The sequence below is a fragment of the Elephas maximus genome, chromosome 2 (genome assembly GCF_024166365.1).
Source record: "Elephas maximus indicus isolate mEleMax1 chromosome 2, mEleMax1 primary haplotype, whole genome shotgun sequence".
Taxonomy (NCBI): Eukaryota; Metazoa; Chordata; class Mammalia; order Proboscidea; family Elephantidae; genus Elephas; species Elephas maximus.
The window spans coordinates 144,088,161-144,160,249 of record NC_064820.1 but is presented as its reverse complement, the minus strand read 5'-3'; the positions used below and the strand labels follow the sequence as shown (position 1 = coordinate 144,160,249).

At 39.9% G+C, this 72,089-nt stretch overlaps 1 protein-coding gene across 3 annotated transcripts; it reads right to left on the bottom strand.

Moving 5' to 3' along the window:
* Positions 1-20,370: 20,370 nt before the first annotated feature.
* Positions 20,371-59,159, bottom strand: TICAM2 (TIR domain containing adaptor molecule 2). Of its 3 annotated transcripts, XM_049873628.1 has the most exons (3): positions 57,567-57,583; positions 56,119-56,181; positions 20,371-23,612 (listed from the first exon to the last, which is right to left on the bottom strand). In XM_049873628.1, exon 3 carries the CDS (start codon positions 23,551-23,553, stop codon positions 22,855-22,857), a length of 699 nt encoding a protein of 232 aa, XP_049729585.1. In that variant the 5' UTR covers positions 23,554-23,612; positions 56,119-56,181; positions 57,567-57,583; the 3' UTR covers positions 20,371-22,854. The 3 variants fall into 3 exon arrangements, with proteins under 3 accessions (XP_049729585.1, XP_049729584.1, XP_049729586.1); XM_049873627.1 differs by lacking the exons at positions 56,119-56,181; positions 57,567-57,583 and adding an exon at positions 59,133-59,159; XM_049873629.1 differs by lacking the exons at positions 56,119-56,181; positions 57,567-57,583 and adding an exon at positions 53,539-53,617.
* Positions 59,160-72,089: the final 12,930 nt, after the last annotated feature.

Sequence of the window (72,089 nt, the reverse complement as noted above, 5' to 3'; positions counted from 1 at the left end):
GGGAAAGAAAGAGAAGAAACAAACAAAAAAATGCAAAAAAAAAAAACAATAATGACAACAAAAAAATGGCACTGAAGGGGCTGGCTGGTGGGGGCAGGGAGGACTCGGGTAGCAGTGAGCTGATTTCTCTTTGGCCTAATGACCTTGGCTTATTGGCAAACGGTGGAGACCACACAGAGGGAGGAAGGATCAGGGGTGGGAAAGCATGTATCCCTGGTTCCTGGGTGCTCTCTCCTGTTAGGAGCTCCGTGATGTTGCCTTCCACTGTTCTTTACAGCTGAGGTCCATGATGGCTTATCTGTGCCATGTTAGCTGGTAGAGAACCTTCACCCCGTAGTTCTCCTCATTCTCTCTTCTCTGTCAGTTTCCTATTCCATTTGGTACTTGATTGAGTTCTTTATCCCTTCATTTGACACTTAGAGTTCCAGGATTGACATTTGTATCTGTTTTACTTAGTTTTTCAGGTCTTTGCTCTAGAGAGAAGGCATGGTGCTCCTGTCTATAGTGCCGTGTTGACTCCACCTCCCTGAACTACTTCAAGTGCACACAATCAGTTTTTTGATTTTTCAAAATGTATTATTCACATATTAAAATGGCATTATAAGTAATGTTTGATTTATATTTTTTCTCGGAGTTTATGCTGTCCTTTAAAAACAGTTCCCCAGACCTGAAATATACCTTATTTCTGGATATAAGATACTTCACAGAAGTAATTTAGAGTTTTCTTGAAATTAAATAAAGTCACCATTCAGAATTATCACTGTACCTGGAGACCTTAGAAAACTATTAGACCTTCTGAAGTCCAGGTCCACAATCTCTTGCTTAACACTCTTCAGGCCAGATGCATTGCAGAATTCAGGTCTATTACCTAACACACCAAGCAGGATCTGGGGGATCTGAGAATGAAACACACCAGTACCTTTGCAACAGAACACATGAATATTCACACTAAGTGTGATAAAGAATTACTATAAGCTGCCTCATGTTAGATCAAATTGAGATTGCTGCCAAATGGAATGTAGCTAAGAAGGGTTTTGCTTCCAAAGAAGTTATAAAAAAAAAACCCAAAAAACAACTTCAGGTTTTTGGTATTTGATTTTGGGGATTATGGATAAGCGGTTGTTCTTCATTCATTCTTACAGGATAGGTTAATATTGGTAGGATCTGCTTTTTGGAACAAAAATGAAATAAAAAATAACACTCTAAGTTAAAATCACATACATTGGGGATGCTGTGTGTGTATCAGAAAGAGACAGAGACCAGAGATCTTTATGCCTATTTTTGGTCAATAGTTGTACATTGATTCCCAAATCTGCCTTCCACTTGCTCAATTCTGCTCCTCTGACTTTCTATTGAATTATCTAATTCTGAAATTTTATTGTTAATCTTCTGGATTTCTGATTGCTGCCTCTCTATGGATTCTTGCAGCTTATTAAATTCTTCATTATGCTCTTGAATAACCTTTTTAATTTCTTCAAATGTTTTATCTATGTGTTCCTTGGGTTGTTCTGTGTATTGCCTGATCTCCTTCCTAATGTCTTGAAGAGTTCTGTATATTAATATTTTGAATTCTGCATCCAGTAATTCCAGGAAGGTACCTTCATCCAGAAGATCCTTTGATTCCCTGTTTTGAGAGCTTCTTGAAGTGATCATGGTCTGGGTCTTTATGTGGTTTGATACTGACTGTTTTCTCTGAGCCATCTATAAATTATTGTATTAGTTTATTTTATGTTTGCTTACTGTATCCTAGTTTCTTCTTTGTTTTGTTTTGATATGTCCAAATGGGTTGCTTGAGTGAGCTAGCTTCATTATTTCTGGCTTCAGAGCTTTGACGTCCTGTCACCAGATGGCTAGAGCTGTTATCAGGTATATGAGCTTATGAGTCCATTCACTTTTCTTGTGTGGATTCAGCTCAGGTGTCCAGGTAGCTGGTCATCAAATGTGTAGTACAGGCTCTGTCCTACAGTCTTACAGGTTCGGGGTGTTTGGTGTAGGTGCTGGTATCTGGTTGCAGCAGGGGGTCACACTTTGAACAAGGCGGGGGCTGAGAACCATCCCCCGAGTGTCTCCGAGGAAAACACGTCCCTGTTCCCTAGAGTGTACAGGTGGGTGGGTTCGGCAGGCAGATCATGGGCACCCAGTGCTTTTGGTTGTAAGGACTGAGAGGTACCAGTTATCCTCGGACCACTGTCGCAGGTGGCTGGGTGACCTGAGTGGAGCCACCAGTCTTTAGGCCCCTGATGTGGGTAGGTGAGGACCCTGTTTTATAGGCAAAGCAGTGTCAAATATCAAACACCCACCTCTCGACTGCACAGCTTAAACAGTTGCAACTTGCCAGCAAGGGTCTATTCTCCTGAAATAGGCCCACACAGGTCCATGAAGGGGAAAAAGTTATTCAAAGCCCATGGACCGTTTACGCCTGGACAGGAGCTGCTTCTGTCCTGAGCTCCCCTGGTTAGTGGAGCTGGTAAATTATCCTTCCCCCTGTTATGAATTTATTTCTTCTCCAACTTCGGGAGCATGGCTCAGGGTGCTCAAATAGGCCTATCTCAGACCCAGGGAAATCAACAGTCACTGAAGCCGGCTTGGGTGCGGGAGGGCACAGTAATGTATACGCAAGTACTTAGCTTTTGTCGAGAGTGCCATTCTCTGGTTCCGGAGGTGTGAGTAGGCTGTGCAGATGGCTGCTTCTCTCTGTGGAAACTGCGGCCAAACGCTACCACCAGCCTGCCGCAGCTGCTTCTGGGAATGGTGCCTGAGAGATCCCTGTGATTCAGGTCCGGCAACTCCTCTCCGCTTCTGAGCTGTCTCTCTCTTCTCCTGCTGCTCAGTTCATTTTCTAACTTTGCCTTTGATGTTCAGGGCTCCTAGCTTGTCATAAATATAATCATTTCACTTGATTTTTTCGGTCTTTGTTGTAAGTGGGATCGCCAGAAGCATCTGGCTCTTCTGCCATATTGCCCCGCCTCCGGGTTTGGGTTTTTTATGGGTACATTAATTAAGTTATTATGATAATATTTATCTTTTTTTTTTAATGGAGAAGAATAGATACAAGGAGAAACCAAAGGCAGACAAAAGTTTTTGAAAAGTAAGCACTAGATTTTCTTTTTTTTTTAAGCTAAGAATGATAACTAAGATTTGAATACCACGAGATATGTGTTGAATGGCTAAAACATAAAGTAGAAAGTCCCCTTTTATCTTCTGTACCCAGCATGAAGGAAATGGCCAGTCTGAGGCTACACCCTTCTGAGGAAGTTTTTTCCTGCTATTGTTGGGATAGCCCCAGTCTAACTTCCTTAAATTAGCCAAAGATAATTATAGGACTTCCCAATGTGAACCATTCATAGAAACAAAACCTTTCTCCCCCTTTATATAAAAGGTCTATCACCTTAACGCTTTGCCATCAAGGTTATTCCAACTCATAGCAACCCTATACTGACCCTGCAGGACAGAGCGGTACTGCCCCAGAGAGTTTCCAAGGTTGTAATCTTTATGAAAGCAGATTGCCACATCTTTCTCCTGTGGAGCATCTGGTGGGTTGAAACTGCTGACTTGTCAGCTCCTCCCATCACCTTTTTTATTTTAATTCTGAATTTTGAAATACAGCACTATATGTAGAAAAACATGCATGCATCTTATATTGTTGCACTTAGAACTGAGAAAGAAAGAGGGAGAGAGAGGGAGAAAGAAGGAAGGAAGGAAGGAAGGAAGGAAGGAAGGAAGGAAGGAAGGAAGGAAGGAAGGAAGGAAGGAAGGAAGGAAGGAAGGAAGGAAGGAAGGAAGGAAGGAAGGAAGGAAGGAAGGAAGGAAGGAAGGAAGGAAGGAAGGAAGGAAGGAAGGAAGGAAGGAAGGAAGGAAGAAGAAGGAAAAAAGGAAAAAGAAAGAAAGAAAAAAGACAGCCTCTGACATTCAAAAGTTGGCCATAACTAGGCCATGTGATTCTTTTATTACCCACAAACCATCTCACAGAATATCAGCCTTAGACAAGTTTACCTTGAGGTCACGATAAAATGAGACAAAATAAGGCCCTCTCAATTTTGCCTAAGCACAAAGTCTATGTGTTACCCACAAGATATCAAACACCTCGTCTCTCAGCCAAAATGATTTACACCTACTTATCAACCAATTTCAACCAATTACAACTTTATCCTCGTTGTTGTTTGCCTTCCTTACACACATTCACTGAGATACCCAAATATAGAATTACCCCTGATTTCTGACAACAACTGATCCTGAACAAATTCCCACTTCTGTAGACCCTCTTGCAAATTATCTAACCAAAGCCCAAATGCCATATAATAGGTTCTTTCTAACACTCTCTTACTGAGATAATATATGGTTTCCTATGGTATGATAAGCTGCTAACTCAAAGGTTGGCAGTTCAAACTCATCCAGTGGCTTCACAGAAGAAAGGCCTAGCAAACTGCTTCTGTAAAGATTATAGCCAAGAAAATCCTGCGGCGAAGCTCTACTCTGTAACACATGGGGTGTCATGAGTCAGGGGCTGGCTGGATGGGAGCTAACAACAGCAGTATATGTTCTGCTGGTGCAACAAGTAATGAACTACAGGTGTGTTCTAGGTGGTCAATCATGTTAATTAAAAAAAATGAAAGTCTCTTTACTATGGATGCTTATAGCACTTTTCTGAAACTTACGGAATGGGTCTGGAGAAGCAAGTTAATGATTACTCCAGCAGCTCATCTAATAGTTTAGTGCTCTGTGCTAACATACCTAGCAGTTACTTTGCACTGTTTAATCGCTTGAGAAGTCAAACACCATCAACTATTGGATTTATATATTACTTGCGTGCTTAGATTTGCCCAGTTTAGAAATGGTTAATTAAAATAAAGAAATAAAGCTTTACATCTTACTTTGATCAAAAGCTACAAAATAAAAATTGTGCTTAGATATTTTTGGTCAAGAATGTAATAGCCTCTATTATTGAGCACTTGCCACATGCTAGTATTAAAGAAAAACGACAACTACTGACTTTCAGAAATTGACCTTCCACTCCTAACTAGGCCATGTTATTCTCCTATTAGACAAAACCATTTCACAGACTATCAGCCTGCGACAATGTTTCTCTGAGGTCATGATAAAATGAGACAAAATACAGCCCCTTTATTTTGCCTAAGCAAGCCAATAGGGAAAGGAAATTTAGGAAGGCTAAGTAATCAGCTCCGGCATTGCGAAGCTTTTTTTTTTAAAACTCATGAAGGAATATTGCTACCCCACTTCAGCAGACTGATACAACTGGAAGCAAAATGATGCCTTAATTAATACACAAATATACCAATCTTTAGACCAGTACTTAGTGCTACTCAACCGGTAACCAAGGCTGTTCTGTTGATTCTGATTCTTGGTGACCCTATGTGTGTCAGAGTAGAATTGTGCTCCACAGGGTTTTTAATGTCTGATTTTTTCAGAAATAGATCGCCAGACTTTTCTTCCGAGGTGCCTCTGGGTGGATTTAAACCTCCAACATTTTGGTTAGGCTGAATGCGTTGACCGTTTGCATGACCCAAGGACTCCTAACAAAGGGCTATTATTATATAAACCTGTTTTTCTTTATTTTAAACCTCGAAGTACTTTATTGATTAAAATTTATAGTGATGTGTCAACAAGTTTTCAGCCCAAAGTGGATATTCAACCAAGTCTCCAGTGTGTGATAAACTGAAGTTCTTAAAAAAAATCTGTAACATAATAAAAACATAAAACAAAAACTCAAGATTGGAATATTTTTTGGAATAAGAGGAAAATGCATTCCTGAAATACTTCAGATAAAACCAAACTAAGAAAAGTGCTTATTAAAGTTGATTCCAAGATCTCATAGTTTCTTATCTCTGAGGGTAGTAAACATAACTCCTCAGCACAGGATTAATAGCAGACAGTTTTTAACATTCACCCTGAGAGCGTATAAATACACCATGGGAACCAGATGCTGCTCTACATGAAATAGGTATTTCAATGGCAGTAAAAGCAAGGTAGACAAATTGGCATCGTTACCTGGTCATGATCCACATGACAGTCATACAATTATCTTTTTCTTCTTGCCAGTCTATCCAAAAAAACAAAACCCATTGCCATCAAGTTGATTCCAACTCATAGCGACCCTGTAGACAGAGCAGAACTGCCCCATAGTGTTTCCAAAGCTGTAAATCTTTATGGAAAGAGACTGCCACATCTTTCTCCCTCGGAGCAGCTGGAGGTTCAAACTGCCAACCTTTTGGTTAGCAGCCACACTTAACTACTGTACCATCAGGGCTCCTTTGCCAGCCTATGGACTGTTCAAATTTCCTCGATAGTAGATTCTAACAATGGTTGATTCGTTTCGTTTTGTTTCACAAGAAGTATTCAGTCGAACTACTGGCAAATAATAAAATTGTCTAATGATTATTTTTTATTCTAATTATATACATTTAATTTTACTACCATATTTCTTTTAAAAACTTTCTCTACACACCACCATTTTTGTTCTGTTTTTTAAAAGAATTTTTATTGTGCTTTAAGTGAAAGTTTACAAATCAAGTCAGTCTCTCACATATAAACTTATATACACCTTACTACATACTCCCACTTACTCTCCCCCTAGAGAGTCAGCCCACTTCCTCCTTCCAGTCTTTCCTTTCGTGACCATTTTGCCAGTTTCTAACCCCCTCTACCCTCTCATCTCCTCTCCAGTCAGGAAATGACAACATAGTCTCAAGCGTCCACCTAATACAAGTAGCTCACTCCTCATCAGCATCTCTCTCCAACTCATTGTCCAGACCAATCCATGTCTGATGAGTTGGCTTCGGGAATGGTTCCTGTCCTGGGCCAACAGAAGGTTTGGGGACCATGACCTCTGGTATTCTTCTAGTCTTAGTCAGACCATTAAGTCTGGTCTTTTTATCAGGATTTGCGGTCTGCTTCCCACTGTTCTCCAGCTACCTCAGGGGTTCTCTGTTGTGCTCCCTGTCAGGGCAGTCACCGGTTGTGGCTGGGCACCATCTAGTTCTTCTGGCCTCACGATGATGTAGTCTTTAGTTCCTGTAGCCCTTTCTGTCTCTTGGGCTCATAATTACCTTGTGACTTTGGTGTTCTTCATTCTCCTTTGATCCAGGTGGGTTGAGACTCATTGATGTATCTTAGATGGCAGCTTGCTAGTGTTTAAGACCTCAGACACCACACTTCAAAATGGGATGCAGAATGTTTTCTTAACGGAATTTATTTTGCCAATTGACTTAGATGTCCCCTGAAGCCATAGTCCCCAAGCCCCCTCCCCTGCTCTGCTGACCTTTGAAGCATTCAGTTTATTCAGGAAACTGCTTTTGGTCCAGTCCAGTTGTGCTGACCTCCCCTGTATTGTTGTCCTTTCCTTCACCTAAAGTAGTTCTTATCTGTTATCTAATCAGTAAATAACCCTGTCCCACCCTTCCTCCCTCCCCCCTCTCATAACCGCAGAAGAATGTTTTCTTCTCAGTTTAAACTGTTTCTCAAGATCTTTAATAGTGGTCTTATAAAATATTTGTCCTTTTGCATCTGACTAATTTCACTCAGCATAATGCCTTCCAGGTTCCTCCATGTTATGAAATGTTTCATTGATTCATCACTGTTCTTTATTGATGCGTAGTATTCCATTATGTGAATATACCATAATTTATTTATCCATTCATCTGTTGATGGACATCTTGGTTGCTTCCATCTTTTTGCTATTGTAAACAGTGCTGCAACAAACATGGGTGTGCATATATCTGTTCGCACACCACCATTTTTAAAGCTATCTTTTTATATATCAGCCATTCATTTAAGGACTCATGATTAAATGAGCGTTCCTTCAGGAAGAACAGCTGGTAATATTAATTGGCTCTTATTTTTTTGTACTTTCAAATCTTGAAGCATATGAATGTATTATCCATTTAAACAATTAAGTATCCATTTAAACAATTAAGTAAAACAAATTAAATTTTGAAAATCGAGTAGACTGGTAATCACAGAAAATAGTTTTGCTCCTAATGAGGCAGTCCAAAGAAGAATAAACGAAATCTCTCAGCAAAAGGCTAATAATCAGGATTTATTATTCCGATAAACCCCCTGTTGTTGAGTAATCTGAATTATCTACCCCCAAGCACTAATCAACACTAGAATTCCCTTCCAGCTGAAATTGGGACTAGAGATGTCCTCACCTCCCTTTCCTTGGTAGCAATGGAGACATGCTGCAGCCCATGCTTTTATCTTCCAGTTATTTAGCTTAAAAACCTTCCAGTTCTTTAAGACCATAAAACCCAGTGGAAAAAAGAAAGATGGAGTTGTTGGACTCAGTGACTACAGATCCGTATGTCATCTCCCCTTTAGAGCACTGGTCGCTGAGTTCTCTCTTGGCTGTTCTCCTACAAATAAATGCATGTCTGACTACATCAACTCCAAGCCATGGATGGAAGGAGGCAGTGTATATGAGGTCCACCATATGGATGGAGGTCTGCCATAAGATGGAGCTCATCTTTGTAGACGTAGTATTTTTTTTAGTTGTGCTTTTGGTGAAAGTTTACAGAGCAAGTTACTTTCTCATTCAAAAATTTATACACAAATTGTTTTGTGACATTGGTTGCAATCCCTGCAATGTGTCAGTACTCTGCCCCTTTCACTGTGGGTTCCCCATGTCCATTCCTCCAGGTTTCCTGTCCCTTCCTGCTTCCTAGTGTTTGCTTTTGGGTAGGTGTTGCCCATTTGGTCTCATATACTTGATTGAACTAAGAAGCTTGTTCTTCACATGTGTTATTTGCTTTATAGGCCTGTCTAATCTTTGTCTGAAAAGTGGACTTCAGGGGTGGCTTCAGTTCTGAGTTAGCAGACCATCCCTGGGCCATAGTCTCGGGATTCCTCCAGTCTTGTCTGAAAAGTGGACTTCAGGGGTGGCTTCAGTTCTGAGTTAGCAGATCGTCCCCGGGCCATAGTCTCAGGATACCTCCAGGCTCTTCAGACTAGTAAATCTGGTCTTTTTTTATGAATTTGAATTTTGTTTGCCTTTTTTCTTCCTCTCTGTCTGGAACCCTCTATTCTGATCCTTGTCAAAGAGATCAGTGGTGGTAGCCAGGCACCATCTAGTTCGGGGCTCAGGCTGGTGAAGGCTGTGGTTCATGTGGTCCCATTAGTCCTTTGGACTGATATTTTCTTCATGTCTTTGGTTTTCTTCATTCTTCTTTGCTCCAGACTGCATGGGACCAATAGATGTATTTTAGATAGCTGCTCACCAGCTTTTAAGACTCCAGACACTACTCATCCAAGTAGGATGTAGAACATTTTGTTTATGAACTATGTTATGCCCATTGAGCTAGATGTCCTCTGAGACCATGTTCCCCAGCCCTCAGCCCAGTAATTTGCTCCTTCATGGTGTTTGGATGTACCTAGGAAACTTCTATGGCTTTGCCTTGGCCAAGTTGTGCTGACTTCCCCTATACTGTGTGCTGTCTTTCCTTTCACCAAAGTTAATATTTGTCTATTATCTAGTTAGTGATTTCCCCTCCCCTGCCCTTCCCCTCCTTGTAACCATCAAAGATTTTTTTTTTCTGTGTGTAAATCTTTTCTTGGTGGTTTAATAGTGATCTCGAACAGTATTTGTCCTTTTGTGATTGACTTATTTCACTCTGCACAACGCCCCCCAGATTCATCCATGCTGTGAGATGTTTTGTAGACTTGTCATTTTTCTTTATTGATTGTGTAATATTCCACATAATTTGTTTATCCAGTCATCTGTTGATGGGCACTTAGGTTGTTTCCATCTTTTTGCTATTGTAAATAATGCTGCAATGAACATGGATGTGTGTATGTCTATTCAAGTGGTGTATCTTATTTCTCTAGGGTATATTCCTAGGAGTAGCATTACTGGATCATATGGTATTTCTATTTCTAGCTTTTTAAGGAAGCACCATATCATTTTCCATAGTGGTTGTACCATTTTACATTCCTACCATCAGTGTATAACAGTTCAACCTCCCCACAGCCTCTCCAACATTTTTCATTTTCTGTTTTTTTTTTGATTCATGCCAGTAATGTCAGGGTGAGATTGTAGTTTTTTTTTTAATTAACTTTTATTGAGCTTCAAGTGAACGTTTACGAATCAAGTCAGTCTGTCACATATAAGTTTATATACATCTTACTCCATACTCCCACTTGCTCTCCCCCTAATGAGTCAGCCCTTCCAGTCTCTCCTTTCGTGACAATTTTGCCAGCTTCCAACTCTCTCTATCCTCCCATCCCCCCTCCAGACAGGAGATGCCAACACAGTCTCAAGTGTCCACGAGACTGTAGTTTTGATTTGCATTTCTGTAATGGCTAATGATTGCAAGCATCTCCTTATGTATCCTCTTCGGTGAAGTGTCTGTTCATATCCTTTGTCTGTTTTTAAATTGGATTATTTGTCTTTTTGTTATTGAGGTATTGAAGTATTTTATAGATTTTAGAGAATAAACCCTTGTTGGATATGTCATAGCCAAAATTTTTTTCCCAGTCTGTAGGTTCTCTTTTTACTCTTTTGGTGAAGTCTTTTGATGAGCATAAGTGTTTCCAGTTATCTAGCATATTTTCTCGTGTTTGTGAATTATTAGTTATGGTTTGTATTGAATTTATGCCAAGTATTAGGGCCACTAGCATTGTCCTTATTTTTCCTTCCATGATCTTTGTCGTTTTAGATTTTATATTTAGGTCTTTGATCCATTCTGAGTTAGTTTTTGTGTATGGTGTGAGGTATGGGTCCTATTCCATTTTTTTTTTTTACTGATGGACACCCAGTTTTTCCAGCACCATCTTCCTCATTTAATGGACTTTGGGCCCTTGTCAAAGATCAGCTGACCATAGGTGGATGGATTAACATCTGGATTCTTGATTCTGTACCGTTGGTCTATTTGTGTGTCATTTTACCAGTTCCAGGCAGTTTGGATTACTGTGGCCGAGATCAGGTAGTAGAAGGCCTCCAATTTTGTTCTTTTTCTTCAATAATGCTTTGCTTATCTGGGTCCTCTTTTCTTCCCATATAAAGTTGATGATTAGTTATTCCATCTCGTTAAAGAATGCTATTGGTATTTGGATTGAGATTACATCATAGCGTAGATCGCTTTGGGTAGGATTCACATTTTCACAACATTGAGTCTTCCTATCCATGAGCATGGTATGTTTTTCCATTTATGTAGGTCTCTTTGGGTTTCTTGCAATAGTGTTTTGTAGTTTTATTTGTACAGGAATTTTACATCCTTGGTTAAATTTATTGCTAAGTATTTTAACTTTTTAGGGGTTATTTTAAATGGTATTGTTTTCTTGATTTCCTTTTTGAAGTTCTCTTTATTGGTGTATAGGAATACATCTGACTTCTGTATCTTGATCTTGTATCCTGCTATTCTGCTGACTCTTTCTATTAGTTCCAGTAGTTCTCTTGTGGAATCTTTGGGGTTCTCTATGTATAGGATCATATCATCTGCAAATAGGGATAGTTTTACTTCTCTCTTTTCAATTTGGATCACCTTTATTTATTTTTCTTGACTTATTGCTCTAGCTAGGACTAGAAGGCGAAGAAAAAGTAGGGTCACTGTCAAGATGTGCCTCAAATTCCTTGGCAGTCAACCATAAACAAAGGGCAAGGTCAGGACAAATGTGGCTTCCCAGAATACCTTATTTCCCCTATTTTAGGTACCTAACCCATATTAACCCGTATTAACTCATTTACTTTTCCCAACTCTAAGAAGTAGTCATTACTATGATTTCCATTTTACAGATGAGGCAAGTAAAGCATAGAAAGGTTAACTAATTTGCATGAAATTACTGAACCAGTAATGGCAAAACTGGCTCTACAGGCTGCACTTTCATCAAAACATATAGCATTGTATATTATAGTAATTTTATATATACAATGACCTAAGCATGAGAAGTTTTTTTCTGGAGTTACCCCCTCCTGAAATTCACAGATCACAATGGATGTGCATGTCTATATTTCTTTCCTTTAGTCAAGGTGTCATGCATTGCTGAACAACCGTTTCATTCAGAAAACACAGAAAAATACATATTTATATGTATCCTGGAGTTTTCAACACTAATTTTCCTGAAATACACACTATTCCCACTTACTTGCCTCCCCTCATTGTTCTTCCTCCCTCTGAATCAAAGCAGCTTTCTCTTTAATGTATGTATCAACTAACATGAGCAAAGAAAGCAAGCAAAACAAAGCAAAGCAGAACAGAAATCCTAAGAAACTCTAAATTACTATGCCAAACATATTGAAGTCTTGTTCACAGCTAAGTGGCACCGCCATCCTCTTTTTGCTCTAGACGCTGATAAGCTACACTGGAAGAACATTGTGTTTATAACACAGGCACTTCCAAAGGACATGGAATTTGTAAAAGGGAAGTGCTGAGTGACACTCCTTCAAAAATTGAAGTGAAGAAAATGCAACAACAACAAAAAAAGGAAAGCATTTTAGAATTGGTGGAGATCTTAGTTCTTAGAGCTCAGAAATAATTATACAGCTAGAAAAAAATGTTAGAAATCAGCTACTGCAACGCTGAGTCTTCTGGAGGAAAAGAATGCAGACTGGAAAAGTTAGCTGATGTGCTAGAAAGTAGCACAGTGGGATTAGGACACAAATGTCCTGATTCCTACACATAAATTATTCATACTGAGCAAAGAAGACTAAGACTAGGGTAGCCTCACCATGTCTTTTCGTGTTCTCAGATAGAAATTGCTGTGGTTCTCTCTTTGTACAACCTCTTCTAAGATTCTCCACCATGGGAAAAGCAGGCTGATTCACTGAGAAGCAGCTTCATGGAGCCCAAGACCCACCAGACTTTGGAGCCAGACCACTGGATAGTCTAACGACTTCATCATCTACCAGTCCATCATCTTAGGAAAATGACTTATGTCTCCAGCTTCAGTTTCCTGGGACTAAAATTGGGCATGATAAGCCCCACTATATAGGAATGGCTATAAGAATTTGAGAATATTGAGGAGTCTTATAGGAATTTGGGGAATAACTGTCTGACACAGTAGGTGCTCAAAAATGAGATCTATTATTAGCAGCATATGTTTGTCTCTAACTGATTTATCTGTTGACGGTCTTCCTAATTTTTCATTTCTAAACTCACTGCACATGTAAAGAATCTAAGTACATAACACAACTACAAGTGTGTGCTAGCTGAAAAACTGTTCATGAAATGTTTCAAACGTACAGACAAATATGGAAAATAATAGACCATCACCTGTGTGTGTATCCATTAAAAATATAGTGCTGTTTTATATGTTTTTAAGCTTTATGTAAAGGGTATCAGATTGTCCATATTATTCCGTATTGTCCATATTTGCTGCACCCAGCATTATGTTTTTGAAGTTTATCCATGTTGATCTAGTTAGTAATTTTAAATGTTCTATAATATTTGATTGTATGAACATGCCATAACATATTTATGCATTCTCCTATTGATGGATATTTAGGTTGTTTCCTGTTTTTCAGTATTACAAAATATGGCAATAAATACCCTCCTCACACATGGCTTTTCGAGTATCTGTGGGAACGCATCTCTAGGGCTTCACAAGATGTGCCCATCTTCAACATTGCCAAATCATGTTCCACAGTGGTTGCTGTGATAGTGTTTTGTTGTTGGTGTTGTTTTTCACTTTTTTTTTTAAAGGATTGTTCATTATTGAGATGTAATTCAGAAACCACAAGATTTACCCACTGAAGCATACAATTCAATGGTTTTTAGTACATTCAGAGTGTGTAATCATCACCACAATATAATTGAGGACATTTTCATGTGATAGTGTTTTATTTATAAACATACTTAAGAAGTCTGTAAAGCTCGCTACGTGTCCTGCTCAATGTATAAGTGGAAATCCCCTGGAAGGAGCTAGTTTGTAGAGATTTCCTGGTTTAAAACCTGTTGTTTGAGTGGGTAGCCAAAAAGAACATTCCTAATGAGCTTGTGAAACTGCTTACATGGTTACTGTTATTTGCTAATAAAAGCACCACTATTTATTCACCTCAGAGTAAAATGACTCAGAACTAACTCATATTTGACAAGAATGGGAGGAGCATTATGCCAAATTAAGGAGTTATTTTCCTCCAGAACAAGTCTTGCTCATGCCAGAAAGGAAGAGGTGTGAACGGGTACAGACGTTGGAGTAAACAGTTGTGAGAGCCAGTCTACTGGCAAAGGAGAAGAAAGAGCATCCATGTTTTCTTTCATTCCCCCGACAAGCTAACTTACTCAGTTTTGGGGGAAATAATTTTCACGCTCAGAGTTTTTAATTGATGGCACTTTGAAGTACTACTTACCATAACTCAAATAATGTTTTAATTGACAGTAAGGATTGCAAAATATGATCTAGAATAAAAATTTATATAAAGATATTGTCTTATCCAGCCACTAATGTTCAAAACCTAATAAAATTTCTACTTGGAATCTCATAAGGAACATTAGATCTATATCAACCATCTATAAATCCTATATTAGTTCATTCCTTTGAGTCACTGGCTTAAGAATGTCAGTTTTCACATGCTGTGTTTCAATTTATCAAGGGCTTGGTATCTATCTGAAATATCCTTCTTGCCCCTCAGACAACTTTGCAAGTACAGAGGGTACAGTTATGTTCTGTGGCAGCCCAGCTGGTACTGTAAGACGGGGCAATGTGAGACTGTGAAGAGGAGGAAAGGCATACATACAGTGCTGACTTCCCAGGGCAAACACACTAAATCCTATCTCACCAGCAACACAGTCATAGAAATAGATCCTCACAAGCCATAGGCCAACCCCACCCTGGCCACATGTCAACAAGCTTTACCTAAAGTGGGAAACAGTGTTACTCGACACTGAAGTATGACATGTAGTTTCCTACCCTGCCCTGAGATGATTCTCCTAAATTGGGTATTTATACTGTTGTTGTTTGGTGCTGTCAAGTCAGTTCCAACTCATAGCGACCCTATGCACAACAGAATGAACACTGCCCAGTCCTGAGCCATCTTTACAATTGTTGTTATGCTTGAGCTCGTTGTTGCAGACACTGTGTCAATCCACCTCGTTGAGGGTCTTCCTCTTTTCTGCTGACCCTGTACTCTGCCAAGCATGATGTCCTTCTCCAGGGACTGATCCCTCCTGACAACATGTCCAAAGTATGTAAGACCCAGTTTCGCCATCCTTGCCTCTGAGGAGCATTCTGAATGTACTTCTTCTAAGACAGATTTGTTCATTCTTTCGGCAGTCCACCGCATATTCGATATTCTTCACCAGAATTCAACACCAGAATTCAAAGGCGTCAATTCTTCTTCTGTCTTCCTTTTTCATTGTCCAGATTTCACATACATACGATGTGATTGAAAATACCATGGCTTGGGTCAGGCGCACATTAGTCTTCAAGGTGACATCTTCGCTCTTCAACACTTTAAAGAGGTCCTATGCAGCAGATTTACGCAATGCAATGCGTCTTGGTTTCTTGACTGCTGCTTCCATGGCTGTTGATTGTGGATCCAAGTAAAATGAAATCCTTGACAACTTCAATCTTTTCTCCATGTATCATGATATTGCTCATTGGTCCAGTTGTGAGGATTTTTGTTTTCTTTATGTTGAGGTGCAATCCATACTGAAGGCTGCGGTCTTTGATCTTCATTAGAAAGTGCTTCAAGTCCTCTTCACTTTCAGCAAGCAAGGTTGTGTCATCTGCATAACGCAGGTTGTTAATGAGTCATCCTCCAATCCTGATGCCCCATTCTTCTTCATATAGTCCACCTTCTGGGATTATTTGTTCAGCATACAGATTAAATAGGTATGGTGAAAGAATACAACCCTGACGCACACCTTTCCTGACTTTAAACCAATCAGTATCCCCTTGTTCTGTACGAACAACCACCTCTTGATCTCTGTAAAGGTTCCTCATGAGCACAATTAAGTGTTCTGGAATTCTCATTCTTCACAATGTTATCCATAGTTTGTTATGATCTACAGAGTTGAATGCCTTTGCAAAGTCAATAAAACACAGGTAAACATCCTTCTGGTATTCTCTGCTTTCAGCCAGGATCCATCTGATATCAGCAAGGATATCCCTGGTTCCACATCCTCTTCTGAAACCAGCCTGAATTTCTGGCAGTTCCCTGTCGATATAATGTTGCAGCCGTTTTTGAATGATCTTCAGCAAAATTTTGCTTGCGTGCAATATTAATGGTATATTGTTCTATAATTTCCACATTCGGTTGGGTCACCTTTCTTGAGAATAGGCATAAATATGGATCTCTTCCAGTCAGTTGGCCAGGAAGCTGTTTTCCATATTTCTTGGCATAGATGAGTGAGCTCCTCCAGTGCTACATCTGTTTGTTGAAACATCTCAATTGATATTCCATCAATTCCTGGAGCCTTGTTTTTTGTCAATGCAGAGCAGCTTGGACTTCTTCCTTCAGTACCATCAGTTCCTGATCATATGCCACCTCTTGAAATGCTTGAACATCGACTAATTCTTTTTGTATAATGACTCTGTGTATTCCTTCCATCTTCTTTTGATGCTTCCTGCATCATTTAATATTTTCCACATGGAATCCTTCACTATTGCAACTTGAGGCTTCAATTTTTTCTTCAGTTCTTTCAGCTTGAGAAACACCGAGCGTGTTCTTCCCTTTTGGTTTTCCATCTCCAGCTCTTTGCACATGTCATTATAATACTTTGTCTCCTCTAGACGCCCTTTGAAATCTTCTGTTCAGTTCTTTTACTTCAATTCTTCCTTTTGCTTTAGCTGCTCGACGTTCGAGAGCAAGTTTCAGAGTGTCCTTTGACATCCATCTTGGTTTCTTCTTTCTTTCCTGTCTTTTCAATGACCTCTTGCTTTCTTCATGTATGGTGTCCTTGATGTCATTCCACAACTCGTCTGGTCTTCAGTCACGAGCGTTGAATGCATCAAATCTATTCTTCATATGGTCTCTAAATTCAGGTGGGATATACTCAAGGTCATATTTTGGTTCTTGTGGACTTGCTCTGATTTTCTTCAGTTTCAGCTTGAACTTGCGTATGAGCAATTGATGGTCTGTTCCACAGTTGGCCCCTGGCCTTGTTCTGACTGATGATATTGAGCTTTTCCATCGTCTCTTTCCACAGATGTAGTCAATTTGATTTCTGTGTGTTCCATCTGATGAGGTCCATGTGTATAGTCACCGTTTATGTTGGTGAAAGAAGGTATTTGCAATGAAGAAGTCATTGGTCTTGCAAAATTCTATCATTCAATCTCCAGCATTGTTTCTATCACCAAGGCCGTATTTTCCAACTACTGATCCTTCTTTATTTATACTGAGACCCTCTAAATCCTTGGCACAATGAGCCCGTGAAAGTGCTTTTCTACTTTGACTTCTTTCTTACAGAGTTCTCTGTGAGCAGTGAGATGGTTTGGCAAAGTCTTGTCTGTGTATGAATTTAGTACTCACTACCCTGAGATGAAGTGTTTGAGCTTTTTTAAGCTTTGAAATAATCCCCACAATCAGCAACCAGGATTGGGATTTAGGGATGAACTGTAGTAGATGGGAATACAGAGGGAACTGCTCTCTGTAACTAGTTGTGTCACCCCCTACACAGCGAGGCCTGAGGTCTAAAGGAGGTTTGGCCCACCCCAAGGCCCAGCTAATGCCTTTGGATCTCCACAGGTGAAGGACACCAGACTGAAGTGGAAAACAGCCATGACTTGCACCAGAAAGGATTAACCCCTGCAAGCAAGTGGTTGAATTTTGGGTAGAAACCAAGAAAAGAAAGAAGAAAACAGATTAATGTTTATCTCACTGTGGCCCACCCATCTTCCCTCAAGGAGGTGCATTCTAACTGAACTTTACACAGCCTGTATTCCCAGGTAAGGCAAAATCATCTGAGAGTGCTGAGCCCCAGAAAAAGGCTGAGTTAAATGGATTTTCTGCCTTCAAAATCAAATGTACACAAAACCCAGATAAGAATTCACTACTTCTGAGTGTATGGAGCAACAAAAGAGAGTCGAAGGTTTCCACATGGAAACCATTCCCCTGAACTCTCAGACTCTGCGTTCCTGTTTTTCTAGTTTATGACCAATTTCTTGTTAGAGTCATGGGGCCACGCTCTTGCATCCTGTCCTCCCTGCCACTGGCTCCCTGCATACCCACACCCACCAACCCAGCTCATGCATCTCTTGCTGATCAGGGGCTTCTCTCACTCTTCAGTGCCGTGGTGGGACCTGCCCTGCGTAAGACTGGGCTACGTGAGACTGTGAAAACAAGGCCCAACATCTTTCTTTTCCTTTGTTTAAAGTCAACTCCCTCCAAAGAGATGCAAGTTTCCTAGAATGGGGTTGTGGGTAGTTATAAACTTGTACTTGCCCTCCCACTCAACCAATGTTGCAGATTAAATGTGTGCAGGTAACAATAAAGGCAGCTGCGTGTGAGGCACTAATTGAGTGCTTCACATGTATTATCTCATTTAGTTCTCACAATAACCTTTTCAGGCAGGTATCACTATTATTATCTTTATTGTTAGATGAGGACGCTGAGACAGAGAAAGGTTAAGTGTCTTGCTTAAGATCACAATTACAGAGGACAGAGCTGCAATCTAAATCCAGGAAATCTGACTCCATGAATCCCTGGGTGGCTCAAATGGTTAAGCATTCGACGGCTCAAATCCACCCAGAGATACCTCAGAAGAAATGCCTGGTTATCTACTTCTGAAAGATCACAGCACTGAAAACCCTATACAGTACAGTTTTACTGTGATACATATGGGTCACTATTATAGATTGAATTATGTCCTCAAAAAATATGTGTCACCTTGGCTAGGCCATGATTCCCAGTATGTGTGATTGTCCACCATTTTGTTATCTGATATAAATCTCCTAAGTGTTGTAAATCCTCTCTCTCTGATGTTAATGAGATGGGATTATTGGCAGTTAATGAGGCAGGACGCAATCTACAAGATTAGTTGTGCCTTAATCCAATCTCTTTCAAGATAGAAAAGAGAGAAGTGAGCAGAGAGACAGGGGGACCTCATACCACCAAGAAAGTAGCACCAGAAGTAGAGCACGTCCTTTGGACCCGGAGTTCCTGTGAGCAGAATCTCCTAGACCGGGGGAAGATTGATGACAAGAGCCAACAGAAAGAAAAAGCCTTCCCCTGGAGCTGGCGCCCTGAATTTAGACTTCTAGCCTACTAAACTGTGAGAGAATAAATTTCTCTTCGTTAAATTTCTTGTGGTGTTTCTGTTATAGCAGCACTAGATGACTAAGACAGTTGCCATGAGTTGGAATTGACTCAATGGCAATTGGTTTTTGTTTTGTTTTTGGAGTCTGGCTCCACAGCAGTAGCACTGGGCAAGGAGGTTTCAGTGGAAGGAGTCCACCCTGGGTACAGGTAGAGGGAATTTAAAAATAATAATAAAACCAACTGTAAGTCAGACTACAAGTTGGCTTTTTATTATCACCAGGTATCAACAATTTTAAATAATGCAAGGGTAAAAATTTTTTTTCTCCACTGGGCAGACCACTACCATCATCTTATCATGCTGGACACTGTCATGTCTGTATGTGGGGCCTGCACTGTAGCAGCCGTGCTACAACTCTGAGGGGAACTCAACTGAAACACTGAGGATGGCAGAGCAAGAAGATGGGGGAAAACCTGGGTTTTTAATGACCCTTTGAGCCACCATACCTTGGGTGACGTATTCAAGTAGATAACAAATTTACCTTGTGGTTTAGGCCATGTGACATTGAGTTTCTGTTTCTTACAGCTGAAAGCATCCTAACCCATACATAAGGCACAGCTGAGATTCTTTTATGTGCAGCATCAGATGGGCATTAATGCCCAAAGAGTACTACTCAAAGTGGAAACTCCCCAACTTGTGGCACCTTTTCCCAGGATTTCTCCATGTTTATGTATCTATATTTATACATGTGGACATATATATATACACACACATCACAGCACTAAGTCCACACCTTTACCTCTTTTCATCCTCAGTTTTGCTATTTTGATAATACCTTGTTACAATTGTTAATTTCAACATATAGTTATTCAGCATTATTCAGTTTCTTCATCATGAAAAAGTACTAAATCTAAATCAGGTGAGACCTTGTGCCTGATGCTCTATGAAGGAGTACAGGTTGATCCTTCTTTTCAAAACCCTTTTCCATAATCTTCACTGGAAACCAGGCAGTGGTGGTTCAATGGTAAGATTCTTGCCTTCCATGTGGGAAACCCAGGTTCAATTTCCAGCCAATGCGCCTCACGCACAGCCACCGCTCATTTGTCAGTGGAGGCCTGCATGTTGCTATAATGCCGAATAAGTTTCAGAGAACTTCTGGACTAAGAAGAAAGGCCAGGTGATCTACTAATCTTCCCTGGAGTTAGAAATCAAGCTTAGTCAAGGATAAAGAACAAAGACATTTATTTTAAAAATACCATCCATCATCAATTGCTCCAAGTTTGGTGGGCATGAAGGGTGGGTGGTTAATGTTTCATTAGTACATGAAATTTGAGATACAGGAAACATTATGGCAAACAAACAAACAAAAATACTTATTATTTAAAACTGAAAAAGAAAAGTGAGTAGTAAGACACTATGATAGACAGAGACTTTAGGTCAAGATAATGTCACCATGCAATGAAAACAATCTTCTCCTTTAATAAGTCTTAATAGAGTACAAGGTTTGACTTGTAGGATTATTGGAAAATGTTCTCCATGGAACATTTAGACTCATGGCTCTTCATGTGACCAGACCCCATACTCAAACCAAAACCAAACCCACTGCCATTGAGTTTATTCTGACCCTATAGGACAGAGTAGAACTTCCCCATACAGTTTCCAAGGAGCAGCTGGTGGACTCAAACTGCTGACTTTTTGGTTAACAGCCGTAGCTCTTAACCACTGCATCACCAGGGCTCCAAACTGAACCCTTTGGGGATAAAGAGAAGTGGGGATAGGGAGAAAAAAAAAATTAGGCAGAATGTCTTTATTCAAAGGTCTCTATAAAAATGTATTTTTAAAAACCTGAGTAAGCACGTATTATTATTCTTTTCTGCTACTAGAAAAGTATAATAGACAGGATTTAAAACAAATTAAGTTGTAAACATACAAAATTATTCTTTAATTATAAGTATATATAAAGCTCCTGCAGCTATTATACTATATGTCACATTATAAAATGCTATCTTTTCCACCTGATCCCTTTTCTGGTTCCTAGTTTTTCACATTCTGGGAGTGGACAAAGGTTCTTGCATCCATCAATCCAACCCTTTCATTTCACAGATAAAGGAAAGGAAGTGGCTTGCCTACAGTCACACTCGTCCTCCATGGCAGAGATTGGACTAGAACCAGGTCTCCCGACTCCCCATAGGGTGTTTTTCCAGTTACAACATAATGTGACTCACACTCCACCCTGTCCCCAATTTGTGCTTGATATTGCTCCTTTAATATCAGATGGACACAATCATACACCTTTCAGAAGCTCTGCAAATAAAGCCTTAGTTACAGATAATGACTAAGTTGGAACACTCCAGGCTCCAGGGGACATCTCAACACCAATCCATGGAGTCTAACCACCATACGATCAAATGGACTGCTAATCAATGGTGGACTCCAAATGTGCAAATTCCAGCAGAAAGGAAACATTTTTGACTAGATTCTTTTAGGAAGTTTCACCATGCTCATGTCTACTTTTTATTTCACATACATCAGCACTCAACACTCTAAATCTTCTTTTCCTGCAATCCATATTTCTGGGTGACAATAACGGGAATGTTTTATTATAACATTTGTAAAAACTGCCTCAGAAGAGAAGGTGGTAAGATCTCTTGGGAACATTTTCTTCTGTGTCCTTTGAGAAGAACAAAACTCAGAAAATGGAAGCATTTTTAAATGTCTATCACATATGTTTCTGTCCAGGGTTCAATACAAGAAGTATCAATTGAGAATACTCTTTGTCATATCCATAAACTAAGAAAACCATAAAAGTTCTTGAAACTTTGATAATCTTGAGTTTATCAAGTCATCAAAAAGTACTACATTTCTATAGCATCTGGAGTCTTAAAAGCCAGAAGCCACCTAAGATAAACAATTGATCTCTATTTGCCTGGAGCAGTAGAAGAAGGATACCCAGGAATTGGAGAAAGCAATGGACTGCAGGTCTAGTTGCTTTCATGAATTACTACCTCTTCTGCCACGAGACCAGAAGAAATGGTTGGTGCCGGGCTACCACTACTAAACATTTTGATCAAGGACCCAATAGATGGCTCCTGATCAAAAGGAAGAAAAATGTGGAACAGAACATCAAATTCTTACAGAAAACAGACTTACTACATCCACTGAGACTGGGGAAACCCCTGAATCTATTGTCTGGAAATAATCTTTATACCTTGAGCCAAAAATACCCCATGAAGTCATCTGTAAACAAAGCAACAGTTTAGCTCAATTAATAAAGAATGCCAGCCTTGAACATTGTACTCTTTTAAAGAATTATCTGTATAATAGCAAATTGACAACAGTAACTCTAAAGCATGGAGAAGAACTTTAAGGGGCAAAGAGAGTAAAAGTTAATGATGGTGAAAAAATATGGGTAGAGATAGTGAGAATGGTAACACAATGTGACAACTGTAACGAATGGCACTGATCTGTACATACAGAAATTTTTGAGTACGTGCATGTTTTGTTGTATATATTTTCTCCAAAAATAAAAATTTAGTTAAAAAAGTACTACATTTCCGTAGGTTGTCCTGCAGAAATTTCTTTCCTTTGTGCCGTTGGTTTCTGTAAGAATAAGGCTCTCTTTTATTTAAAAATTTCATAGAAATCGCTTTCTTAAGTGAAGACAAGTCATTTATTTTACAAGACCCAGCCATGTGTTATGTGTTTTGTCTCAGTCAATAAATTGCCTTCCTGCTGTATTTCTTGTCTCTTGCCATATAGTTTTTTGTGTCTTATATACAGACTCCTGAAAAATTCTTTCTACTTGAGTATGAAAGCCACGACTTCCTTCCTCTAGGGCATTGATGGTTCGCAGAGCAAAGGGAGTCCTTTCTCGGGGAAGGGAATTGTTTAGGGGCCGCATGGGTATAACAGAGTTGTATTTGTGCTGCCTGTTGACAGAGTTCATTAGGGAAGAATAGAACTGGAACTTACACCAGGTATCTCTCAAAAAGTTTTCAGTCAACAATAAGATTGTCCATGCAGACCCATTTACAGCATCATCTAAATTCTGTAAATGCTGTTTGCCACATGGCATCTCAGCAAAGATTATTCCAGGTTTGACACCAAAGTCATCTTGTAGCAGATTCTGGACCCTGAGGGCTTCATTTATGTCGCTTTCCGCATGCAGTATTACAAATTTGAAGAACACCTCTTCTTCTGCTTCCTCTTCAGGCATCTCTTCCACTCTCTCCTGCTCTCCTGCTGGCTTCTCTGTTGTACAGATATGCTCAGCCCGATCACGTAGGGGGAGTTTGTCTGATTTCTTGGACTCTGACTCATGACGTCTTGGACTTGTATCCACAATGTGGCTTTTACCCAAAGAGAGAGAAAGAGGGCAGGGATCTATTTTAGACTTCCCAGTACCCATTATAAATATTCAAGTAAGAAGTGTAGAGCTTTATTTATTCCTCAGCACCGCTTTTCATTCTAAAAAAAAAGAAATAACAAAGCAAATGAATATTATAAATTTAATCAAAACATTAAAAATGAGTGGTGGATGGGGGCCAAGATGGCTGACTAGGTAGACGCTACCTCCGATCCCTCTTGCAACAAAGGCTCGGAAAAACAAGTGAATTGATCACATACATGACAATCTACGAACCCTGACCATCAAACACAGATCTAAAGAGTTGACCTGAGTGACAGAAACCGAGAATGAACAACCACGGGGAAGCAGCGACTGTTTTCGGAGCCTGGAGCCAGTGTCCCAGTCAGGAAACCCTGGCGCCGGGCTTTGGACTGGGAGCAGGGGAGCAGAGCGCAGCATCCTGAGAGGGCGCAAACATGGGGCGCAACCCTAGCCCCCTGAACTGACCTCAGGGGAAGCCCAGCCAGTGCACACAGGCAGCACAGCAACGCGGCTGACAAGAGGAGAAGTCACCGGGAGGCAGCAACTGGTTTTGGAGCTGGGAGTGCTGCGTCCCAGCCGGGGAACCTTGGCACTGGGCTTTGGACTGGGAGCGGAGGAACTAACCATGGCTTCTGAGACAGCGCAAGCACGGGACGTGGGCCTGACCCTCGGGGGCACTCTCTACCCAGCCAGCACACACAGTCGAGAAGCCCCTCTGGAATGTCAGATAAAACAGTCATCCCAAGCAAGATAAGTAACTTTGTCTATATTCCCGGGTGCTACTCTCTCCTATTTATCTGAACCCTCCCCTCCCCTTCCCAGGCGGCTTCATTAACATTGGAATTTCCTGAGCCAGAGAGTAAACTGCCCTGCGGTTTTTCCTTCTTTCTTTTCCTCCTTTTTTGGTCTTTTCCTAACCCATTCTCCTGGCCTGAGAGAAGCAACTACAAAACACCCAGGGACCAAAAATCCTTCCCTAATTGGACTAAAAACACAGAACCAGCTCCACCCAAGCATATGTGATCCACAGACTAGGGCTTTCATCCCTACAGGGAACAAGGTGGCTATTATAATGCAAAGGCACTTCTGATAGGGATCTGTCTGCAATTGTTTTAGCAGATTTACTGGAAAGGCAAGTTTCCCAGGTCTGATATCTCTGTGTATTCAACAGCGCCCTCACTGACCCACAACAGGGAGCTGAGGGCTGAAGCTCCCCCCAGACCACCTAGCCTCCTGCCTTAGGGGTCTAAGGAGGGTGACACCTACCAATCTGTAGAGGTACTTGCATTGGGGACCTAAGGTACAGCTGCAGAGCCCACCTACCAAGGTACTTTAGGAATAGAGACACACCTACCTTACTGACACTTGGGGGAAACCTGTCAGCATCCTGCCCCCCGCCCCCTGGAGAGTGAACCCCAGCTGCTACTGGAATCTGGTGCACACAACTATCACACTACTTCTCTAGATGGATAGGTGACAGTCTGCATCACACACTTGATGACCTAAAATCAGATTCTACTCAAGAATAGTGAATGGATTCAGGCTTATATATCTGGTAACAGCCCAAACCAACTGGTAATAGGACATAAGTGAGTCAAGGGCTACAACAATCACGACAGCACAATCTCATAGCCCATCCAAGTATATTGAAAGAAAACAAAACAAAATAAGACTCAGTGAGCAAATATAGAATAAATCACTACAATGTCTTAGTGATGGCTCGGAGACAGCAGTCAATATCAAACCACATAAAGAAGCAGACCATGACTGCTTCTACAACCCCCCAAACTAAAGAATCAAAATCTTTCCCAAATGAAGATACAATCCTGGAATTGCCAGATACAGAATATAAAAAACTAATTTACAGAATGCTTCAAGACATCAGGGATGACCTCAGAAATGAAATAAGGCAATTTACAGAAAAAGCCAAGGAACACACTGATATAGCAGTTAAAGAACTCAAAAAGATTATTCAAGAACATAGTGGAAAAATTAATAAGTTGCAAGAATCCATAGACAGACAGCATTCAGAAATCCAAAAGATTAACAATAAAATCACAGAATTAGACAACGCAATAGGAAGTCAGAGGAACAGACTCGAGCAATTAGAATGCAAAGTGGGAAATCTGGAGGACCAGGGAATTAACACCAATATAGCTGAAAAAAAATCAGATAAAAGAATTAAAAAAAAAAAGAAGAAACCCTAAGAATCCTGTGGGACTCTATCAAGAAGAATAACTTGCGTGTGATTGGAGTCCCAGAACAGGGAGGGAGGACAGAAAACACAGAGAGAATAGTTGAAGATCTGTTGGCAGAAAACTTCCCTGACATCATGAAAGATGAAAGGATATCTATCCAAGATGCTCATCAAACCCCATTTAAGATTGATCCAAAAAGAAAATCACCAAGACATATTATCATCAAACTTGCCAAAACCAAAGATAAAGAGAAAATTTTAAAAGCAGCCAGGGATAAAAGAAAGGTCTCCTACAATGGAGAATCAATAAGAATAAGTTCAGACTACTCAGCAGAAACTATGCAGGCAAGAAGGCAATGAGATGACATATACAGAGCACTGAAGGAGAAGAACTGCCAGCCAAGGATCATATATCCAGCAAAACTCTCTCTGAAATATGAAGGCGAAATTAAGACATTTACAGATAAACATAAGCTTAGAGAATTTGCAAAAACCAAACCAAAGCTACAAGAAATACTAAAGGAAATTGGTCAGAAAACCAACAATATCAGATACCAGCACAACACAAGGTCACAGAACAGAGCATCCTGATATCAACTCAAATAGGGAAATCACAAAAACAAATTAAGATTAATTTAAATAAAAAAAACAAAAAAAACACTCAAAACAGGGAATCATTGAAGTCAATATGTAAAAGATCACAATAATCAAAAAGGGGGACTATGCCATATGGAGAGGGATACAAGGCAATATAGGACAATACAAGTGAGGTTTTTACTTAGAAAAATAGGGGTAAATATTAAGGTAACCACAAAGAGGTATAACAACTCCATAACTCAAAATAAAAACCAAGAAAAACGTAACGACTCCACAAACATAAAGTCAAATACTATGAAAATGAGGAACACACAATCTACAAAGAAAAACATCTCAGCACAAAAAAGTATGTGGAAAAATGAAATTGTCAACAACACACATAAAAAGGCATCAAAATGACAGCACTAAACACATACTTATCTATAGTTACGCTGAATGTAAATGGACTAAACACACCAATAAAGAGAGAGTCTCAGACTGGATAAAGAAACACAATCCATCAATATGCTATCTACAAGAGACACACCTTAGACTTAGAGACACAAACAAACTAAAACTCAAAGGATGGAAAAAAATATATCAAGCAAACAATAAGCAAAAAAGAGCAGAAGTAGCAATATTAATTTCTGACAAAATAGACTTTAAAGTTAAATCCACCACAAAGGATAAAGAAGGACACTACATAATGACTAAAGGGACAATTGACCAGAAAGATATAACCATATTAAATATTTATGCACCCAATGACAGGGCTGCAAGATACATAAAACAAACTTTAACAGAACTGAAAAGTGAGATAGACACCTCCACAATTATAGTAGGAGACTTCAACACACCACTTTCGGAGAAGGACAGGACATCCAGTAAGAAGCTCAATAGAGACACGAAAGACTTAATTGCAACAATCAACCAACTTGACCTCATTGACTTATACAGAACTCTCCACCCAACTGCTGCAAAGTATACTATTTTTATAGCGCACATGGAACATTCTCTAGAATAGACCACATATTAGGTCATAAAACAAACCTTTGCAGAATCCAAAACATCGAAATATTACAAAGCATCTTCTTAGACCATAAGGCCATAAAAGTGGAAATCAATAACAGAAGAATTAGGGAAAAGAAATCAAATAGTTGGAAACTGAACAATACCCTGCTGAAAAAAGACTGCGTTATAGAAGACATTAAGGAGGGAATAAAGAAATTCATAGAATGCAAGGAGAATGAAAATACTTCCTATCAAAACCTCTGGGACACAGCAAAAGCGGTGATCAGAGGCCAATTTATATCGATAAATGCACACATACAAAAAGAAGAAAGAGCCAAAATCAGAGAACTGTCCTGACAACTTAAACAAATAGAAAGTGAGCAACAAAAGAATCCATCAGGCACCAGAAGAAAACAAATAATAAAAATTAGAGCTGAACTAAATGAATTAAAAAAAATTAGAGAACAGAAAAACAATTGAAAGAATTAACAAAGCCAAAAGCTGGTTCTTTGAAAAAATTAACAAAATTGATAAACCATTGGCTAGACTGACTAAAGAAATACAGGAAAGGAAACAAATAACCCAAATAAGAAACGAGATGGGCCACATCACAACAGACCCAACTGAAATTAAAAGAATCATATCAGATTATTACGAAAAATTGTACTCTAACAAATTTGCAAACCTAGAAGAAATGGATGAATTCCTGGAAAAACACTACCTACCTAAACTAACACAATCAGAAGTAGAACAACTAAATAGACCCATAACAAAAAAAGAGATTGAAAAGGTAATCAAAAAACTCCCAAGAAAAAAAAGCCCTGGCCTGGACGGCTTTACTGCAGAGTTCTACCAAACTTTCAGAGAAGAGTTAACATCACTACTGCTAAAGGTATTTCAAAGCATAGAAAATGATGGAATACTGCCTAACTCTTTCTATGAAGCCACCATCTCCCTGATACCAAAACCAGGTAAAGACATCACAGAAAAAGAAAATTACAGACCTATATCCTTCATGAACGTAGATGCAAAACTCCTGAACAAAATTCTAGCCAATAGAATTCAACAACACATCAAAAAAATAATCCACCATGACCAAGTGGGATTTATACCAGGTATGCAAGGCTGGTTTAATATTAGAAAAACCATTAATGTAATCCACCACATAAATAAAACAAAAGACAAAAACCACAGGATCTTATCAATTGATGCAGAAAAGGCATTTGACAAAGTCCAACACCCATTTATGATAAAAACTCTTACCAAAACAGGAATTGAAGGAAAATTCCTCAACATAATAAAGGGCATCTATACAAAGCCACCAGCCAACATCACTCTAAATGGAGAGAGCCTGAAAGCATTTCCCTTGAGAACAGGAACCAGATAAAGATGCCCTTTATCACCGCTCTTATTCAACATTGTGCTAGAGGTCCTATCCAGAGCAATTAGGCTAGACAAAGAAATAAAGGGCATCCGGATTGGCAAAGAGGAAGTAAAATTATCTCTATTTGCAGATGACATGATCTTATACACAGAAAACCCTAAGTAATCCTCCAGAAAACTACTGAAACTAATAGAAGAGTTTGGCAGAGTCTCAGGTTATAAGATAAACATACAAAAATCACTTGGATTCCTCTACATCGACAAAAAGAACATTGAAGAGGAAATCACCAAGTCAATACCATTCACAGTAGTCCCCAAGAAGATAAAATACTTAGGAATAAATCTTACCAAAGATGTAAAAGACCTATATAAAGAAAACCACAAAGTACTACTACAAGAAACTAAAAAGGACCTACTTAAGTGGAAAAACATACCTTGCTGATGGATAGGAAGACTTAACATAGTAAAAATGTCTATTCTACCAAAAGCCATCTATACATACAATGCACTTCCGATCCAAATTCCAATGACATTTTTTAATGTGATGGAGAAACAAATCACCAACTTTATATGGAAGGGAAAGAAGCCTCGGATAAGCAAAGCATTACTGAAAAAGAAGAAGAAAGTGGGAGGCCTCACTCTACCTGATTTCAGAACCCGTTATACAGCCACAGTAGTCAAAACAGCCTGGTACTGGTACAACAACAGGCACATAGACCAATGGAACAGAATTGAGAACCCAGATATAAATCCATCCACATACGAGCAGCTGATATTTGACAAAGGCCCAGTGTCAGTTAATTGGGGAAAAGATAGTCTTTTTAACAAATGGTGCTGGCATAACTGGATATCCATTTGCAAAAAAATGAAACAGGACCCATACCTCACACCATGCACAAAAACTAACTCCGAGTGGATCAAAGTCCTAAACATAAAGACTAAAACAATAAAGATCATGGAAGAAAAAATAGGGACAACATTGGGAGCCCTAATAGAAGGCATAAACAGAATACAAAACATTACCAAAAATGACGAAGAGAAACCAGATAACTGGGAGCTTCTAAAAATCAAACACCTATGCTCATCTAAAGACTTCACCAAAAGAGTAAAAAGACCACCTACAGACTGGGAAAGAATTTTCAGCTATGACATCTCCTACCAGCCCCTGATCTCTAAAATCTATATGATTCTGTCAAAACTCAACCACAAAAAGACAAACAACCCAATCAAGAAGTGGGCAAAGGATATGAACACGCACTTCACTAAAGAAGATATTCAGGCAGCTAACAGATACATGAGAAAATGCTCTCGATCATTAGCCATTAGAGAAATGCAAATTAAAACTACAATGAGATTCCATCTCACTCCAACAAGGCTGGCATTAATCCAAAAAACACAAAATAATAGATGTTGGAGAGGCTGTGAAGAGATTGGAAGTCTTATACACTGCTGGTGGGAATGTAAAATGGTACAACCACTTTGGAAATCTATCTGGTGTTTTCTTAAAAAGTTAGAAATAGAACTACCATACAACCCAGAAATCCCACTCCTTGGAATATACCCTAGAGAAATAAGAGCCTTCACACAAACAGATATATGCACACCCATGTTTATTGTATCTCTGTTTACAATAGCAAAAAGCTGGAAGCAACCAAGGTGTCCATCAATGGATGAATGGTTAAATAAATTGTGGTATATTCACACAATGGAATACTACACATCGATAAAGAACAGTGACGAATCTGTGAAACATTTCATAACATGGAGGATCCTGGAAGGCATTATGCTGAGTAAAATTAGTCAGAGGCAAAAGGACAAATATTGTATAAGACCACTATTATAAGACCTTGAGAAATAGTATAAACTGAGAAGAACACATACTTTTGTGGTTACGAGGTGGGGAGGGAGGGCTGGTGGGAGAGGGTTATTTACTGATTAGTTAGTAGATAAGAACTGCTTTAGGCGAAGGAAAGGACAATACTCAATACACGGAAGGTCAGCTCAACTGGACTGGACCAAAAGCAAAGAAGTTTCCGGGATAAACTGAATGCTTCAAAGGTCAGCGGAGCAAGGGCGGGGGTTTGGGGACTATGGTTTAAGGGGACTTCTAAGTCAATTGGCATAATAATTCTACTATGAAAACATTCTGCGTCCCACTTTGAAATGCGGTGTCTGGGGTCTTAAATGTTAACAAGCGGCCATCTAAGATGCATCAATTGGTCTCAACCCATCTGGATCAAAGGAGAAGGAAGAACACCAACGTCACACGATAACTATGAGCCCAAGAGACAGAAAGGGCCACATGAACCAGAGACTTACATCATCCTGAGACCAGAAGAACTAGATGGTGCCTGGCCACAACCGATGACTGCCCTGACAGGGAGCACAACAGAGAACCCCTGAGGGAGCAGGAGATCAGTGGGATGCAGACCCCAAATTCTCATAAAAAGACCAGACTTAATGGTCTGACTGAGACTAGAGGAATCCTGGAGGTCATGGTCCCCAGACCTTCTGTTGGCCCAGGACAGGAACCATTCCCGAAGACAACTGATCAGACATGGAAGGGACTGGACAGTGGGTAGGAGAGAGATGCTGATGAGGAGTGAGCTACTTGTATGAGGTGGACACTTGAGACTGTGTTGGCATCTCCTGTCCGGAGGAGAGATGGGAGGGTAGAGAGGGTTAGAAACTGGCAAAATTATCACAAAAGGAGAGACTGGAAGGGCTGACTCATTAGGGGGAGAGTAAGTGGGAGTATGGAGTAAGGTGTATATAAGCTTATATGTGACAGACTGACTTGATTTGTAAACGTTCACTTAAAGCTCAATAAAAATTATTAAAACAAAACAAAAACAAACAAAAAAAATGAGTGGTGATGGTTGTACAACATGGTGTAGTTAATGCTACTGAATTGTACATGTAAAAATAGTTGAAATGTTCTGTTATCTATATTTTATATCATAAAAGTTAAAAAAAGAAAAGACATTAAAAACGGAAACTTCCATTTAACCTGAAAAGTTCAAACACAGTATAATACACACACACACACACACAAAACATAGGTCCTAAGAAAGAAATACCACATAGATCACTGGAAAACTAAATTACTTGTCTTTTGTGAGCCTCACAAGGGCTACCACAGGCAGTCAAGGGTCAGTTAAACAGGAGGTCTGTTTAATATAACAGGAGATATTTGGAAAATTTAAATGTTATTATATTAACAGTATATACCTCCAGATTAAAATATTTTGGTATTTTAGTGAAAATGTGCCATAACACTTATTCCATGTGAAGTTTAAATCCAATTTGTCCATTATCTAATGATCATGTAGACTAGAAAGGAGAAACCCGAAGAAACGGAACATTCAAATAGCAAATACAATATTTATTTTTGTAGAAAATGCAAATACAAAACCGAATATGAATATCTCAAAGATGGCTGACAGCAGCTCTACTGACTCAGCATAAAGAGATCTGAAATGTCAAATGAGATGATATCCAGGAGTCACTGGTTCAGACCTTGTTTGTATGGGGTCAGGCAGCGTTGGCTAGGTGGCTAACGAAGAAGAAATTGTAATAAGGGTGTGTGAAAACTAAAGAATATCTTTTTCCAGCTAATCCTGGAAATACTGAAGAAAATATACTTTACTCACTTAGGGAAAAATTAATATTTCAGTTTGGAAGTGAAATCTGAAACAAAAACTTGTGATTTTCTTCAATGAAATCAACAAAGAATGATTATATCTGTACTCACTCATCATTTTATTTTAAATTTTTTAAATCGAGAGTGGAAGATTTAGATCAGCTATGAATAAAAGTACTCATGTAAATCTAATTTAAATAACCCTTCAGAAAATGTTAACAATGTCACCAATAATACATCCTGTTACCCCTGCCCCCCCCCCAACAAAAGCCTGTGGCCATTGAGTTGATCCCAACCCGGGTGACCCATGTGTGTCAGAGTAGCAATATACTCTATGTGGTTTTCATCTTATGGAATTAGATCTCCAGGCCTTTCTTTCGTGGTGCCACTGGGTGGATTCAAACTGCCAACCTTTCCATTAGTAACCCAGCACAAACGATTTGTACCACCCAGGGAACCTTATCCACCAAACGAGCAGTTTTTTTTGGGGGGGGGGGTCTTTTTATCAAAAGTCAGAAAATTTAGAAAAAATAAATATAGGTTCCATATTTTCAAATATAGCTCTATATGTCTGTATTTTAGAGTATTTTTTATGAGCAAAGACCAGAGTTAAAGAAGAAATAATTATCTTTTTTTTTTTTTTATAACCACTGTTTAAAAATGGCATATTGCATTGTGAAAATCTGCTGCAAAATAGCTTTTTAATGTGTTAAAAAGCAAAGATGTCACTTTGAGGACTTAGGTTTGCCTGACCCAGGCCATAGTATTTTCAACTGCCTCGTATGCATGCAAAAGCTGTATAATGAATAAGGAAGACTGAAGAAGAATTGATGCCTTTGATCCCACTTTGGAGAGTGGCGTCTGGGGTCTTCAATGCTAGCAAGCAGCCCTCTAAGATGCATCAGTTGGTCTCAATCCACGTGGAGCAAAGGAGAATGAAGAATACCAAAAACACAAGGTAATTATGAGCGCAAGAGACAGAAAGGGCCACATAAACCAGAGACTACTTTTCTTTTACATCAGCCTGAGACCAGAAGAACTAGATGGTGCCTGGCTACAACTGTTGACTGCCCTGGCAGGGAATACAACAGAGAACCCCTGAGGGTGCAGGAGACTAGTGGGATGCAGGCCTCAAATTCTTGTAAAAAGACCAGACTTAATGGTCTGACTGATACTAGAAAGACCCCAGAGGTTATGGTCCCCAGACCTTCTGTCAGCCCAAGACAGGAACCATTCTCAAAGCCAACTCTTCTGACAGGGACTGGACTGGACCATGGGATAGAAAATGATACTGGTGAGAAATGAGCTTCTTGGATCAAGTAGACACATGAGACTATGTGGGCAGCTCCTGTCTGGAGGGGAGATAAGAGGGCAGACGGGGTCAGAAGCTGGACGAATGGACAGGAAAATAGAGAGTGGAGGGAAGGAATGAATTAGGGGAGAGCAACTAGGAGTATTAGCAAGGTGTATATAAATTTTTCTATGAGAGACTGACTTAGAAAAAAAAAGAGTGCTTTACGAGAACATAAAGTTGTGCTGTGCTGAAGGAAGTAGGTGGTAGGGGTGGGACACAAAAGGAATAGGAAAGCATACTTCCTTCCACACTGCATGCCTTTCTTCTATTCTAGTAAAGAACTCTTTATTGATGGGTTATTGAGTCCTCCACCCCCATCAGGAACAGCCAGCACCAGGGTTAAAACATTTAGATTTCATCTCCTTCCCCTGAGCTAAATTGGAGAAGGAGACCAAGGGTGGCAGCTGGGGAAAGGACATGAGGTTCACAGGAATTGAAAAGTGTGTGTTTCTATACAATTCCTACTTACATTTTTTAGAAAAGATAATGGTTGAAATGCCTAACGCCTATCAAAAGGTTTATATTGAGGAGGCGGAGCCAAGATGGCAGATTAGGCAGAGGCTACCTCGGATCCCTCTTACAACAAAGACACGGAAAAACAAGTGAATCGATCACATACATAACAATCTACGAACCCTGAACAACAAACACAGATTTAGAGACGGAGAACGAACTAATATGGGGAAGCAGTGATTGTTTTCAGAGCCTGAAGCCAGGGTACCAGTCAGGTACGGCACAAGCACAGAGAGCTGCTCCACCCCTCTGAACTAACCCTGGGAGGGGGACCAGCCAGTTCTGCGGGCGGCGTGGGACGCAGCCGGTAGGAGAAGTCCCCGGGAGGCAGTGACAGGTCTTGGAACAAGGAGAGCAGCGTCCCAGCCGGGGAACCGTCCCGCCGGGATTTGGACTGGACGCAGGTGGCTTCATTAACATTCGAATAGCCTGAGCCAGAGGGAGAACTCTGATAGGGATCTGACTGCATTTTTTTTAGCGGATTTTCTGGAAAAACTAGTTTCCCAGTGATGGCTCGGAGACAACAATCCATATCAAACCACGTAAAGAAGCAGACCATGACAGCTTCTCCAACCCACCAAACAAAAGAATCAAAATCTTTCCCAAATGAAGATACAATCCTGGAATTATCAGATACAGAATATAAAAAACTAATTTACAGAATGCTTCAAGACATCACAAATGAAATAAGGCAAACTGCAGAAAAAGCCAAGGAACACACTGATAAAACTGTTGAAGAACTCAAAAAGATTATTCAAGAACATAGTGGAAAAATTAATAAGTTGCAAGAATCCATAGAGAGACAGCATGTAGAAATCCAAAAGATTAACAATAAAATTACAGAATTAGACAACGCAATAGGAAGTCAGAGGAGCAGACTCGAGCAATTAGAATGCAGACTGGGACATCTGGAGGACCAGGGAATCAACACCAACATAGCTGAAAAAAAATCAGATAAAAGAATTAAAAAAAAAGAAGAAACCCTAAGAATCATGTGGGACTCTATCAAGAAGGATAACCTGCGGGTGATTGGAGTCCCAGAACAGGGAGGGGGGACAGAAAACACAGAGAAAATAGTTGAAGAACTCCTGACAGAAAACTTCCCTGACATCATGAAAGACGAAAGGATATCTATCCAAGATGCTCATCGAACCCCATTTAAGATTGATACAAAAAGAAAAACTCCAAGACATATTATCATCAAACTCACCAAAACCAAAGATAAACAGAAAATTTTAAAAGCAGCCAGGGAGAAAAAGAAAGGTTTCCTTCAAGGGAGAATCAATAAGAATAAGTTCAGACTACTCAGCAGAAACCATGCAGGCAAGAAGGCAATGAGATGACATATACAGAGCACTGAGGGAGAAAAACTGCCAGCCAAGGATCATATATCCAGCAAAACTCTCTCTGAAATATGAAGGCAAAATTAAGATATTTTCAAATAAACACAAGTTTAGAGAATTTGCAAAAACCAAACCAAAGCTACAAGAAATACTAAAGGATATTGTTTGGTCAGAGAACCAATAATATCAGATATCAGCACAACACAAGGTCACAAAACAGAACGTCCTGATATCAACTCAAATAGGGAAAGCACAAAAACAAACAAATTAAGATTAATTAAAAAAAAAAATACACATAACAGGGAATTATGGAAGTCAATAGGTAAAAGATCACAATAATCAAAAAGAGGGACTAAATACAGGAGGCATTGAACTGCCATATGGAGAGTGATACAAGGCGATATAGAACAATACAAGTTAGGTTTTTACTTAGAAAAATAGGGGTAAATAATAAGGTAACCACAAAAAGGTATAACAACTCTATAACTCAAGATAAAAGCCAAGAAAAACGTAACGACTCAACTAACATAAAGTCAAACACTATGAAAATGAGGATCTCACAATTTACTAAGAAAAACACCTCAGCACAAAAAAGTATGTGGAAAAATGAAATTGTCAACAACACACATAAAAAGGTATCAAAATGACAGCACTAAAAACTTATTTATCTATAATTACGCTGAATGTAAATGGACTAAATGCACCAATAAAGAGACAGAGAGTCACAGACTGGATAAAGAAACACGATCCATCTATATGCTGCCTACAAGAGACACACCTTAGACTTAGAGACACAAACAAACTAAAACTCAAAGGATGGAAAAAAATATATCAAGCAAACAATAAGCAAAAAAGAAGAGGAGTAGCAATATTAATTTCTGACAAAATAGACTTTAGACTTAAATCCACCACAAAGGATAAAGAAGGACACTATATAATGATAAAAGGGACAATTGATCAGGAAGACATAACCATATTAAATATTTATGCACCCAATGGCAGGGCTGCAAGATACATAAATCAAATTTTAACAGAATTGAAAAGTGAGATAGACACCTCCACATATATAGTAGGAGACTTCAACACACCACTACCGGAGAAGGACAGGACATCCAGTAAGAAGCTCAATAGAGACACGGAAGACCTACTTACAACAATCAACCAACTTGACCTCATTGACTTCTACAGAACTCTCCACCCAACTGCTGCAAAGTATACTTTTTTTTCTAGTGCACATGGAACATTCTCTAGAATAGACCACATATTAGGTCATAAAACAAAACTTTGCAGAATCCAAAACATCGAAATATTACAAAACATCTTCTCAGACCACAAGGCAATAAAACTTGAGATCAATAACAGAAAAACTGGGGAAAAGAAATCAAATACTTGGAAAATGAACAATACCCTCCTGAAAAAAGCCTGGGTTATAGAAGACATCAAGGAGGGAATAAGGAAATTCATAGAAAGCAACGAGAATGAAAATACTTCCTATCAAAACCTATGGGACACAGCAAAAGCAGTGCTCAGAGGCCAATTTATATCGATAAATGCACACATACAAAAAGAAGAAAGAGCCAAAATCAGAGAACTGTCCTGACAACTTGAACAAATAGAAAGTGAGCAACAAAAGAATCCATCAGGCACCAGAAGAAAACAAATAATAAAAATTAGAGCTGAACTAAATGAATTAGAGAAGAGAAAAACAATTGAAAGAATTAACAAAGCCAAAAGCTGGTTCTTTGAAAAAATTAACAAAATTGATAAACCATTGGCTAGACTGACTAAAGAAATACAGGAAAGGAAACAAATAACCCAAATAAGAAACGAGAAGGACCACATCACAACAGAACCAAATGAAATTAAAAGAATCATTTCAGATTATTATGAAAAATTGTACTCTAACAAATTTGAAAACCTAGAAGAAATGGATGAATTCCTGGAAAAACACTACCTACCTAAACTAACACATTCAGAAGTAGAACAACTAAATAGACCCATAACAAAAAAAAGAGATTGAAACGGTAATCAAAAAACTCCCAAGAAAAAAAAGCCCTGGCCCGGACGGCTTCACTGCAGAGTTCTACCAAACCTTCAGAGAAGAGTTAACACCACTACTTCTGAAGGTATTCCAAAGCATAGAAAATGACGGAATACTACCCAACTCATTCTATGAAGCCACCATCTCCCTGATACCAAAACCAGGTAAAGACATTACAAAAAAAGAAAATTATAGACCTATATCCCTCATGAACATAGATGCAAAAATCCTCAACAAAATTCTAGCCAATAGAATCCAACAACACATCAAAAAAATAATTCACCATGATCAAGTGGGATTTATACCAGGTATGCAAGGCTGGTTTAATATTAGAAAAACCATTAATGTAATCCATCACATAAATAAAACAAAAGACAAAAACCACATGATCTTATCAATTGATGCAGAAAAGGCATTTGACAAAGTCCAACACCCATTTATGATAAAAACTCTTACCAAAATAGGAATTGAAGGAAAATTCCTCAACATAATAAAGGGCATCTATGCAAAGCCAACAGCCAATATCACTCTAAATGGAGAGAACCTGAAAGCATTTCCCTTGAGAACGGGAACCAGACAAGGACGCCCTTTATCACTGCTCTTATTCAACATCGTGCTGGAAGTCCTAGCCAGGGCAGTTAGGCTAGACAAAGAAATAAAAGGTATCCGGATTGGCAAGGAGGAAGTAAAGTTATCACTATTTGCAGATGACATGATTATATACACAGAAAACCCTAAGGAATCCTCCAGAAAACTACTGAAACTAATAGAAGAGTTTGGCAGAGTCTCAGATTATAAAGTAAACATACAAAAATCACTTGGATTCCTCTACATCAACAAAAAGAACACCGAAGAGGAAATAACCAAATCAATACCATTCACAGTAGCCCCCAAGAAGATAAGATACTTAGGAATAAATCTTACCAAGGATGTAAAAGACCTATACAAAGAAAACTACAAAGCTCTACTACAAGAAATTCAAAAGGACATACTTAAGTGGAAAAACATACCTTGCTCATGGATGGGAAGACTTAACATAGTAAAAATGTCTATTCTACCAAAAGCCATCTATACATACAATACACTTCCGATCCAAATTCCAATGACATTTTTTAATATGATGGAGAAACAAATCACCAACTTTATATGGAAGGGAAAGAAGCCTCGGATAAGCAAAGCATTACTGAAAAAGAAGAAGAAAGTGGGAGGCCTCACTCTACCTGATTTCAGAACCCGTTATACAGCCACAGTAGTCAAAACAGCCTGGTACTGGTACAACAACAGGCACATAGACCAATGGAACAGAATTGAGAACCCAGATATAAATCCATCCACATACGAGCAGCTGATATTTGACAAAGGACCAGTGTCAATTAATTGGGGAAAAGATAGCCTTTTTAACAAATGGTGCTGGCATAATTGGATATCCATTTGCAAAAAAAATGAAACAGGACCCATACCTTACACCATGCACAAAAACTAACTCCAAGTGGATCAAAGACCTAAACATAAAGACTAAAACGATAAAGATCATGGAAGAAAAAATTGGGACAACCCTAGGAACCCTAATACAAGGCATAAACAGAATACAAAACATTACCAAAAATGATGAAGAGAAACCCGATAACTGGGAGCTTCTAAAAATCAAACACCTATGCTCATCTAAAGACTTCACCAAAAGAGTAAAAAGACCACCTACAGACTGGGAAAGAATTTTCAGCTATGACATCTCCGACCAGTGCCTGATCTCTAAAATCTACATGATTCTGTCAAAACTCAACCACAAAAAGACAAACAACCCAATCAAAAAGTGGGCAAAGGATATGAACACACATTTCACTAAAGAAGATATTCAGGCAGCCAACAGATACATGAGAAAATGCTCTCGATCATTAGCCATTAGAGAAACGCAAATTAAAACTACGATGAGATTCCATCTCACACCAGCAAGGCTGGCATTAATCCAAAAAACACAAAATAATAAATGTTGGAGAGGCTGCGGAGAGATTGGAACTCTTATACACTGCTGGTGGGAATGTAAAATGGTACAACCACTTTGGAAATCTATCTGGCGTTATCTTAAACAGTTAGAAATAGAACTACCATACAACCCAGAAATCCCACTCCTCGGAATATACCCTAGAGATACAAGAGCCTTCACACAAACAGATATATGCACACCCATGTTTATTGCAGCTCTGTTTACAATAGGAAAAAGTTGGAAGCAACCAAGGTGCCCATCAACGGATGAATGGGTAAATAAATTGTGGTATATTCACACGATGGAATACTACGCATTGATAAAGAACAGTGATGAATCTCTGAAACATTTCATAACATGGAGGAACCTGGAAGGCATTACGCTGAGCGAAATTAGTCAGAGGCAAAAGGACAAACATTGTATAAGACCACTATTATAAGATCTTGAGAAATAGTAAACCTGAGAAGAACACATACTTTTGTGGTTAGGAGGTGGGGAGGGAGGGAGGGTGGGAGAGGGTTTTTTATTGATTAATCAGTAGATAAGAACTGCTTTAGGTGAATGGAAAGACAACACTCAATACTTGGAAGGTCAGCTGAATTGGACTGGACCAAAAGCAAAGAAGTTTCCGGGATAAAATGAATGCTTCAAAGGTCAGCGGAGCAAGGGCGGGGGTTTGGGGAACATGGTTTAAGGGGACTTCTAAGTCAATTGGCAAAATAATTCTATTATGAAATCATTCTGCATCCCACTTTGAAATGTGGCGTCTGGGGTCTTAAATGCTAACAAGTGGCCATCTAGGATGCATCAATTGGTCTCAACCCACCTGGAGCAAAGGAAAATGAAGAACACCAAGGCCACACGACAACTAGGAGCCCAAGAGACAGAAAGGGCCACATGAACCAGAGACCTACATCATCCTGAGACCAGAAGAACTAGTTGGTGCCCGGCCACAATCGATGACTGCCCTGACAGGGAGCACAGCAGAGGACCCCTGAGGGAGCAGGAGATCAGTGGGATGCAGACCCCAAATTCTCATAAAAAGACCAAACTTAATGGTCTGACTGAGACTAGAAGAATCCCAGCGGCCATGGTCCCCAGACCTTCTCTTGGCACAGGACAGGAACCATACCCGAAGAAACTCATCAGACATGAAAGGGACTGGTCAGCGGGTGGGAGAGAGACGCTGGTGAAGAGTGAGCTAATTATATCAGGTGGATACTTGAGATTGTGTTGGCAACTCTTGTCTGGAGGGGGGATGGGAGGATAGAGAGAGAGGGCAGCCGGCAAAATTGTCACGAAAGGAGAGACTGAAAGGGCTGACTCAAGAGGGGGAGAGCAAGTGGGAGTAGGGAGTGAGATGTATGTAAACTTATATGTGACAGACTGATTGGATTTGTAAATGTTCACTTGAAGCTTAATAAAAGTTAATTAAAAAAAAAAAGGTTTATATTGAAAAGTCTCACTCTCACATACATATATAGGTCAACCAGTAGTTTTCTGTGTATTTATAGATATGTTGCTGTTGTGAGCTGCTATGAGTAGATTCTGACTAATAGTAGCCTCATGTGTGCAGAGCAGAACTGCTCCATGGGGTTTTCAAGGCTGTGACCTTTCAGAAGCAGATCGCTAGGCCTGCTTTCCAAGGAGCCTCTGGGTGGGTTCAAAATTCCAACTTTTCAGTTAGTAGTCAGTGCTTAACCGTTCGTGCCACCTAGGGACTCCAGAGATAGATATAAAAAAACAAACCATCTGCTGTCAAGTCAATTCAGACTCATAGCGACCCTAAAGGACAGAGTAGAACTGCCCCAAAGAGTTTCCAAGGAGAGCCTGGTGGATTTGAACTGCTAACCTTCAGGGTTAGCAGCTGCAGCACTTAACCACTAAGCCACCGGGGTTTCCAGAGATAGATATAGGTAAAAAAAATAGATATAAATATAGATGTACATTGCTTTTTCCCTCAATCCTCAGAGCTTTTCTTATTAGCACATAGAGAACTCCCTCACTCTTATTTGCAACAGCCTAAACTTTCTGAGGAGTCCCTGGGTGGAGCAAATGGTTAACACGCTCGGCTCCTAACCAAAAGGCTGAAGATTTGAGTCCACCCAGAGGCATCTCAGAAGAAAGGCCTGGCAATATATTTCTGAAAAATTGGCCATTGAAAACAGTTCTACTCTGACACAAATGGGGTCACCAAAAGTCAGAATCGACTGTATGGCACCTGGTACAAGTACTAGTATGGATGCACCATAATCGTCCCCTGTTCTTGGATATATGAGTTTGTTTCCAGTCTACTGCTATTACAAAAAATGCTGCAATGAATAACTTGGTACAAAAGTCATTTCATATGTGCACAAGTCCATTTATAGACCAATTCCCCCAAATAAAATTTCTTTATCAAAGGAAAAATACATTTGTAGTATTGATAGATTTGACCAAATTGCCCTCTATAGGGATGAACGATTTTGTTGCTTTTAACTTGACAGAATGATACTGACAATCCCCACCCCTTGTCCCTAGAAAAGAGCTAAGGCAAAAGCTATCAGCTGCTATTGGCCACAGCCCACCTGAACAATGCACATCCCCTCAGACAACAGAAATGTGGAAAAATATAACCCATCCTAATGGAGCCCTTAAATTGAAGTTCTGAAGGGAAGATCAACAGGTCTAAGACAAGAAAGGAGAGTCCAGGATTTACCCACTTTATATCTAGTCAAAAGGGGGCCCTGATAAAATTCACACATTAAGTAGGAGTTAGGTGAAAAGACACAGAGTCATTATACCAAAAAGAATTCATCCATGTTCAGCCATTTCAAGAGGTAGCATATGCTCAGGAACTGATGGTACTGAAGGAAGTAGTCCAAGCTGCACTGAAGGCATCGGTGAAACATGAGGCTCCAGGAATTGACCGACTACCAACTGAAATGTTTCAACAAACGGATGCTGTGCTGGAAATACTCGTTCATCTATGCCAAGAAATTTGGAAGACAGCTACCTGGCCAACCGACTAGAAGGAATCCATATTTATGCCTGTTCCCAAGAAAGGTGATCCAATTGAATGTGGAAATTTTCAAACAATATCATTAATATCACACGCAAGCAAAATTTGCTGAAGATCACTCAAAAGTGGATGCAGCAGTACATGGACAGGGAACTGCAAGAAATTCAGGCTGGATTCAGAAGAGGATGTGGAACCAGGGATATTATTGCTGATGTCAGATGGATCCTAGCTGAAAGCAGAGACTACCAGAAGGATGTTTACCTGTGTTTCATGACTATGCAAAGACATTTGACTGTGTGGATCATAAAAAATTATGGATAACATTGTGACGAATGAGAATTCCAGAACACTTAATTGTACTCATGAGGAACTGTACATAGATCAAGAGGCAGTTGTTCAGAAAGAACAAGGGTATATTGTGGGGTTTAAAGTCCGGAAAGGTGTGTGTCAAGGTTGTATCCTTTCACCATACCTATTCGATCTATGCTGAGCAAATAATTTGAGAAGCTGGAGTATATGAAAAAGAATGGGGCATGAGGATTGGAGGAAGACTCATTAACAACCTGTGTTATGCAGATGAAAACAACCTAGCTTGCTTGGAGGGAAAAGGACTTGAAGCACCTACTGATGAAAATCAAAGACCACAGTCTTCAGTATGGTTTACACTTCAACATAAAACAAAAATTCTCATAAGTGGACCAATATGCGGAATCATGATAAACGGAGGAAAGACTAAAATTGTCAAGGATTTCATTTTACTTGGATCCACAATCAACACGCATGGAAGCAGCAGTCCAGAAATCAAAAGACACACTGCATTGGGCACATCTGCTGCAAAAGGCCTCTTTAAAGTATTGAAATGCAAAGATGTCACCCTGAAGACGAAGGTGCACCTGACCCAAGCCATGTTATTTGCAATCATATCATACTCATGTGAAAACTGGACAATTAATAAGGAAGACTGAAGAATTAACTCCTTTGAATTGTGGTGTTGGCAAAGAATATTGACTATACCATGGACTGCCAAAAGAACAAACAAATCTGTCTTGGAAGAAGTACAACCAGAATGCTCCTTAGAAGCAAGGATGGTGAGACTGCATCTGACATACTTCAGACATCTTATCAGGGGAATCAGCCCCTGAAGAAGGACACCATACTTGGTAAAGTACAGCGTTATCAGAAAAGAGGAAGACCATCAACGAGATGGACTGACAAAGTGGCTGCAACGATGGGCTCAAGCATAACAACGATTGTGAGCATGGCACAGGACCGGGCGGTGTTTCGTTCTGTGGTACTTAGGGTCACTATGAGTCAGAACTGCACCTAACAACAACAACAATGTGAAAAGAACATGACAAATATGCCATGCCAAGTATGCAAAAATACTACAAAAAATAAAAAGGAACAAGTAGAAGAAACATAGCATCAAAGCACAAATAAAAAATTCCATTTTCGTTAAGATTATGTGCTTTGGAATCAAACTGCTTGAGTGCAAATCCCAGCCCAGCTATGAAATAACTGTATGACTTTGAATGAGTTACTCAATATCTTTGTGCTTTGATTTCATCATCTGTAAAATGACGGTTATAATAGTACCCTACCTTTACCTTTAGTGTTTTTATGAGAATTAAAAAGAGCTTAGAGAAGTGCCTGGCATATAGTACAGCTATTTTTATTATTGAATGCATAGCAAAGAAGCTAAAAAAAACTTTCACACAACAAATGCTTATGTTCTAGGACAGTGCTGCTCAAAGTGTAGCCCATGGTCAAGTTGGCAGTCTATGACAAGACAAGGAGATTGTGCCAGGATGCAAATCAACTACATCATTAAGTATGCTGTTTAGTTTGGCTGACATTTTTTTGTAGCAAGACATTTTTAATGAAGGAAGCAGCATGGTTTACATTCTGGTACATCCTTCTTGTATCACCGTGGACAAGCACTTTGAGTAACGCTGCTCTCGATGACACTAAAAAGAACGTATAATCAATGAAACAAAAATATCAAAGATAAGATTACAGAATTAGATGAAAAGGGAGATGTAGACAAATCAAGGATTAGAAAAAATACCACCATTAGGAAAAAAAAAAGCAAAGAATGGAACAAACATAATTCAAAATCAAATCAGTTAAACATAGTAGAAAGGTTTAGAAAAATCACAGAATATGCAGAGGGAAGAAAGATGAAAAAAGATATAGCTTTTTTTTTTTGAATGGAGATTAGAAAACAATACAAGAAAAAGAGATGCCTCTGAAATAAAAAATCCAATTATTGTAACAAAAAAAAATTCAAAGATGTAACAGATTCACCACCTTAATGATCAATCTTAGTACTGCCAGCACAACCAGACATTACAGGCCTCCTGATAGAATTTTATATGATATATCCAGCATACTGTATAAAGTATTTTTTATCAAAAATGTTTAATCTGACTCTAATCAAGTCTTTAGATAAAATCTCCAGTTTATAGAAAATCAGAAGGACAAGAAAAATATCCATCAATACGTGAATGGAGAAAAAAAAATTGTGGTGTATCTATATCATGGAATACTACCCAGCAATGAAAGAATGAATGATTGATACATGCAATGGCATGAATGAATCTCAAAATAGCTATGTTGTATGAAGGAAGCCAACAACAACAACATAAAAAAACAGAATACAGATTACATGATTCCATTTATATCAAAATCCAGAGGATGCAAACTAATCTATAGTGACAGAAAGCATTCCTTTTCACTTGCTTAGAAAGCAGCTTTCAGTGTTTATTCTTTGTTTGCATGACATTCTTGAGAAGCAATTTTTTTTTATTAAAAAAAAATCCACACTACTTATAGAACTATATTCTACCATGATTCTCCAGAATTCTAAAATTCAGATTACTCTCCCGCTGAGACCTTGTTTCACCACATCAGTTCCATTGAGTGAGGTTTTATAATTTGATGACATGCTGAGATTGGATCTAAAAACACAAGCAAGTTCTGAAAGAGGTAGCCTATATTTCTTAGGCATGAAAGAAAAGCATCTAGTTGATAAACTGTACTAAAAAAAGGCACCACCTGACTTCATTCATTCAACAAATATTTATTTATCGTCTATGATGTCCTAGAAGCTGAAGTTCAGCAATGAACAAAACAGAAAAATACTCTGCTCTCAAAAAAACCAAAACCAAACAAACAAACAAATCCAGTGCCATTGAGTCAATTCTGACTCATAGAAACCCTATAGGACAAAGTAGAACTGCCCCATAGTGTTTCCAAGGAGTGTCTGGTGGATTCGAACTGCCGACCTTCTGGTTAGCAGCCATAGCACTTAACCACTATGCCACCAGGGTTTCCATTCTCCTCTCATGGAGCTTAAATTCTGGCAGGGGGATATAGACAATAAAAAGAAAAAAATTATACATATGCATATACTCATATAGTATATGAGAATGTGTTATGGAAAAAAATAAAGCAGAAAAGGGCAATAAGGACTGTTGGAGGGAAGTTTTGTTCATTTTTAAATAACTTTGTCAGGTGAAGCCTCAATAAAGGATGATGTTTGGATAAAGACAGGAATGAGGAGAGAAAGTAAGCCTTGCAGATATCTGGAGGAAGCATATTCTAGGCAGAGAATAATGAACACACAGGCCTTGAGGTTGAAGAGTGTCTGTTGTGTCTGAGGAACAAAGGGAGGGGACAGTAGGGTTGGAATGAGCAAGGGGTTGAGTAGAAAGAGATTGAGAGGAGATGACATGGGAAGGTTTTGAGCAGAGGGGCCATGATTTGACTTCAGCTTTCAGAGGATTACTCTGGCTGTTGTGCTGAGAATAGGCTGAAGGGAGTCAAGGGCAGAAGCAGGAACCATAGCTCCGAGGCTATTGCAGAAACTCAGTGAAAAATGATGGTGATTTGGACCAAGGTGGTAGAAGTGGAGGTGGTGAGAATTGACTTGATTTGAGATACATTCTGAAGGTAGGATTGACAGGATTTGGTGATGCTGTTAAGAAGGCATTGAATATAGTATCTGGACTGTGAGGGAGAGGCCCAGTCAGGAGATGTATAGTTGGCATTTTTCAAGGATTGAATTGTGGCCCCTCAAAATATGTGTCTACTTCATTAGGTCACGATTCCCAGTATTGTGTGGTTGTCCTCCATTTTCTGATTTTCCTATGTGTTATAAATCATAATTTCTGCCTGTGGTTAAAAAAGTTTAGGGTGGGATGTAACACCCTTGCTCAGGGTCACATCCCTGAGCCAACATAAAGGGAGTTTCCCTGGGGTGTGGCCTGCACCATCTTTTATTTTATAAGAGACAAAAGGAAAGGGAAGCAAGCAGAGCTGGGGACCTCGTACCACCAAGAAAGCTGTGCAGAAAGCAGAGCTGCCCATTGGACTCGGGATTCTTGCACAGAGAAGCTCCTAGTCCAGGGGAGGATTGATGACAAGGACCTTCCTCCAGAGCTGACAGAGAAAGCCTTCCGCTGGAGCTGACACCCTGAATTTGTACTTCCAGCATACTGGACTGTGAGAAAATAAATATCTCTTTGTTAAAGCAATCCCTTTGTGGTATTTCTGCTATAGCAGCACTAGATGACTAAAACAGAATTTGGTACTGGGAGTGGGGTGCTGCTCTAACACATACCTAATATGTGGAAGTGGTTTTGAAACTGTGAATGGATAGGGATTCAGAAGGAAGTGAGGAGAACTGTTAACCTGGAGACAACACAGATGGCAAGAACCGGCATCGGCAGAGAATGGTAGCTGAGGACCAGCAGCAGCAGAACCAGGACACCAGCACCAGGCAGTGCTGGAGCTGACCCACGGAGTGAGAGAGCTGAGTGCCTGTGCACAGGAGGCTTCCTGGCAGAGCAGGGTGCCTCCAGACACTTATCAGTGGAGCTACAGAGCTTTGGAACACTTGCCCCAGTAAGGCAGATGAGGGCAGGAGGCCCAATGAGCCAAGAGACCAAGGAACCAGGAAGCACAAGCTGAAGAGACAAGGAACACAGGAAGCAGAGCTGCCTCAGTCTCAAAAGGTATGGCCTCAACCTCTGGGGTTTCAAAGGGTGGAGCCATGGCCTCTGATGTTTCTAACAGTGGAGTTGCCACTCAGATGGGCTAGGAGAATGGCGCCTAAAGCCGAGGGAGCATAGTTGCTGTCCCAGTGGGCCTTGAAGGTGTTGCTGAAGCCCAGGGCCAAGAGACCTCCACTCAGAATCCTGAGAGTGTGGCCAATACCTAGAGTCTGAAGGGCAGAGTTATTGTGTGAATGGTCTCAGACAACAGAGAATTATTTTCAAAGCCTTGAGGGCTAGTTTAATGTGCTCTGTTGACTTGCTTGGTGCCTATCATGCCTTCTTTCCCTTCAATTTCTCGTATTTGTAATGGAAATGTCTAGTTTGTGCCTGTTCTGCCATTGTACTTTGGAAGCAGATAACTTGTATTTTAGATTTCACAGATGAAGAGGGATTTTTGGATTTTGGACTTGGAGTTGATTTAAGACTTTTGTTATGATGTGATAGGGTGAGTACGTTTTACATGTGGCAAGGACATGAATTTTGGGGGGCCAACAGGTAGAATGTCATGGATTGAATCATGTCCCGCCAATATATGTGTCTACTTGGTTAGGCCATGATTCCCTCTCTGCCTGTGGTTAAAGAGGATTAGGGTGGGATGTAATTAGGATCAGGTCGCAGCCCTGACCCAATGTAAAGGGAGTTTCCCTGGGGTTTAGCCTGCATCACCTTTTATCTTACAAGAGATGAAAGGAAAGGGAAACAAGCAGAGAGTTGGGGACGTCATACCACCAAGAAAGCAGTGACGGGACCAGAGCTTGTCCTTTGGACCCGGGGTTCCTGTGCAAAGAAGCTCCTAGTTCAGGGGAAGATTGATGACAAGGACCTTCCTCCAGAGCCAACAGGAAAGCCCTCGCCTAGAGCTGACACCCTGAATTTGGACTTCTAGCCTATCAGACTGTGAGAAAGTAAATTTCTCTTTGTTAAAGCCATTCACTTGCGGTATTTCTGTTACAGCAGCACTAAATAGCTAAGAGAGCATTCGTTTGTGTACAGGCTGTATTTAAATTATAAAGATGAGATCATTTTCCTCATCTAGGCCTGCCTTAAAAGTTTGATGCCCTAAAATTAAGAGGAAATGTTTGCATTTTTTAAAACATTTTGACCACTTGGAAAGAAAGGCTCCCAAACAGTAAAAAAAATACTAATTCGATAATAAAACACATCACATGTACAATTTTCAGCCTGTCCGTGAGCTTAACACAGAGAAACGTTATGTATTTTATTCACTGCCTTTAAAGGTTAACATTACAGCATCTAATGCTTGGATCCTTCAGCCTTGGAGGGCCTTTTTCTTTCAAATTTGAACAGCACCATCTTGTGGCAAACATATGTAGAGTCAATTATTTCTTCATATATAAATACGAATATTCTTCATTTATAAATAATGATTAATACATTATATTCTTCATTTATAAATAATGATTAATACATATATATTAACTATAACGCATTGACTTGACGGCAATGAGTTTGGTTTTTTTTTTATGTAACATAATATATATGGAAACCCTGGTTGGCATAGTGGGTAAGTGCTGTGGCTGTTAACCAAAGGGTCAGCAGTTTGAATCTGCCAGGCACTCCTTGGAAACTCTCTGGGGCAGTTCTACTCTGTCCTATACGGTCGCTATGAGTCGGAATCGACTCGACGGCACTGGGTTTCGTTTTTTTTTTTTTAATAATACATATAAATAATATAGTAAATAAGTTTTGTTGTTATTAGTAAATAAATTTTGTTGAAAACTTAACGTGGCACCAAGACTTGCTAGGTTTTAGGGAGGTAAAGCCAGGATAAGTAAACAAACCACTTGACTCACTGCGCTGGTGCTTCGTGTAGGATAACAGGCACTATGAAGTGTTCACAAGGGGCACCTGCAGCAGGGAACACTTCCAAGTGTCTACGATTGTAGACATTAGCTAGGCCGAGAGAGGTAAGCATTTTTCAGGCAGAGGGAACGGCATTTACAAAGCCACCATGGCACCAGATGACAGGATATGATAGGGAAGTTTTGTAGCAGATGCTTATATGACTCAACTCCATGTACGTGAGGGTGGGAGAGAGTAGTGGTAAAGGACAAGGATGGAGAGGTAAACAGGATCAAGAGAGTTAAAGGACTTGTTATGGCTTGAATTGTGTCCCCCCAAAATGTGTGTTTACTTGGCTAGGCTATGATTCCCAGTATTGTGTTACTGTCCACCATTTTGTCATCTATTGCGGTTTTCCTATATCTTGTAAACCCTACCTGTACAATGTTAATAAGGTGGGATTAGTGGCAGTTACATTAATGAGGCAGGACTCGATCTACAAGATTAGGTTGTGTTTTAAACCAATCTCCTTCGAGATACAAAAGAATCGAGCAGAGAGACATGGGGACCTCATACCACCAGGAAAGAAGCACCGGGAGCATAGCACGTCCTTTGGACTGAGTTCCTGCACTGAGAAGCTCCTCGACCAGGAGAGATTGATGACAAGGATCTTCCCCCAGACCCAACAGAGAAAGAAAGCCTTCCCCTGAAGTTGGTACCCTGAATTTGGGCTTCTAGCCTCCTAGAGTGCAAGAGAATAAATTTCTCTTTTTAAAGCCATCCACTTGTAGTATTTGTTACAGCAGCACCAGATAACTAAGACATGACCTAATATATTGGATTTGATCATGTCGGCAGACCGAGAGCCTCTGGTACATATTCAGAGGGGAGTGACATAATCTGAGTTGTTTTAGATGGGTTAAAATGGTTGTAGTAACAAGACTGAAGAAAAAAATTCAAGCCTCAAGTTGCAGTATTGAAGGATTCTACAGAGAAAATATTAAACGATGCAGGAAGCATCAAAAGAAGATGGGAGGGATAAACATAGATCAACAGGCAGTCGTTTTAACAGAACAAGTGGATACTACGTGGTTTAAGGTCATGAAAGGTGTGTGTCAGGATTGTATCCTTTCACCACACCTATTCAATCTGTATGCTGAGCAAATAATTTGAGAAGCTGGGCTATATGAAGAAGAATGGACATCAGGTTTGGAGGAAGACTCATTAGCAACATGCTTTATAGCAGATTACACAACCTAGCTTGCTGAAAGTGAAGAGGACTTGAAGCACTTACTGATGAAGATCAAAGACCACAGCCTTCAGTGTGGATTGCACCTCAACATAAAGAAAACAAAAATCCTCACAACTGGACCAATGAGCAACATCATGATACATGGAGAAAAGATTGAAGTTGTCAAGGATTTCATTTTACTTGTGTACACAATCAACACCCATGAAAGCAGCAGTCAAGAAATCAAAAGATGCATTGCATGGGCAAATGTGCTGCAAAAGACCTCTTTAAAGGGTTGAAAAGCAAAGACCAAGGTGTGCCTGACCCAAGCCATGATATTTTCAATTGCCTCATATGCATGTGAAAACTAGGCAATGAATAAGGAAGACCTAAGAAGAATTGACCCCTTTGAATTGCATCATGGACTGTCAAAGGAATGCACAAATCTGTCTTGGAAGAAGTAAAACAATGCTCCTAGAAGCAAGGATGGCAAGACCTCGTCCCATGTACTTTGGACATGTTATCAGGGGGGACCAGTCCCTGGAAAAGCACATCATGCTTGGTAAAGTGGAGCATCAGTGGAAAAGAAGAAGACGCTCAACGAGATGGATTGACACAATGACTGCAACAATGGGCTCAAGCATGACAACAACGGTGAGGATGGCGCAGGATCAGGCAGTGTTTCATTCTGTTGTACATAACCGACTTTACAGCACTTAACAACAACAGCACCAAGACTAAGGATCCCTGGTCATGCACTGGGTAAGTGCTCGGCTTGTTCAAGCTCACAAGCTGCTCCACGGGAGAAAAATGTGGTAGTATGCTTCTGTAAAGATTATAGGCTAGGAAACCCAATGAGGTAGTTCTACCCTGTCCTATAGCGTCAGTATGAGCTGGAATCAACTCTAAGGCAAAGGTTTGGTTTTTCTTTTTACAAGACTAGGCTAGAGGATTGTAATGCCCTAGACTGGGAGAACAATCAGTTGAGATGCTGTTGTAACAATCCAGGTGAGAAATAAGAAGTGAGAGGGGGGAAAGGGCAGATTAACCAGTAAGCAAGGTATACACGAGCTAACTTGTGTTTACTTACTAATCTGTAGTGAAAAATGTCATGGGTTTCTGAAACTCGTGTGAAATTGTTCACTACAGATTAGTAAGTAAGCAGAAATTAACCTGTACATACCTTGTTTATTGGGTAATCTGTCCTGGGGAAGACAGGGCAGTAATGGAGGGAGACAAAAAGGGAAGAGACGGGATGCTACCCAAGCCTGTGCCTTGTGTAACTTGGGGTGGGGGGGGGGTGTTATTCACTGAGCAAAGTAATATAAGCAGGGTAAGGTGGGGATGGGGAAGACCAATTAATCCAGCTTGAGACGTATAAACAGATACACACACACACACACACACACACACACACTTATATATATTTAAATCCATAAAAATACCAAACAGCAGAGTTACACATTTTTCTTTAGTGGATTAGTCAGTTTAAGAGACTGAGTTGTATTGCTGGTTCTCAGCCAATAAGCACAAACTTGCCCAACTTGCTGAGCCTTCCTCAGTTTGAACGGCAACTTGATAAGGTCTTTTTACTTTTACTGTGTGCTAAAATTTTGTTTTCCAGCAAACAGTTTTGACACATACTGACTGACTAAATGAGTGTAAGTGATAGTGCTGGACCTGCCACAAAGAAATATGATGGATGTTAAAATACAATTGTTGGCTAAAAGTACCTTCAGGAAATGATCAAGGAAACAGGATATAAAGATCAGCAGACAATTAGGAAGTGGTGGAACTCCTCTGGCATAAGAAGGCCATCATAAGTATCCCTGTAGCCTCGAATGATTAACCAACAATTGTGTGAACTGGAACAAACTATAGCTGAAGGCATATGATGACTTTAGGAGATTTTTCAGAGATGGACAAGCTCATCTCTACCTGAAATGATAGAGCTCTGATTCAGTTAGTGCTCCTGTCTCCTCTTGAGGTTTTTACTTACAGCATTCGTGGCTCTGCATACTACTCTGAAATGATTCTGATGGAGGTCTGGCCACAAAAGCAAATACAAGTGACAGACACCAAACTGGGATTGCAATGGCCCCTCCCTCTGTTGACAAAGGCTTTCTTATTGGGTCAAATCAATAGTGTCTGACCCACAATGTACTCAATAAATGTTTGTAGGATACATGGATGGATGAATGGATGGGTACAAGATGGATCAATCAGTGAGTCAAACTTTCCTCTTCAATCTGCTCTGCCTCCGATATTCCAATCAGTGATGTTGTTGTTAGCTGCCATAGAGTTGCCTTGACTCATAGGTACCCCATACAAAACAGAAAGAAAAGCTGCCTGGTCCTGTGCCATCCCCGTGATGGGTTGCAGATTAGACCGTTGTGATCCATAGGGTTTTCACTGGTTGATTTTTAGAAGTAGATCGCTAGGCTTTTCTTCCTAGTCTGTCTTAGTCTGGAAGCTCTGCTGAAACCTGTTCAGCATCACAGCAACATGCAAGCTGCCACTAACAGACAGGTATTGGCTGTGCATGAGGTGCACTGGCCGTGAATCAAACCCTGGTCACTCAGGTGGAAGGCTACTTCTGAACCAGCACTGCCCCCAAGTCAATGATAATAACATACTATCTACCTACCAATACAGAAGTCTAGAAATAATTCTCACATTCTCCTCCTTCATTCAAACCAACCCCCCATACCTTCACCCAACTAATCTTGAAGTCTGACTAGTAATTGTCTCCTAAATTTTTGTCAGATCTTTCCCATTCTCTCCATGCCCTAGCTTATTCTTAGTTCAAGACCTAATCATTCATCTTTAGATTACTGTAAGTTTCCGCAATATCTGTTTTCATTACCTCCCAGTCTTCTCCCCTTTTCATTATCTTCAGAAAGTTCTTTTTGTAGTAGAAACCTGATCCTGTTATTCTCTTGTTTAAAGATTCCCTTATACCTTCAAGAAAAATATTCAGACTCATTAGGATAACAATCCAGGCCCTCTATGATCCAGTCCCAACTTTTATCTGAATGTGCTTCTTCCACATTCTCAAGTATCTCTTCAGAGCTACAATATCCAACTATTTGTAATCATCCAAACATGTCCCGGTATTTCCTGCCTCTGTGTTCCCCATGCTTGGAATATACTCCTCCTCACCACCACACAACTACACGAATATCTCCATTTATGTTTCAAGACACAGCTCAAGTATTATATTTGTCTGAAAACATTTCCTTTTATCTCCAGGGTGAATTCAGTGCTCCTCTTTTTATGCCTATAATATTATGTTCGTATCTCTTACGATATGTATTGCACAGCACTCTTGTCTTCTGCTGACCTGGGAGGTAGCTTCCATTTCATTTTTACAGATTCCTCCATCATGGTAAATGGCATCATCACTTGACCAGTTACTGTAGCCAGAAACCTGAGGCATCACTGACATCTCCCTCTTCCTCTTCTATACCTTTGCTTCCAAGCTGTCATTCAACCTCCAAAATACATCTCAAACGGTTCCACTTTTCCTCTGTGCCATCTTTACCCTAGATCAACAGCTCTCACTTGGTCTACTTCACCGTCTCCTATGTCCACTCTTGGTCAATCTAATCCATTCTCCACTCAGCAGCCATACTGATCTTTTTTAATACAGTACATACATCTGATCGAGTTACTCTCTTTTACAACCCTGCGCTGGCTTCCTATTGCATTTAGAATAAAAATGTCTTAATATGACAAACAATGCCCTGCATGATCTGGCTCCTTCAGCTCCAACCTCATTTCATGCCTCTCTCCCCTTTGCTCCCTCAGCCCCACCCCTCCTCCGTGGGTTTTCATGGGTCTTTTATTACTTCGTCAACCACAGGATCTATGGAGAAATTGTGTTGCAATTTTGAAGTATGAGTTAAATGACTATATTTTCTTATCATTAGAGAACTTGTACCGAGTGTCATAAGCTAGTCAAATTCTGCTGGATAGACAATCGAAGCTTCCAAAAACTGGGGAACAACAACATAAATTATGTCATGTGATTCATATGATTTAATCCTATGAAACCAAAAATGTTTATGAACATTATGAATAATTTTAATGACATGAGAAAATGCTTCCATAATAAGTGAAAATAGTAGACTATATAATAGCATAAGGAGTCCTGGGGGTGCAGTGGTTAAGCGCTCAGCTGCTAACTGAAAGGTTGGTGGTTCGAACCCAACTGCCACTCCATGGGTAAAGATTACAGCCTTAGAAACACTACAGGGCAGTTCTACTCTGTCCTGTAGGGTCACTACTGGGTTGCTATGAGTCAGAATCGACTCGACAGCAACAGGTTTTTTATACAATAGCATATACAGTATTATCTCAGCTTTGTAAACCAAAACACAGAGAAGATAGATTGCAAAGAAGTATATCAAATAGGTAATGCCGGTTATCTGTGGACAGTAGATGTATGTGTGTGTATAGATATGTATGTGTGGATATATATATGCACACATATCCTTTTTCTACAATAATTATACAATATCAAAAACTATTTTTTGTGAATAAAAGTAGTTCCTTTCTAGCTTTATGTTTTAAAATAGAAGTCATGTGAGCTTGACATCCATGTAGTATCTTTATGTGCCATATCTGCACAATCCAGCCCATCTCCTGGTTAACTGTATTCCATCGCCCGTTTTTTTCTTTTTGTTTGTATGATTCAGAAAACTGAATCTTTCCATAAAAACTAGACAATTCTGATATTGGGTAAGGCACTGCAAATCTTAGAAACATGTTTAATGTTCTTTGAACCAGTGCCTTATTTTTTCTTCTTCCCATTAAAACTACCTGTTACTGGTACCATTCAGAAAGTCTCCAAATAGAAGACTATTGCTTCCTGTTAAAGCAAAAAAATTGCCAAGGAACTGAAAATTATTGCATATTCCTTTCGGTAAACTGGATGATATTTTTCTTTCATTTTCTATATTTAAAAATGAGAACTGGTATTAAAAAGCAAATTTTCTTCAAACTAGGAAGAGCATTTGTGAAGCATGAAATTTAAGGGCAAACTGTACCTCTTACCAAAATGAGGCTCAAAAGAAAGATCGTTGTGCATTTCTAATATCAGAGAGCCCTAGTAACCAACAATGTTTTAAATGTACCATAATCTTCACAGAATACTAGAGAATGATGTTCAATATGTAACAGCAACCCACGCCAGAAGGTCAGTAAGAAAGATCTTGTTACAACAGGATTATGGCAGTAATCCCTGGGACACCAATGAAGTGAAGTGCCAGTACACAGAGGTTCTGAAATCTGCAGTATTTCAGTCAATTTGATACTTTTTGATGAGTCAGTGTGACTGTCACTTCTCTGCCCTCATCCCCATAATTCAACTCCTCTCTTTCCCTTTCTCACCTGCCTTTTTAATATACCTGGTGCAATGATTAAGTACTTGGCTGCTACTCACCGAAAGCTGGGCAGTTGAAACCCACCAGCGGCTCTGTGAGAGAAAAGATCTGGCGATCTGCTCCTGTAAAGATTATATATAAAGGAAATCCTATGGTTTGCTATATGAATGGTGGTGGTAACCTGTACTGAGATAAGGAAGGTAACTGAGAGGGGAGCAGAAAGGAGGAGTACGTAGGTGTGGTATCCGTAATTCTGTTTTGGATATACTAAGTTTAAATATCTATTAGACATCCAAGTGGAATGTTGAATAAGCAGCTGGATATATGCTTCTGTAGCTCAGAAGAAAGTAATGCTTGAGACAAAAACTTGGAAGTCACCAACTTATAGACGGGCATTTATAGCCACAGAATTTGATGGCAACTCACGAATTATGACTAGAAAGAGAATACAGCCAGTGGCTCTCTAACATTTAGTGGTTGAGAAAAGGAGGCACAGGAGTGACCAGAGAGGTAGAAGGAAATGCAGAACAATGTGGTGACCTGGAAGCCAAGTAAAGGAAGAATAGCAAGGAAGAGGGAGCGATGGATTGTATCGAACTCTACTGAGGGGTCAGAAAAGATGAGAACTGTGCATAGACGTTGGATTTGGCAAGATGGTCACTGGTGACATTGACAGTTAGGGTAATGGGAAGAAAAGGTCTGAGATGAGAGGGTGGACGAGGAAATAGAAAAAGTGGAAACTGAGTAGAGGCAAGTCTTTCAGACAGAGTGTATATAAAAAGAAATGGGGTGGGACCTAGAAGGTGATGTACAGTCTAGGCGTGATTCTTTAAAGCCTAGAAATTTATCAGCAAATACTTGTTAAGTAAATAAATAAAACTACCATGAGGTGCAAATGCCTCAACAGATGAGGTGTAATTGATTCAACAGCATAAATGTGGTTTCTACTTCAAGTTCCATACGATTGGACACATGAGCAACATCATTTACTTTGCTTCAAAAGTAGGTAAGTCAGTACAGCCACTATGGAAAAGTTTGGCAGTTACTCAAAAAGTTGTACACAGAACTACCATATGACCCAGAAATCCCAATCCTGAGTATATCCTTAAAAGAAATGAAAGCAGGAACACAAACAGAAACCTGTTTGTCACTGTAGCACTATTCACAATAGCTGAAAGTTGGAGACAACTGAAATGTCCATTGATAGATGAACAGATAAACAAAATGTGGCGTATGTACACAATGGCATATTGCTCATCCATAAAAAGAAATGAAGTCTTGATACATGCTACAATATGGATGAACATTGAAAACATAATGCCAAGTGAAATCAGTCACAAAAGGACAAACACTGTATGACCTCACTCATATGAAATAGCAATTATATAGAAACCAAAGCTAATTAGTGGCAATCAGAGGTGGGAGGGGGAGGGGATGGAGGAGTTATTGCTTAGGAAGCATTGAGATCAGGGTTGGATTACTACAGGCAATGTAAGCACTGGCTTACCTGTGCTTACTTACTAATCTGTAGTGACCAGTTTCATGTGGGTCATCCCCCTGTCGGAGATCATAAATTTGAAAAGATGCTTTGATTCTGTAGGAAGGTGCTGTGGGGTTGAGAGAAAGACAGATGCCAGCCATAATCGGAAGCAGAATCTTTGATGTGGTGAAAATGTGAAATTGTTCACTACAGAGGATCTGGTAAGCAAGATAAAGGTAAAGGTTTTTCTTTCTATTTGTTTTTCCTAGTTTTTTTTTCTTTTTAATTGTGATTTAGGTCAAAGTTTACAGAGCTAATTCATTTCTCAGTAAAGTTAATACACAAGTTATTTTATGACATTGGTTGCCAACCTGTGATGCGTCAACACTCTCCCCTTCTCCACCCATGTTCCCTGTTTGGATTAGTCCAATTTTCCTGTCCCTTCCTGCCTTCTCTGCTTTTTGGCTGGTGTCCCCATTAGTCTCCTATACATGATTGAACTATGAAGCATGTCCCTCACGTAAGTTATTGTTGGCTAACCACCATGTTTACTTTGCCTATTGGATAACCCACCTCTGATTGAGATTATGTTAATGAGGATAGAATAATGTGGAAAAGGATGGTGGCACAACATGAAGAATGTAATCAATGTCACTGAATTAAAAAAAAAAAAAAAGTTGCGGTAGAGTCGATTTCGACTCATAGTGACCCTATACCACAGAGTAGAACTGCCCCCATAGAGTTTCCAAGTTGCACCTGGTGGATTCAAACTGCCAACCTTTTGGTTAGTGGCTGTAGCACTTAACCGCTATGCCACCAGGGTTTCTGGTCACTGAATTATACATGTAAAAGTGGTTGAATTGGCAAATGTTTTATGTATATTCTTACCACACACATGCAAAAACCAGCAAAAAAAAAAAAAAAAAAAAGTAGGTAAGTCATTATTCCGTACTTTCTCATCTATTTTCTGATTTGGTGTAAAGAATTTTTTCTTCACTATTAGAAGCAAGATTCAAAAATTACATTAAAAAATGGAGTTGTTTAACTCCATTGGTAATCAACACACTGACTGAAGTGTTAAAAATGTAAGAATCATATTTTTTAAAACTAACACTTTTTCTAAGTTTACTGCCTTAAAAAGTTGGGAAGTTCCTAACTAATGTAATAGCGGCGACTAGCTCACAGTTGCCAGCTCAGGTTATTTTTATCCAACTTAGTTTTTGGACAAGAAACCAAATGAGACACTCAACCCAAAACCTTCAGCATTGGCTCTGTTCCGCTGAGGCTCAAGCAGAGCCGTTAAAGACATTTAAGACGATGGCCTATTTGCTTGTGGTTCTAAGGTTTCTTTAACAAAATAGGTTTTCTAGTCAAAACGAAACAAGAAAATGAGAAAGTTGTGTAGATTTTCCCTTCCGAGTAACTGACTACAATGACGGAGCTGGCCTGCCCTGGACCCTCTCAGACAGGAGCGCCCCTGTCCCGCTGCCGCGCCGCCGGGTCCATCCCCTGGGCAGGTTGCGCCGGGCTGCCCGGCCTCCAAGCCCACCGGTGTCCCCGGCGGCGGCTCCCGCCCGCGGTCCCAGTACTTGCCTGGAAGTTACGCGGCGCCACAGCCAGTGACTTCCCCTCGGGTTTGGCGAGGGGGGTTGTCCGGGACGTGGTGGCCGCAAAGCCCGTTCCCACCGCCACCGCCCCCTGCGCTCGGCCGAGCCAGCCAAGCCCCGACGCGCGGCAGTTGGTACCGGGGAGTCCCCACCCTCTTGGAGACGCGCTGACACTTAAACCTCGGAGGACTTCGCTCGCCTGGCGACTCTCCCGCGCCCTGCCTCACGGGCCTCGTCGCTCCCGAGGGGCTGCTTAGAGCCCGGACGTTTGGAGACGGCAGGCTTGGCCCGCCTGGGACACGGCCGGGAGCGGTAGGTGCCCGTCCAGATTAACGCCGCGCCAGGATCGCTAGGCTGAGGGAAGAAGCCTGGCAAAGCGCAGAGGAGGGGAAATCGAGATGGGGAACTGTTCACAGAGGGAAATGTGGACTGTCTGCGCTTCCCTTTGTTAAAAAAAAAAAAAAAATTTTTTTTTTTTTTTCGTCCGTATAACCCGCGACTTCGAGGCACAGAGGGAAGGAACTTCAGTCTGCTCTTTACAGACCTGGGTGCTGCGGTTGGGACTGCAATCATTGACTCAGGGCCTGTCTGGTACGCCCCAACACGGAGCCCACAGCAAAGCCTGGTCCTACCAGGTCGTTAGCCCTTGAACCCTGCGGTGAAGAAAACATCTGGTCTTACCTAAAAAAATCCTAGACCCTTTACAGGTTCAGAGACTCTCCCGGTCCCCCAAGATGGTTCCTTGACTTTTCCTTTCCCTTTGGGGCTCTCTCACTGACTACTGCAGTCAACCACACCCCTGCAGGTGCTGTGGTGCTGTGGTGCTGTGGTGCACCACTCCTTTCTCCAAAAAGCCTTTTCTCCAGTTCGTTTTCCACCACCAAAACAGAGTGAAACTCCACTCAATATTAAGGGAGGACAAGAAAAAAAAAACCAAGTATGAAAAGCCTTACAAATTGAAATACTTGATACTACCTCAGGTTCTCAACCTCGGACATACTCTAAAAGCCATGTCCAGAGCTAACCAACACCCCTGCCAACTCACGCCCCCCCCGCCCACCATACACACACACACTTTTAATCCCCAGGACCCTACTCCCTTCCTACTAAAGGAGAGGAACTCAATAACCAGAACTCAGAGATCACAGATAGTAAATTCAAGGTCCACACCTAGGGCTCAGAGGTAGGGCCAAAAGTTATTTACTCCCCCCTACCCCAACAACAAAAACAGTAACAGCCATTGAGGGTAGGCATTTGTTGTTGTTAGGTGCCCCTGGAATCAGTTCTGACTCATGGCGACCCTACGTACAACCGAATGAAACACTGCCCTGTCCGGAGCCATCCTTATAATGTTATGTTTGAGCCTATTGCAGCCACTGAGTCAATCCATCTCATTGAGGGTCTTCCTCTTTTTCGATGACCCCTCTACCAAGCATGATGTCCTCTCCAGGAACTGATCCCTCTGGATAACAGGTCCAAATATGGGAGATGTTTTTTTTAGTCTCACCATCCTTGCTTCTAAGGAGCATTCTGGTTTTTCTTCTTCCAAGACAAATTCATTCATTCTTTTGGCAGTCCATAATATATTCAATATTCTTCGGCGACACCACAATTCAAAGGCATGAATTCTTCTTCAGTCTTCATTCATTGTCCAGCTTTTGCATGCATTTGAGGCTACTGAAAACACCATGGCTTGGGTCAGTTTCACCTTAGTCTTCAAGGTAGGCATTGGGAGAGAGTAATTACTTGGTTTTCAAAATTGCAGTGTAGTCAGAAATATGGTATTAAGCAGTATGTCAACATAATTCATTATCCACTGACAGCTGGCTTCTCCTTGTGGTGCAGTGAATTGCTTTTATATGGCCCTTTCTAGCCATGGTCTTGTAACTCTCACAAAATGATTGGGTGGGACTATGCAGATAAGGTGAGTGGAACCCTTTTGGGGATTGGACAGTCTGCTAATGGAAATAAGGTACCTGCAACCCTTATAGGGAATTGGTCAGTTTTGCCATCTTGATAGGCTTAAAGGGAGCCTAAAGGGAGCCAATTCCAGAAGTTGGAAAGGGACCTTACTACCATCAAGAAGAGTCTGGAGCAAGCGCATCTTTTGGATCCAGGGTCTCTGCATCAAGAACCTCCTAGACCCAGGAGACAGAGAGAGCTGTAATGCTGGAGATGGTGTGAGACAGCGAGAAGCAGAGGGAAGAATGGTAGAGTCCAGCAGCAGGGAAATGGTGGCAGCAGAACCAGGAGACCAGTGCAAGAAGGCACGATGAGCTTCCCAGCCCATGGAGCAACGTGGGAAAGTGGGCTTGGTGACCCATGGAGTGAGGGAGCTGAGCGCCTTTGGGCAGGAGGCTTAGTGGTGGAGTGGAGTGCCTCCGGGCACTTATCTGCATCTGCAAGCTGAAGAGCAGTAACACCTGCTGACGCAGGGCAGAGGCCAAGCCTGAGCAGGGACAGGTGGCAGAGGCCTGCCTGCAGGCACAACTGAGAAGCTATATCCTGAGTTGTTCCTATTACTTCCAAGTTGATCCTGATCCATAATTGTAACTTGTTACTTCCCTTATAAATCCCATAATCTTGAGTATGGTCTGTGAGCTCTGTGTAGCCACTGCAATGAATTATTGATCTCGGCACAGAAGCAGAGAGTGCTGTGGGAAGGATGGCTGGTGTCAGAGTTGGTAAAAAAGATTGGAGACTGGAGGTATATCTGACCTCCACCCCATAGGAATCAGCTTTGGGCTGATGCTGATTATCCTCCCCGCTCACAAAGTTAGAAGGGGTCTGACGCAGCCATTTTTACACTCCTCCTCACCCCATTTCCCAACAATTTCACTTAAACTGCTCAGGTAAGCAGTGTCCTCCTTGTTGATTCTTTTGTTGCCCTGATTTTCCCTGGGAGTCTCTCTCTGGCAATTTACAAAGTTGACCATTCATTGTCTCCTCCAAATAATCCATTTTCTTGATGTTAACAATCCAATTTTGCCTTTATGCTCATCCTACTTTTTAAAATTCTTTTTCAGTCTTCTTTTCCTGTTCCTCTTCCTCTGTCACCCCTTTATATCAGTGTTTTTTCAAGCTTTTTGCATTGAAATACCACTAATGACAGCTGTGATAAACATGTACTTCTGCATTCACCACCCACATTCCATGAATAAATGAGTCTAAAGTCCCTAAAGTCAAAGGCAAACTTACTTGAACTGTTCCATTTTATCTTTAAAGTTTAACCAAATTTTGCATTGGTCTTCATAGTATGTCATATATGCTGTACTATAAAATACTTTAAATTGGTTATGACTTAATTTACTTAACCTTTCCTCCCCAAACTTTCAAGTATATATTTTAAGGAAATACACCAATCGCTTATTTTAAAGTGCTAGGCAGTGGGGATACAGTGTGAACAAAACAAACAGTCACAGTCCTCCTGAAGATTTCAAAGTCTAGTCAGAGAGACAGATAATAGACATGTATACAATTTCAGATCCATTCATTGACAATGGATAAATGAGTGAATGAATAAGATAAAGCAGAGTAAGTGGGAAGGGTGCCAACTGAATCAGGGAAGAGATGGCTTCTCTGAGATGTGACATGTTTTGTCTGTTGCTTCCAGCCCTGAAATCTGTGGCGTTAAATACTGGTGTTTTCAAATTCTTGATCCTTGTTCTCTTCAGCTTACAATTTCCCTAGATATCTTACATATTCCCAGGAAAAGGATATAACACACAAATTAGTAGGGATGAACATGATTAGTGAACTTGATCAACATATATAAATTACTACACCAAATGCAATTTCAGAATACATATTCTTTTCAAGTACACATGAAACATTAACAAAATTTGACCAAATTTTTGACAATTTTGATCATAAAGCAAGTCTCAATAAATTTCAAAAGTATGTTCTCTAAGTATTAAGTTGAAAATCAAAAACAAAATGATAACTACAAAATCTATACATTTGAAATTAAGAGATAAATTTCTAAATAAACCATGGGACAAACAATAATGACAGAAATCATAAAATATTTGATCCGAATGTTAGTAAAAATAGTACATATCAAAACTTGTCATTGTCTTAGATGCACATATTAGAAAACAAAGCCTGAGAATCAATTATCTAAACATTCAAATCAAGAAGTTACAAGAAGAAATCAAAGTCAAATAAACTTAAAAGAAAATAAATATAAAAAATAAGACCAGAAACTAAAGAAATAGAAAAATAAAAGAGTCAACAAGAGTAAAAAGGTGTTTCTTTAAAAAGAGTAATAAAATTAAACTAGTGGTGAAGTTGCCTAAGGAAAAAAGAGACAGTGAAGACATAAGTTACAATACCAGAAATAAAAAGAAGACTACACTGCTGATGAATGATATTAATAACTTCATTCCAATAAAGTTACCATTTTTTTAATTTAAATTAAAAAAAATTAAATATGCTGGGTCTCTTTAGCCCTTCTATGTCTTGCTGGATATGCCAAGAATGAAGATTCTGACCACTCTTTACCTGGGTCATTTCTCAGGGTGTGTTTGCAGTGAACAACTTGAGATATGCAGTAATGTCTCCTTCTAGGACAAAGAACATACTTGCTTACTGCTATAAAAGCTCAGTGTTCGACCAAATGGGAAACACCTGCCCAAAATCAAAGGCAAGAAGGCAGGAAGCGACAGGAAAACTGGACGAAGGGATACAGAGAAGCCAGGATAGAAAGGGAAAGGAGGAGAGTGCTGAAACATTGCAGGGATTGCAAAATCAAAAAACAATTTGTGTATAAATTATTGAATGAAAAAATAAATAAAATTTATTAATTAAGAATAGGATTATATTCCATAGTGCAAAAATATCAATGTATATGTAATATATATATGATTTTACAAATCAAAAAACATTTTTAGATTTATGTACCTTTAATATGTTACAATAAAAGGAGTATTAACTTTGTATTATGCATTTTACTATAAATATGTCTTTCTGCTAAGCTCACAGAATCTAAGATTTTAACCCATACTAGTCAGGAAAACTGCTTCAAATCCTAGAATCATTCAAAATATCATTAATAGGATATTATCTTTGGCTACATCCTAGTAAGCACAACTAAAATTCTCTTTGCATAAAAGTTTCACTATTGTGACAAGCATATTTAAAAATAATTTTTTTATGATCTAGAATGTTCAAAAACCCAATACAGACAAAGTCATTGAATATTTTATCTTCAAATACATCATAGAGATTTCCCTGGAGAAAGAATTACAGCATCAGAGATTTCCATTTTAAAACCATTCGACTTAGCATTTCTTAATTATCTCATCCTTAATTAATATGTTTCCTAACATGTGAGACACTGCATTCAAAACAAATCTGGATACAAGGCAACTTTGTTCTTATTTTTGTTTCTGTGAGTGTCATGGAATTGTGTCTACAGTAGCTTCTACATAGAGACAGAACTCTGAGATTTAGTTCAGAACAATGTGGCATTTTCAATATAATAAAAAAGATAAGTCAAAAAGGGGAAAGATAAACCAAATCTGCAATTACAAAATTAAAAAAAAAAATCAGGGTTGTGCTGGAAATTGTAAAGAAATTATTAAGATATTAAAAGGATATAATACTAAGAATCATACAAAATATAACACGCTGGCAGAAAGAGAGGAAAGGGCAGAAAGGCACTAAAAATACTGGAGGAGCTGAAATTAATTGAAACTGGTTTTAATTGAATTTGTCATGATTTGGAGAATGCAGTGTTGAGCAAAAACACATAATGAATGATGCCATGTAATGTTAATTTTGACAATTGTAAATCAGATGAAAAATGAGACACTGTGAAATCATCATGCATGTCCTCTTAATTTTAGAGTTGCAAATTTGATTTCTGAAACTGTTTGCATTTGATCAACCAGAGCAGGGTGTTGTGAAATAAATCAATATGAAAAGAGGGGGAAGAAAAAAACACATTCTTCAGCTGTGCCCAAATCCCTCTGAATGCTTAGCATTAGTCTGGGCCTCCTTCCCGTCACCTCCATGGGAATTTGGGGCAAAGGGAACTGATGCAAATATGCTGATGGAGGTGCTGCCTGCTGTGCTGTGCATGAGTAACAATGTCCTTTGTCTCTGATCCAGGAGTTTTGTATCTTCTGCCAGCATCCATGAATCAATAACAGCCTAACTTCTTAGACTGCAAGTATGGTAAAATCAAACTCCAGACCTGATAAAATGGGCAGGTTGGACTCCTAGTGATGGTGGAGTGTAGATGTCAGAAAATTCTCTCCCCAAAACACAAATAAAAATTAGACAAAATTGTTAAAAACAACCATTTCAAAACCAAAAAAAAAAAAAACAACAAACCCACTGCCATGGAGTTGACGCCGACTCATAGCGACCATATAGGACAGAATAGAACTACCCCATAGGGTTCTCAAGGCTATAATCTTTCAGAAGCAGACTGCCACATCTTTCTCCCGTGGAGCAGCTGGTGGGTTTGAACTGCTGACCTTTCCATTAACAGACAAGTGCTTACACTGTGTCACTAGGGCTCCTTACAGCACCTCAGGGCTCTGGAAATTGACCAATGGAAAACAACAAGTTGAGAATTATTTATGCATATAAAATTGCTGAATTTTGTGTAAGAGTAGTGGAAGTCTGTGGCATTCTTGCCTGGAACTGCTCCCATCTCTTCCCTTTCTCCATTCCTTAGCTCAGTTGCTGCAGTAGGGCTGCCAGGGCAGGCCTGACAATGAAAACCAGGAGCTTCACTATGTAAGGTAGCTAACTTGATTTGGAGTGGATGGCATAAAGTCCATGCCTAGTGGTGTTGTCAATAAAAATAGCAAACTTGGTAGGAAATAAACCCGGAAAGCCCATAGCTCCGTTGCCTTGTAATTGTAGTCTCACACAGGGTGAACAGTGGAACAGTGGACTAGCCGGAAATTTAACAATGAGATTGGAAATTAGAGAGCCATAGAGGGTCTAAAATTCTTTACATATCCCTGATGACTAGGAGGCTGTACACATGTAAAGAGGAGACTCAAGACAGCTCAAGCTCTCCACACATCCCCGACTGACTGAAGTCTGTGCAGAAAAGATTTGAGAGAGTCCAAGGGCTCCATACATAGTTGGCTCAACGGGAGCCTGCATATTCGTGCAGGGTGTACATGAGACAGGCTGGCAGAAAGTAAAAGCTTCAATATGGATTACACTTGAGTGTGAAGAAAACAAAAATCCTCACAACTAGTAAGCAACATGATAAATAGAGAAGAAACTGAAATTGTTAATGATTTCATTCTACTTGAATCAACAATCAATGTCCATGGAAGTAGCAGTCAAGAAATCCAAAAGATGTATTGCACTGGGCAAATCTGCTGCAAAAGACCTCTTTAAAAATTTTAAAAAGATGTTACTCTGATGACTAAGGTGCATCTGACCCAGCTATGGCCTTTTCAGTTGCCTCATATGCATGCTGGACAATGAAAGAGGAAGACAGAAGAAGAATAGATGTATTTATGTGGTGCTGGTGAAGGATAATGAATGTAGTGTGGACTGCCAAAAGAATGAACAGATCAGTCTTAAAAAAATACAACCGGAATGCTCCTTAGAAGTGAGGATGGTTAAGACTTATGCTTGCTTACTTTGGACATGTCATCAGGAAAGACCAATTGCTAAAAAATGACATCATGCTTGGTAAATTAGAGTGTTAATGAAAATAAAGGAAACCCTCAATGAGATGGATTGACACAATAGTCATGACAATGGACTCAAACATATCAATGATCATGAAGACGACACAGGATCGGGCAACATTTATGGTACTGTTATACACAAGGTTGCCATGAGTTGGAGCAGGCTAGATGGCAAAAACAATGGAAGGAATCAGTCCTCAACATAAAAGTCTTTCTCAACAGTTATAGCTTGGGCAGTGCCTCACAACTGGATGCCACTACCTCAGGGCCCACTTCAGCCTGCTCTCACTGCCTCCAGGCCCATATTCAGACATAGCCCAGATGGAGATGTGTAAGAACTGCCCTAGGAGGGGAAAATGTATATACTGAAAGAATGTCACGACCCTGACAATCTGTTTTGGCTGGAGCCTGGACAGCGTGGGAGTAGATTCTAAAAGCATCAGACTAAAGAGGAAGAAATACAGATTCAGTTGGATTGAATTCATTGATAAGGGTATCAAGGCAAAAACCAGTTGTCATCAAGTCAATTCTGACTCATGGAGACTCTAGGTGTGCAGAGTAGAACTTCACTCCCTGTCTTAGTTATCTAGTGCTGCTATCACAGAAATACCACAGGTGGATGGCTTTAACAGAAATTAATTTTCTCCAAATTCAAGGTGCTGGCTCTAGGGGAAGGCTTTCTCTTCTCTGTGGGCTTTGGAAGAAGGTCCTTGTCTCTTCAGCTTCTGCTTTCTGGTTCCTTGGAGATCTCCATGTATCTTGGCATTTATCTTACCCCATCTCGCCTCTGCTTGCTTGTTTAATCTCTTTTGTATCTCAAAAGAGATTGACTCAAAATACACCCTACATTAATCTTGCCTAATTAACACAATAAAGAGAACCCATTCCCAAATAGGATTATAAACACAGGCATAGAAACCAAAAACTAAACCTGTTGCCATCGAGTTGATTCCAACTCATATCGACCCTACAGGACAGAGCAGAACTGCCCCATATGGTTTTCACTGACATTTCGGTTAGCAGTTGTAGCTCTTAACCACTGTGCCACCAGAGCTCTACCACAGGCATAGAGGTTAAGATTTACAACACATATTTTGGGGGGAGACATAATTCAATTCATAACACTCCTAAGGTTTGCAAGGCCTTGATCTTTCAGAAGCAGATCACCAAGCCTTTCTTCTGAGGTGCCTCTGGGTAGGTTCAAACTGCCAATCTTTTGGTTAGTATTTGAGCTCGTAACCTTTTGCATCACCCAGGGACTCTGATATGGGTATACATACTTGGGATTTGGAATTCAAAGTGCTGGTTTAGGCACCGCAAGTGGTGTCGATAGTCTACTAAATTAGCTAATTGAAGCCTAGGCTCAAAGCCTACAGTTAATAAAGTCAAAACGCCAGAACTTCCCTGGCGTATTTAGAGGAAGGAGTCTGAAGGTTCAGGGAAATGGTTGTTGGGACGGATCTGTTACATGCAACTTGATCAACCACCTCCCTATCACATTCCCTGAAAAGGCCCAAGAACACTCCCTTTATTAAAACATTTTTTAAAATGCATTGGTTAGAGATAGGGCAATAGCATTCTTGCAGAACTTTGTGTGGCTGTTTTGTGTAGGCTGGAAATAATGGTGGTGGTATGATGTAATGAAATTGGGTTCCTTGATCTTAACAGGAATAATGGGATTCTGAGTGGTAGAAAACAGGTGGTGGCACTTAATTATCAAGGACAAGCGGGGGGCAATTATAAAAAGTCAAAGGCACAGAATAGTGTTTTGGCCCTTAGCAGCCTGTAATGATAGATAGCTAAATGTTCCCAGCATCTCCAGAAATGAAATAATGGGTACCTGCTAAGATGTTGCCTGTAATTTTTATGAGGAAATATTTAGGACTGCTGGAGCAGAGGCCTAATTTGAATCTACTTATTGGGGGCTTAAGACCTTTTTTCCCCAGTTCTTGGATCTAAGCCAGTTAACAGACCTGAAGCCCTGCGTAGAGAAGGCCAGTTTCTTTGATGAAATACCTTGAAAGGCAGTACCAAGTATACAGTGTGAATCTTTCCCTGCAGCCATTTATGAGTGACTGTGGAAAACACCAGACCTTGCAGGGGTGGTTATGCTTGTTTTGATCTTTTGCTGACCCATGAGGCCCAAAATGTCATTGAGAACTACTGGTCAGAATAGGGGCTTATGGATTTTGAATGACAGTTGGGAATCTTGACCTCAGTCCATCTAACTGTGGGTTCAGGAAGACCACATGTTCATTTATTTTCCCAGTTTTAAAACATACAGTGGGAATAGACATACACATTGGTTCCATGACCCATGAAGTAAAGGATATTATGATAACAAGTGCCAAATGAAAGCCTCTAGAAATACCATTCCTTCCGTCTCCAGGTGGAACTGCAAAGAGTAGTGCCACTACTAATTAAAGACCTGACAGAAGCAGGGGTGATGATTCCTACCACAACTTATGGCTAGTGCAAAAGGGTGGGGGGGGGGAGGAACTCTTGGAGAACCACAGTAATTACTGTACTTAATTAGGTGATGGTGTCATTTGCAACAGCAGGTCCAGATGTGCTTGCTATCTTTGGTGGAGCAAATCAAGAGTCCTCGTCATCAGTTACACAGCTACTGGTGAAAAGCTTTTGCTTTTCCTTTGTATTTCTCATCAGTAATGGAAACACTTTGCATTAACGGCAGGGCCATGGTATAACTGTACCATCTTGCTCTAGGCCTATGCCAGTTCTTCTGCTATTTTAAGCTTAAACAAATAATGATCACCTTGTGACAGTTTATAGTAAGGGAAGTAGATTCACTGGTCTTACCACATGCCCCATCATCCAGAAATAGCCAGCTTGATAGAGCAGTTGAGCATCAAATGCATGCTCATATTACACAGCCATTTGGGAGACACTGTGAAAGGCTGGGTGCTGTCCTATAAAAAAAATAGGATGTGGTATAGTTCTTTAAACAAGGAGTAATATGTGTTGTTGTCTCCTCCCATTGCCAGGATGGAACCAAAAGTGAAAGGAGAAGTGCCCCCTTTTACTGCTATGCCCAAGACCTATTTAAATAATTTTTGCTTTCCGTTCCAACATTGCCTAATGTTGAATTTGTTGGGTTTGAGTTGCTAGAGTCCAAGGAAAGAACTCTTCCATCAGGAACACAGTCATGTTCTGATGAATTAGAAGCACCAATATTCTTAAACTGGCTCTTGTCTTTGGGGTTCCACATGCCATTTAGCCAACAGAAAAGGAGGTCGATGGACTAGCCAAGGTAACAGATCTGGCTACCAGAGGAAGACGCTATTGCTTTTATATAATGGAAACAAGAAGGACTATGTCTGCAAACTAGGAGATTCACTGAGGTGCCTCTTACACTTCCCCACTAGTCCTAGTTAGTGGAAAACTGCAGCAACCCAACAAAGACAGGCCTCCTAAAGGCTCAATTGTGTGGAGATAGAAGTTTGGTTCACCCCATCAGGTAGATAAAGAATCTAGTCAAAGTCCTGGCAGACAATAAGAGGAATATAGTATAAGACAGAAGAAGGCAGCTGTGATTACTAACTTAGGCTTCATGACTAGCTACAGGACAAGGATTACAGCTGTGCTTTATTATACTTTTTTTTTAAACCCTTTTTTCCCTACTTTACACAAGGAACATCAGTGACTGTTAACATTTTAAGTTTCAAGGAGTATGACTAAAATGAATAAATAATGAATGAAAACTTTCCAGATGTGATAAAAATGAAAACCTCACGGAACCAAGAAGCTCAGCGAACCTCAAGCACAGCAAACATGAGGAAAACTACACATCAAGACATAAGTAAACTGCTTAAATGTAAAAGCAGTCAGAAAAAAAAGACAAGTTAGGTACAGAGGAACAAAGATTTCTCATCAGGAACAATGCAAATGGGAAGATAAATGAGCAACATCTTTAAAGAATTGAGAAAAAAAGGAAAAAAACAAAAAACAAAAAAACAACTGTTAACCTAGACTTCTATACTGGCAAAAATATCCTTCAAAAATGATGGTGAAATAAAGACATTTTCAGACAAACAAAAGCTGAAAGAATTCATCATCAGACCCACCCCACAGGAAATATTAACAGGCAAAAGGGAAATGATACCATATGGAAATATAAATCTACACAAAGGACAATGGAAGAGTACTGGAAATGTGAACTACATGGTTAAACATATGAGATTATTATTTAAATTACTTTAAAAGAAAATTGGCTTTTTAGCCAAAAGAAAGTAGACTCTTAATAAGTTAAAGATGCATACCATAAGTCCTAACCACCAACCATTTGTTGTGCTGTGATGGCCTGCATGTTGCTGGGATGCTGGAAGCTACGCCACCAGTATTTCAAATACCAGCAGGGTCACTCATGCTGGACAGGTTACAGCAAAACTCAGACTATGACAAACCAGGAAGAAAGCCCTAGTGATGTATTTCAAAAATCAGCCAATGAAAACCTTGTGGATCAAAATAAAACATTCTCCAACTTGCTTGCTTTGGATACATCATCAGGAATGATCAATTGCTGGAGGAAGACACTATATTTGGTGAAGCAGAGGGCTGGCGAGAGAGAGGGAGACCCTCAGTGAGATGGACTGGCACAGTAACCCCAACAACGAACTTCAACATACTGGCAATCGCAAGGATGATGCAGGACTGGACAACGTTTCATTTTGTTGTAAACAAGGGTGCTATGAGTCAGAGTCAACTCAATGGCAGCTATCTATCTGTTCTTAAGCAATCGCTAAAATAACAAGGAATTATTGCTAATAATAAATAATAAAAAAAAAGATAACGTGGAATTATAAAAATTACTTAGTAATCCGAAAGTTTCGGAATCAACTCGACGGCACTGGGTGGATTTTTAATCCAAAAGAAGGCAGAAAAATACAGTAAAAACCAGATGTGACAAGGTGAAAACAAAAAGCAAGATGACAGACTCAAACACAACCACATCAACAATCACATTAAATGTAAATGGTTTCAAAACCCCAACTAAAGGGAAGAGGCTATCAGATTGGATAAAAAAGCAATATCCAACTATATGCTGCCCGTAAGAAACACACTTTAAATATAAAGACATATATTCCAAAATAGGTGAAGCAAAAACTGATAGAATTGCAAGCAGAAATATACAAACCCACAATTAAGAGATCTCAATATCCATCTCTAAATAACTGATAAAGCAAGTAGGCTGGAACAACACTATCAATCAACTTGATCTGCCTGACATTTACAGAACACTCCACCCAACAGTA

Excerpts from the sequence above, each read along its gene's own strand:
- TICAM2 (XM_049873627.1), bottom strand. The coding sequence starts at position 23,553 with ATGGGTACTGGGAAGTCTAAAATAGATCCCTGCCCTCTTTCTCTCTCT.